At 41.4% G+C, this 71,233-nt stretch overlaps 4 protein-coding genes and 1 long non-coding RNA gene across 7 annotated transcripts in view; 1 reads left to right on the top strand and 4 right to left on the bottom strand.

Moving 5' to 3' along the window:
- Positions 1-14,198: 14,198 nt before the first annotated feature.
- Positions 14,199-33,606, bottom strand: lpcat1 (lysophosphatidylcholine acyltransferase 1). 2 transcript variants are annotated; one of them, XM_005450781.4, is made up of 14 exons: positions 33,325-33,606; positions 27,304-27,443; positions 25,546-25,760; positions 25,121-25,233; positions 24,928-24,988; positions 21,057-21,115; positions 19,892-19,926; positions 19,439-19,493; positions 19,224-19,306; positions 19,026-19,151; positions 18,505-18,658; positions 16,065-16,163; positions 15,343-15,481; positions 14,199-14,820 (listed from the first exon to the last, which is right to left on the bottom strand). In XM_005450781.4, the coding sequence occupies exons 1-14, from the start codon at positions 33,409-33,411 to the stop codon at positions 14,687-14,689; spliced, it is 1,500 nt and encodes a 499-aa protein (XP_005450838.1). In that variant the 5' UTR covers positions 33,412-33,606; the 3' UTR covers positions 14,199-14,686. The 2 variants fall into 2 exon arrangements, with proteins under 2 accessions (XP_005450838.1, XP_019206619.1); XM_019351074.2 differs by lacking the exon at positions 14,199-14,820 and having other exon boundaries at positions 15,388-15,481; positions 16,065-16,158.
- An 8,491-nt stretch (positions 33,607-42,097) lies between these two features.
- ndufs6 (NADH:ubiquinone oxidoreductase subunit S6) lies at positions 42,098-45,012 on the top strand. Its single transcript, XM_003443772.5, has 4 exons — positions 42,098-42,281; positions 42,602-42,655; positions 43,404-43,526; positions 44,828-45,012. Exons 1-4 carry the CDS (start codon positions 42,138-42,140, stop codon positions 44,894-44,896), a joined length of 390 nt encoding a protein of 129 aa, XP_003443820.1. The 5' UTR covers positions 42,098-42,137; the 3' UTR covers positions 44,897-45,012.
- Positions 45,013-46,250: 1,238 nt separating this feature from the next.
- LOC106098129 (uncharacterized) lies at positions 46,251-51,053 on the bottom strand. The gene is made up of 3 exons (XR_001224246.2): positions 50,961-51,053; positions 47,216-47,300; positions 46,251-47,098 (listed from the first exon to the last, which is right to left on the bottom strand). It is a non-coding gene; the product is annotated as an uncharacterized LOC106098129 (long non-coding RNA).
- Positions 51,054-51,560: 507 nt separating this feature from the next.
- On the bottom strand, positions 51,561-55,903 carry irx4b (iroquois homeobox 4b). Of its 2 annotated transcripts, none has more exons than XM_005450784.4 (6): positions 55,799-55,903; positions 54,726-54,911; positions 54,407-54,519; positions 53,938-54,094; positions 53,607-53,760; positions 51,561-53,494 (listed from the first exon to the last, which is right to left on the bottom strand). In XM_005450784.4, the coding sequence occupies exons 2-6, from the start codon at positions 54,903-54,905 to the stop codon at positions 52,908-52,910; spliced, it is 1,191 nt and encodes a 396-aa protein (XP_005450841.1). In that variant the 5' UTR covers positions 54,906-54,911; positions 55,799-55,903; the 3' UTR covers positions 51,561-52,907. The 2 variants fall into 2 exon arrangements, with proteins under 2 accessions (XP_005450841.1, XP_003443866.1); XM_003443818.5 differs by lacking the exon at positions 55,799-55,903 and adding an exon at positions 55,239-55,678.
- Positions 55,904-70,310: 14,407 nt separating this feature from the next.
- Positions 70,311-71,233, bottom strand: part of irx1b (iroquois homeobox 1b) — a 3,974-nt gene continuing 3,051 nt past the window's right edge. The window contains 2 exon segments of the mRNA XM_003443819.5: positions 70,311-70,479; positions 71,094-71,154. Of these exon segments, the coding sequence (XP_003443867.3) occupies positions 70,431-70,479; positions 71,094-71,154 (110 nt within the window). The 3' untranslated portion in view covers positions 70,311-70,430.

Here is a 71,233-nt window from a genome sequence, read left to right as displayed (position 1 = left end):
CAATTTTAAACCAATAAATCATTATGTTGACCTAGAAGACCTTGTTGGATGTAAGCAAAATTTTAACTGAGCGTTAACATGGCCCCACTCTACACCCCTACAAAGTTTTTTCAGAATTCATTCAAAACTTTTCGAGCTTGTTAACAGACAGAATGATGGCGCGCACGCAAGCTACCAAATACATAACCTCCATGGCTGAGGTAATAAAGGTCCTTTAGACTTTGACTGGCAATTTATATACTTGTTTCCTCTTGTGAAATCCCATAAAGGCAAAATCATTACATTGATTCATCAACTAAAGGCTAACACAGTGTAGCCAATTCCTCAGTTCCACAAAGTGTTTCTACTTACTACAAACATGGCTACTGTCATTTATTTTGAGTCAGGTACATATATTCAGTACAGCTGCTTTAAATACTGGCTAAAGCCAAAATGTGTATCTGGTCATTGCTAAAAATAGTCCCCAGTAAATTCATTGTTTATTTCTGTCTGAGTAACAGTTCCTAAAAACTACAGCGTCCAGCTGTTTCTGGAAGTTGTTGACTTAGCAAATTCTATATTTATGAGCTATGGTTAAAAATGTGCTTATTTGGAGCCAGCGAGGTTGGATGAAGCTACGTAAAGAAGTCAGAATCGAAGCACTGAAACACAGACTGAGCCTCTGTTGGTCTGAAACTAAATAGAATATCACCGCATACTCAAGCTGATATCGTTGCGTTGGTGTTGTTCTTGGATCACCAAGAATGCTGGTTCAGGTTCAACACTGCAAGTGACCAACCACAATATAGTGATGTCACAGCTTTGTGACATGGAAGAACCATCACACCCTAACCCTAATTATAGCCCCATAACCCTAACTCTAACCACGATCACATCCTTACCCCAACCCCAACTCTAACCGCCCCCCTTTGGGATTTTTTTCCTAAAAAAACAGGATTTTTCTACCAAGTCACAAAGCTATGACATAATAACTTGATTGGTCGGCTGCTTGATCCAGAAACAACAACAAAACAAGGATATCAGGTAGACCATGACCACATATAGCTTCATGCTTTCCATTTTAGAATTTGACTGGTTTAGGAACACTTTAGAATTAGAGAGTTCAGATGGGAAATAACTTGGGTTGTGACTATCATTTTTAAAGGCAATATACATGCTATATATTTCCTCTATGTTATATATTACTGCCAACAATCATCAACACACTGTTCAGATTTATCATTTGTCCAGCTTCTTTGGGATTAAAAAAAAACTCCATTAAAAACCTAAATCTTAACTAAAGGTCTATTTAATCCAGGATAGCATTAATGCAGGCAAGCTAGAAAGCCAAGCTCAGCAGCAATCCTGGCAGATCAGCTGATCTTAATATCAGATGACATCAGCTCATGCATATGGCTCAGCTGATGTCCTTTCACACATTCAATTGGTAAATATCATATAGGGTATGCCATTTAAGCTGCTTTAGCGTGCTTACAGTTGCCGCACATCTGCAAACTGCTTTGGAACCCGCCAAAGCCGCCGCTATGCCAACTCTTCATTTCATGCTGTATCTGACTTAAAGTCTGATCAGTTGTTGTTGATGCCTGCTCTGCTCTGCTCTGTGTTGGGTGTTTTCATGGTGGACTCCCTGCTTCTGACTTTCCTGCATACACATGGAAGGATCAGGCAGACCCACATGGAATCATGCTGCTAGATATAAACTACATCTTCTTTTGACCACAGTGGGCCCGACTGAAAGAGCTTTTTTTCTCAGATTTTCAGTTCTCACAACAACATTCTGCTGTAAAAATTTGGAGTCTTTCGGCAAAAACACCATAACTCACTTTGTAACATAAAACTATCAATCACTGGTCTTTTCACAAAGAAAGCTTTTCATGTTGCTGTTCTACAAATATAGATGCACATCCATCCAGTGGTATAAAATCCTGCAGGAAAAGTTTCTGTGTTGCGCTGTAACACTGCAGAGGAAACCAAAAAAAAAGATTTTTCTTTTTTTAAAAGTTGTTAAAATCTATCTAACAAACAGCCCAAAAAGGAGTTAAAAGAGCATGAATAGCTCTAACAGACATTACATACTGCAACGTCCTTTAGGTAAAGGAGTACACGTGTAGTATATGGGTGTATTGTACGTAGCCAGCATTCTTCTCCTGACCGCACAGACGTGATAGAGCAGATGTTGAATATTGCTGATGCTTAGATCTGTTAATGACTGCAGCTGTGGCCATTCAAAAATGCATATGCCCCTGGTCTTTGTGTGGGAGGGGCAGAGAAGGGGGGGTCTTTCCCTGATGCCATGGTTAAAAGTAAATTTGCCTTCCTATTATAACTGTTTATGCTGTGTAGATAAAATCACAGTTAAAGCAAAATGATTATTTACTGGATACATTTTTAATATTGAAATCAACAATTGGTGGTTAAATGTGATGGGTCATCAAAGCTTATAGGAAATAAACCTGAAAACACTTTTCATTGCACTCAGCAGTAATGGAAAGAACTCACGATTGATGGTAACATTATAGAGAAAAAGGCATGTCCCATCTTCCATTTGTAACATTTGTCATCGCTGTAAATGTCCTTGTCCTACTCTTTCTCCTCCAGAGAGCCCTGACTCCATTCTCCGATGTTGCTGACAGGCTGTTCTACCTGATAGGTGCTACATCCTGTTTACACATTGACAATCACGCTAGGCGAGCCCTGATTTATTCTCTTGGTACTTGCCTTGAACCTTTCAGCCACAGTCTCGCTCTCTTTGCATCTCTCCATCTCTTAATGCTTGTGTTCTGTCCCCGCTTGTCTAAATGCCTAATGGGCTCCATACAGACACGCGGTGTCTTTTATGGCGAGGGTCCCTCGATCAAGTGCACGTTTCCATGGCTCATATATGCAACACAGAGGGGGAAACATAAAGGATGTGGCAATATTCTATGGATGCAACCCATCGGCCATCAATATGTAGCACTCAGAGCAGCACACGCGCATTATCCATTTTCTACAGCTTTTTACTTCCATACTTCTTTAAATGGCAGATATATAAAAAGGCAGTTTTTTTCCCTCCAAATTGCAAAAGCTTGTCAATACTGCTAGCTTAGCGGTCCGGAATCGAAAATAGATCTAATCACGGTAGCTATAATGTAAACCGAAAATGAAAAAGCAACGCAAAGTTCTTTAAAAAGCAGCACTGCCTGTGGTGCTCGCTTCTTGGCATGATGTGAATGTAACAGAATCACTGTGACTCAAACAGCAGGGTGCCTCTTCCTTTTTTCTAAGAAATATATTTTATTCTTTTTTTTAGCAGTTTGCTTCTGACATTTGATGTGTTAAAAACACACACACGCACACTCACACACACCTTTGGATATAACATAGAGGATGGATGTTCAAAAGTGAGAAATTTGGACCATGAAAACATGGAAAGTGACTCAGAAGAATTTGCTGCATGCATCACTACTTCAACACCTACATCACTTTGTTTTTTCGGAGCAGCCACTGCACGAAGCCCTCACGAGGCAAAAGAGGAGAGTACGAACTGTGGATGCCAAACAGGCCAAACGAGGAGAAGAGTGTTAAACCTCCACAGGCAGCCCACAGATGTCGTGCCGCTCCTTACACCCAACCGGTGTGAGTGGATCAAACTGGCAGCCAATCAAATAAAGCTGTAATGCTGCCTACTTTTATTAAATCCACAGTGCACCATTGACAAAACAATAGGTAAAGAGAAACATGACACAAGGAGCGGAGGCATCCCAGCTCTGCAGCAGGCATAAGGTGTTTACACTGGAGATGCTGATTCACTATTTTCAATCAGCAGCAACTATCCAGTGATAGTTTTATTACATTCATAGTTCCCAGAAGACACTGTGCGCTCTATATTGTACAAGTAATTGTTTGATATCTTCTATGTATTTCAACAGCTGCTGTCTGTCTCAGAAGACACTCCTAATTAGCTTGCAGTGTATTCTTTACTTAAGGGAAACCTATGCGAAGAGGTTGCTCCATATTATTAAGCACACCCACTTCTCGTGCGATAGAGAGAAAGATCTTTCAGAAGATGAAAAGCGTGGAAAAGATCAGTGTCTCACAAGAGGCATGAAAGCTGAAGAGAAGATAACGGGACCCTGAAAACATTTGCGAGTAATTTGGCGCATAGATGAATTTGGTGAGATAAAGGCTAATTAAGGAAAATCAACAGATGATAGTCCTGTGCACAGATGTGAGTTCATTCATCATCCCGGGCGCCAAGATAAAGCAGGAATAATGCAGCTTCACGAGGTTCACTCATTACACAAATGTCGCACCATGAGACTGGTTCGCTCACAGACTTGTAACCATGTATGACTTTTAATAAATGAAAGCCATCTAGACACTCTTGGGATGTCCTTGGATTTCTGTTGAACGCCTCTGTCTCTGACCTATTAAAGAAAGTTTCCATCAAGCAAATTAATTGACAGCTTTAAAAAAAAGAAGAGAGAAAAAAGAAAAGCAGCAACTTATTATTTGAGACTGCTGGTCTCAGTCTCAACAACCTCTTCATGCACAATCCTCTAAAGCCTGGTAGCCACTGCTAACCAAAGCTTACAAAGATGTTTTCGGTATTGTGATGCCGCGCTCGGTGTTCCAGGTGAAGGGACTTTGACTTGGTAAGTGAGCATAGACTGTATACAAAAAGATGCATGCAACCTCATACATGCTATTTTGACTCCTCATTTTAAAGCCTCAATGCTACTGTCACAATGTTGGCTTTTTGAAGCTATAATTGGAAGGAGAGGGTGATGCGCTATCAGCTAATAATGCTAACAAGTTTGGTCATGCACTAGCATTCATTTACTGGCATAAACTTGCTCATTTGTGCTAATTAGCAGGTGTGATCACCAAAACTTGAGCACAGACTTCACGAACACGGGCTGCAAGTCACAATATTTGTCAGGTATATTCACAGAGATGCTCTAAAAGATATCAACACCTTATTCCTAGTGCTGAGAATCTTGAGCAGAGGGGAAGCTGAGCAGATGGTGAGGCTACCGTCACCTGTGTCATCAAATAAATAAACTTTAGTTTTTGGGACAAAGACTAAACATGGATGCAACCTCAGGGATGGAAACATGAAGCTAATCCAGAAGTACCTTGAATCTGCATTCTATGTGAAGGTCACCAGATGGCGATAGTTACAGTTAACTTCTATTAGTCCAGTAGAAGGAAAATGGCTTCCGTTTTGACCTCTTTAAACACCTTTCAGGTAAAGTACCATATCGCCCCAATACAGCATTCAGCTCTCAGACTGCGGCCTGACTTATGGCTCTAAGGGTATTTAAAAGCAGAATGGGAGGCAGAGTCTTCAGCTTTCAGGTCCCTCTTCTATAGAACCAGCTTCCAGTTTGGATTCGGGAAACAGACACTGCCTCTACTTTTAAGATTAGGCTTAAAACTTGATTTTGATTAAACTGGATCAGGTGAGCCTGAATCTTCCCTTAGTTACATTGCAGTAGGTGTGGGATCCTGGGGGAATCCAATGATGGATTGAGTATTTCCTCTTCTTCACTCTCTTTTTCACTCTCTCTGCATTTAATTATTAATTATTATTAATCTCTGGCTCTCTTCCACAGGATGTTTTTGTCCTGTCTTCCTCCCCACTCCCCCCAACTGGTCGTGGCAGATGGACTGAGCCTGGTTCTGCTGGAGGTTTCTTCCTGTTAAAAGGGAGTTTTCCTTCCAACTGTCACCAAATTGTTCGGTCATAGGGGCTTGCATTATTGTTGTTGGGGTCATTGTCCTGTTGAAAGATAAGTGGTGGTCCAACTCAGCACAACCTGAATGGGATGGCATGGATGCTGTGGTAGCCATGCTGCTTCAGTGTGCGTTCAATTTTGAATAAATTCCCAACAGTGTCAGCAGCAAAGCATCCCCACACCATCACACCTCCTCCTCCATGCTTCATGGTGGGAACCATGCATGTAGAGACCATCCGTTCACCTTTTCTGCATCGCACAAAGACACTGCAGGTGGAACCAAACATCTCAAAGTTGGATTCATCAGACCAAAACACAGATTTCCACTGGTCTAATGTGTTTCTTGACCCAAACAAATCTCTTCTGCTTCTTTTCCTAAGTTGTGGTTTCTTAGCAGCTATTTGACCATAAAGGCCTGATTCTCCTCTGAACAGTTGACGTACAGACCACATCTTGAAGACCAAGGGTTTGCAACACATATTTAGAGTTACTTATCAAGTTAAGAGTCAAGAGTTATTCATGTGTCACACATTTCAGAGATTCAGGGAGACTATTATTCCCAGAAGGAAATTTAGTTGTCGTAGCAGCATACATACAATAGACGTCAAGCACTCAGACAAAATGAAGTGTAGAAACAGAGATATTAATAGATAAATAAAGATAAATATATAGCTAAATATAAAGATATCAGTATAAATATAAACAGAAATATAAAAGGACAAAAGTATATGGCATGGCATATAAAAGTAACAGAGTGCAGTGAGGTGTGTTTAATCCTGCTCTGCATGTGTGGATCTGACCCAAGTGGATGAATTCCATCAGACAGTGAGGTTGAAGAAATCTGTTGCTGAATCTGCTCTTCACGTTGTCGAGTGTGTTACGGAGGGGGTGGGAGTCGTGAGTCATTGCCCATGAACTTGTCCATGAATATTTGATGTCTTCAGTAAAAATAGTAGTAAAAATAAAGAAAAACCATTAAATGAGAAGGTGCGTCCAAACGTTTGGTGTTGTAGGTCTTCAGAAACCAGTGGGCGAGGCCCATCTTTTATACTGCCCCAAATGGTCATCAGATGAACTGCAGTTATTGACTCTTCTGCACTGGCTTCAATTTTCAGCCCTTGAGGTTTCCACTTAGTGTACCTTGCACTACCAAGGTCAGGTGGGGGGGCAGAGTGGGGATGTGTGCAGAAATAATGGGGACCAAGATGGTCAGTCCCTTTAGGATCCTCAAGGGTCTCAAAATGACCTCTACAAGGTATGTGGAGTTCCTAACTGAGCATTTCTTGAGAAATGAGCTATGTGGAAGGAAATGATTTCCATTCTGGGCAAAGCACCATCCCATGTTACACAGAAAGCCACTGACTCATGGGTTGCTATGGGAATAAAAAGAAAAAAAATGTCATGGTGTGGCTGCCACTACGCTCTGACCTTAAACCTATGAGAACCTGTGGAGACTCCCTAAAACAGAAACTATGAGGGTGGGCAGCAGTACACCTCAAAACAGCAGGTCAGGGAGGCAATACTGACAACTATACATGAACCAAAACTTCCCGGGATTTTAGGAGGTCAGAGAGACATTCAGAAACAATTAAGAGGAACTAGTCTTGTTTTAAAAAAAATCCTTTCATCTCAGTTTTAAACAACTTAGATATTTTTAAAAATGAGTCAACACTATAATGCTTTTTTCCCTGACAGGCCATTGTGTTTCTTTCTGTCGCTGCCAGCTAAGGCTACGGACTGAACTCTGTGCGAACAATTGAAAATGGGCAAACAATTGTGTAATTAGTTGTGACATACTCTATGTTTACTTTGTATACTTACGACTTATTTCCTGAGCAGAGGAGCCAAACTGTAAGCTGGTGACGCCTCGGCAGAAAGAAAATTTCACTGGTGATGATTTCATTTATTATTTTTGTCAGTGAACTCCGTGGGCAGATAAGCATGATGAAACCAGCACACGAAGCTGAGTGGCAGAAGCAGCTGACATGTTTGCTCAGATGTGTCACTGCCCCAAAAAACACATTTCACTTTAGCAGTGAATAGTTAAGCAGAATGAGGTCACAACTAAACCCAGCTGAAATGCAGGGTATTTAAATAATGCCAATTGAAGAGGAGCTCAACAGTGAAATCAAAGCCAACACGTAGCTACAAATGCAGCTTCGATTATGAGAGTGGGAAAGACTGACTGACAGCAACAGAGATTATGCTACTTCTACTTGGACCTTAAGACAGAGATAACTATTTTTCAATGGCCTTCAGATGTGGCACATCAGTGGTTCCAAACAATTCTGTTTGATGCACCCCCACAGCTCATCAAGTATTTATCGAGTACATTTAACATGTACTCAATCCTTTTAGCTGCCATTTCAAGTAAGAGACTTTAGTTTAACTGTATTTATCCAATTGTTTTTGCTCAATAAGGAAAGTATTCAAGTGCCTCCTGATTTTTTTTCTCCAAACTACATTTTCAAGGGTCTACTGTCCAAAAATCGAGAGAAAGACAGAAAATCTAAAAAGTACTTTGAAGCTCAGCCAAACTTTCCCTTCATTTCAATTAATTCAGTTTCATTTATATAGCTCCAAATCACAACGACCGTTGCCTCGAGGTGCTTTATGGCCTGTATTTGTATAGCGCTTTACTTAGGTCCCTAAGGACCCCAAAGCACAACACAACATTCAGTCATCCACCCATTCACACACACAGGTGATGGCAAGCTACATTGTAGCCACAGCCACCCTGGGACGCACTGACAGAGGCGAGGCTGCCGGACGCTGGCGCCACCAGGCCCTCTGACCACCACCAGTAGGCAACAGGTAAAGTGTCTTGCCCAAGGATACAACGACCGAGACTGTCGGAACCTGGGCTCGAACCAGCAACCTTCCGATTACAAGACCAACTGCCAACTCTTGTGCCACGATCGCCTCCTACTTATATTCTAAGTAGTGCTGTCAGTGTTAATCTTGATAAAATGATGTTAACGCCACAACTGCATTAACGTGGCAAATCTCTGTTAGCGAGTTAGCACGGATCACCCTGTGTGTGGGGCTGCACGGCGCTAACGCGTTGACAATATCAGAGGAAACACTTGGTGACAGTGGGAAGGACAAACTCCCTTTTAACAGGACAAAAAACTCCAGCAGAACCAGGCTGATCGCACAGTACCTCGACTGTCCTTTATATCTGTGTAATGTTAGCAAAGCTGGTGATGCTGAAAACTCATTACTCCATGAAAACCTGCTCTTGAGTCTAAACACTGCACTGAGAGCACTAACAGGGAGTTTCTCCCATATTAGCTTCTCTTCACCGTCTCCCTTTGAAATCCAGAATTACATATAAAATCTTTCTATACCTTCCTCTCATGTACAAATGCTGAGTGATTAGACCCCATCTCATCTAACAGCCACTTTAAGCTGGACCAAAAAAGAACCCCTAGGTTAAGAGGGCCAACTCAATGCCACTACAAAGCAGGTTTTTAGCTTGATACCAAAAAAAAAAACGTTTCCGCCTTCATAAGCACTGTATAGTGGGTGATTTTTTTCCTCCCCCTAATTAACTCACTCATTTGAATGTTGTTAAAGCTTAGAAATTGGGTCATGATCGCTTTCAATGCCAGGTGTGCCATTTCCTAAGCTTGACATCTGCTAATCAGAGTTACTGAACTGAACCGGTGTTTGAGATGTTGATGGCTTTTAGTATCTAAGAAATATGATGTATATTATGTGTTATTGGCTGAAAGTGCAGTAATTCATTACTCTTATTTAGCAGGTATCCATGTCAGGTATCCAAGCCTCTAACCAAGCTTGCTAGCATTAGATCATAGCTTGGAACTACTGACAATCGTCACTTCTGGCTTTAAAAAAAGAAAAACAAACAAAGAAAACAAAAAATGCTAACACTGATGTTTAAAAATTAACATGCAATTTCACATCTTTTATGTACAGGCTATGTCCTGAAGCATTCCCCAGCTTTCACATTGGCCTGGGACCTCTGACCATGCAATGAGCAAATGTCTTTTTCCCCTCTTTCCCTAACCATGTATTTATACACTATTGCACGTCATTAACTTTGTGTTTCCTCTCTATAATCTGCCCTTTGCTTCATTTGTGCTCTTTGTATACTTTTTTCCTTCTTCTCTTTTCCCATTATCCCATCCAGTGGTGGCACTGGGCTGCCCTCGTTGCACTTGGTTTGCCAAAAGGGAGATTTTCCTCCCCACCCACACAGTTTATTCTCACAGATGATTGTTGGAACAGTGGGTTTCTGTCTCTATTTTGAGATAACCATTTCTATGACTCGTATAAAATAACTGGATTTAAGAATGAATGCAGGAAGTCACAAAAATCTAACCTCTTTTCAAATATTTGCAGTCACAACTCCACTGTGTGAAAGACACTGGAGGCTAACAAACCATTAAGGGCAAAAGTTACAGTTTTACTATTTTTATGTCCTGAGAGGCACAGAACACACATGTAAGGTAAAACATCTGTTAAATGCAAAGAAAAAAATCCAAATCATATATATCAGGCATTGGGGTCCTGTTATATTCCACAAAAAGCAGCAGCACAGTGTTGTTGGGATGCTTTCCCACTCCAGGGTTCAGGCAATAATTGAAGGAATCCCACTCTCTAACAGAGAGAGGTCTGGAGAGGAAAGCATCAGCCCATCAGTCTGTCGATTGAAGCTCAAGTGCCACTGCAGCATGACAATCATCCTCAAGCATATGAGTGAGTCCACCTGTGAATGGAATGAAAAATAAAAATGGAAACTGGCAGAGAATAAAAAAAAAATTCAAAGTCTGGACCAGAACCCTGTTAAGATGCTGGGGAAGTACCTGCGAGGAGTTCACCCTCTGATGAGGCTGCAGTAAAGAACTTCTGAAAGAAGAATTGGATAAAATTCCATCACAGCGACGTCTGAACCACAACAAGATATTGGACGTGGCACTGTTTGCAGATGTTTTCAGAGGTGCGGGTAGCACAGCTAGGTTTGATTGATGATTCTCGTATTGGATAACCGCGTAGCTTCTTTAAATGCAAATACGATTTAAAATTTGTATTTTGTATTCGCTCAGGTTGCCTTTATGTTAAATTGTGCTTGAAAATCTGACATCATTACTTTCAGATAAAATGTAAAGAGAAACTTAATTTATCTCACATTTATCCATCACTTTATGCAAGTGGATAAATCGTGGCCTGTGATTGGTTTGGTTTGAATACAGGAGCGGATAAATGCTTGTTTATTCAGATACAGATCCCAGAATGAAAAAATATCTGGGATATAGGAGTAAAACTGGGCATTTTGCATCACAAAATCAAGGAATAAAAAAAATTAAATTAAATAAAAGGTAAAGTTCAAAAACATTTCAGAAATGAATCCAAATCTACATATCTTCCTTTATCCAGGAGCCCAGTTCATCCATGGTGTGTGTGGGAGGACTTTTTAACCTCGGTGGATCTTTGCTCCATTAGCTGTACGTATCACCAGCATAAGGTACAGCATCCTTCCAAAATTACATTCATTTTTCACTTCAAAGTTCTAAACACAATATCCCACAATGACAAAGTGGAAAAACTTTGCTTGAAATTCATCAAATTTATTAAAAATAAAAAAACAAAAACATGTACAAAAGTATTCACAGCCTTTTCCATGACACTAAAATTTAACTCGGGTATATCCTTTTTTCCACTGATCATCTATCATCTGCTTCTACAACTTGACTGGAGCCCATCTGTGGTAAATCAGTCTATTGGGCATGATTTGGAAAGGCCACCTGTCTACATCAGGTCCTATAGTAGAATCACCAAAATGTCTACCTTCTTATTGAAGCAGGTGACCAAGCGGAGAATATTGAAGCGGAGAGAGGAGAACCTTCCAGAAGGACAAGCACTACTGCAGCTCTCCAACAATCAGGGTTGTATGGTAGAGTGGCCAGACTGAAGCCACTCCTCAGTAAAAAGGCACATGACAGCCCAGCTGGAGTTTGTCAAAAGGCACCTGAAGGACTCTCAGACCATGAGGAATAAAATTCACTAACCTGATTAAACAATGATTGAGCTCTTTGGCCTGAATGCAAAGTGTCACGTCTGGAGGAAACCACGCACCGCTCATCACCTGGCCAATACCATCCCTACAGTGAAGCATGGTGGTGGCACCATCGTGCTGGGGGATGTTTTTCGGTAGTGGGACACTAGTTGAGGTCAAGGGAAAGATGAATGCGTGAATGTACAGAGACATCCTTAAGGTTAACCTGCTCCATGATATATTTTTGTTTTTAATTTTTAAATAAATTTGCAACAATTTCAAGCAAATGTTTTTCACATTGTCAATACTTTCCAGATGAACTGTGGACTTTTATTTTATTTATAAACCTTTGATTCTAAACATTATAGCTGGCAGTAGAGCCATCCACAACGTGAGTCAGAGGATCACGATCATCCACTTAATCTCTACGACAAAAATAAATAAATGTTATGTGAGCTGCTTCTTTGGCCCTGCAAAGCAGAGGTACTACAAGGGATCTCCAGTGGATCCACTGTGATGTTTCCCTAGTCGCTGGGATTAAATCCAGGGTTGTGTTTACTGTAGGGGGGACTTTTGCTTGGCCAGGATGAGGGCTGGTGATGGATCCCCAAATACCATGAACAGATTGCAGCCCTGCTATGTGGTCGGCTGCTGCTGCTGTTGTCTTTCATGGCAGATTCCTTTGAGGCAGGAGTATCTGAAGGAGTCTGCAGTGAGGCGCTGCTCAATGAGCAATTTATATGTCCTCAACAAAGCTTCTTCTTCAGACCCCGAAGGCAGGTCTTAATTGTTAGACGTGATATCTCCACTCTCCCTCTCTGCTTTCTTTGACTGTTTTCTTCTCTCTCCTCCCACCCACCCTCCCTCCCTGCAGCTATTAGGAATTGGATTTGGAGCAGAACGATCCATTTAGTTTCTCTCCTCCATTTCTATCCCTCTCTCCCTGCTTCCACACCTCCTCTGTAGGTTTCTCTCATCAAAGCCCAGGCTTAATCTGTCTATTTTTACCTCAAGGAATGAAAGCAAGGGATGAGGTAATGCTTTTGCTGTCCATCAGGTGGGCAGTGGTGCATGAGCTCTCTGGTGTACATAGCATACGGAGCTAGTGCCACCACGTGGACCGAGATGAGAAGAGGTCTTACGAAAGCAATAGGCTGAGCATGTACAGAACTGCCTTTTCATTAACTCGCTAATAAAGATCAAAAGAGAAACACAGAGAACATGACAACAGATAAAGATGGACAAAATCCACTGATGATAGCTTTAAGATAAGCATGACCCACTGCATTGATTCATACAAACATTGTCAGGCAGTTTTAGAGAACTCAAAGCATCTTAAGATACAACTATAAAAGCAGAGCTCCCCCTAGTGGGTAAGCACAGTAAGTGACTATGACAAAACACAAGGTTTTATTTGTCAAATAAAAAGCAGAAAACTTTGATTTCTACTTTGATTTTTAAAAACATAACGGAAACTAGGCATAAGGCATGAAATCTGACCATCACAGATCAACTTTAAACCAGCAGAAAAACAACCCCAAAAAAAAGCATAGATGTGTGAAGGCGAAGACATGTTATTTATCAAGTTTTTAAAGATATGTTCATCCAAATACCAAGCCGTCATCCTTTCCAGTGTTTTACTAACTGTTTAACGCAGAGGTGGAGAAACGGTTTTGTTCATCATATAACTGTAGGTTCATGCACAAACGAAAGTATGAAGGTAGTTGCAGGCAGCAGTCTAACATCTGGGCCCACATTCATTAAGACTCTGGGAGCAGGAAATCAGACAGCTGTCACGCTGGCACCTCTTTAGTCGTGCTTTTGAAAATCAGGAGTGAAAGCACTGAGGGAGTGTTTTAACGTCAGTCTGGGTAAATGCAGACATTTCATCCAGATTTTCACTAATAACTAAAACTCCACATAAAAAATCATCTGAAATGTTGTAATTTAAAGCTGAGAATTGTCAGTATTTTCAATCATGCTCTAATTTGTATAAAGTTTTTCTCTTATGGGGAACCTTTATACAACTCTAAGAGGAGTTTTAGAACCAGAGAGTGGTCCGAAAACTTTTTTATTGTGGAGGAAAAAAAGAAAAAAGTAACATCTAATCCTGCTATTTACTAGTGGAACACGTCCAATCCTGCCGTCAGGAGAGCGGGCAAGAGCCGATGCATTGTGGAAGTTTTCATGTTATTTTTGCTGGGGAGAGAATCACTGAAGAGGCCCCTGCAATCTAAACACAGCACCAAAACCCAGGTGGTGAGGCCCAACGAGGAGGAGGAGAACGATGCCGGTGCTACAGCTCAGAAACCACAGCTGTTATCTCTGACTTTGCATAAAGCGGACAAACAAACAAGCTTGTTGTTGAATGTGTGGTGAGATGCAGTAACACCCTCAAAGGTACTTGTACAGTAAGCAACACACAGTCATTGTAATGCAAATGGTTATGCAAATGTGCTGCAATACGCTGGTGACGCGTAAAACTTTAATGGCAGTAATCTGGGAATATAAACACATAAATATGGGCCGAGATGCAAAGTGTCAACACTTTTTTTGCCTTTACCAACACTTAATGCTGGTTTGAAATGAAACCATACAGGTGCAACGACAGCAGGTATTGTGCTAGTGTCCATTAGCCTGAGATAACAACAGTACTAACCTTCCAGTACATAAGGATACATAAAATCCTCCTTTTTCAATCTGTTCTTTATAAATACATATATATAAATATTTGTGGAGCACACAAAATGTATCTTAATATTATAGTGGGCATTAAAAATAAAGGAAGGCAAAGAAAGAAAAAATTAAAAACATTATCTGGATCAGGACTTTATACCCTTCACAAAAGTTGTGCCCTTTCTCTACCTGCACATGAAGGCACCGTTGTGACAGCATTGATGGGTCTGATAGAGTAGGTAAAAAAGTGGCCTGAGTCTGTGAGTTAGTCGTCTTTGCTGCGGCTCTGGCCGTTGCAGCTCTGAGATCGGCCCGCGCAGAAATCCCGTGGATGGTCTTTAAAGTGGAGGCAGTCCAGAGCAAAGTGTGGATACTGCTGGATGTAATGAAGAAGATCATCTGGCAGGGATGGAGTGTGAGATTAAAACAAATGTTAACTTTACATTTTTACTAATCAACACACTAAACTTAAATATAACATGTAATATGTGGCATTTAAACAGCATATGTAATTAGCTCTTTTGTTTAGCAGCATTAGCATAATTACTCTGATCATTCTAGATCATTAGAGATCGGACTGAAAGTGGCTATTTTGTGCAGATGGGTTGTTTTATGGTAAAAATAAAAAGGTTCTTTTATTGGACAAGAAAAGATTGCTCACAGAGGCTTTGACAGTTTCTAGAAAAGGCAGATGGTGGATGTAAAATCTCGTCTAACAGATGGTATTTATTTTCTTCAGTAAAGCCGAGAAGAAATCAAATGTGACGGTGACAGCACAGACGAAGTGGGGGACACGCTGACAGATGCTGTCAATCATCTCTAACGTGGGCTCATTAGTACAATGGTCCTATAAATAATTTGACATCTCTGTCAATGTGTTAAAATGCTTAAAACATGTTACAAAAAGAAACAGGGTCTTACCATAAGTGATCTTTCCTGTGTCGGGTCCGAGCGTTAAGCTCACACTTAAAAGTTGCACTTCCTTCACTCCTAACATGATTTCCAAGATGCCGGCTAGCTCCTCCTCCAGGATTTCCCCGCTCTCCTCGCTCTCATACATCTGCGAACCCAGCACGAAGCATCAGCACAATGCTAGGAAACCTACACTCGCCTGCCACTTTATTAGGTACACCTGTTAAACTGGTTAATGAGCACAGGTTAATCATAGCGCAACAACTCCATGCATTTAGGCATGTAGACACGGTCAAGAGGACCGGCTGGAATTCAAACCGGCATGAGAATGAGGAAGAAAGGTGATTTAAGTGACTCTGAACGAGGCCAGTCAGGCTGATCTGAGACTTTCAGACCAGCTTCCAGCCAAACCATCTCAAACTGGTTTCTTGAACATGAAAATGAGTTCTCCGTACTCAAATGGCCTCCACAGTCAACAGATCTCAATCCAATAGTGGACATGTTGTGATGTGGTGGAACAGGAGAGTCACACTGTGGATGTTCAGCTCACAAATCTGCATCATCATGTCACTATGGACCAAAGTGTCTGGAATGTTTCCAGCACCCTGTTCAATCTATGCTATATAGAATTAAGGCAGCTCTCAGGGTAAAAGCTGATACTAGCGAGGTGTACTTGCTCAGCTGTTGGTCAGTGTATGTTAAACCAGAGTAAGCAGTATAAAAACTCTTACCTTAAAGGCCAGTTTGAGGGTTTCCATTGACTTTGTGGGTCGACGAACGGTAGACAGAGCGATAACGTAGCGTCTGACGTCTATCTGTCCATCTCTGTGCTGGGAACAAAAACACCTCAGTGAACAAAAGGAGCAGGTTAAGCCCCACGCTTACAGCACAAGTATTCATTGATCTGATCATGTTATCGATTGAAATGGAGGACTGTGTGTACATATGAAGTTTCTAGTATATTTACCTACTAAGCACTAACCCTGATTTTAACTTTGTGGTGGTGTCATAGCTCCCATATAGACAAGGTTTCAAACTAAATATAGACCACTTTTAGCCCAAGCACTTTCATTTAAATATAACATGTTCGTTTTGAGGCCATGGTCCTCGGCCAGAAAAGGGTGGAGTGCCCACTCCGGGTCAGGGACGAGCTCTTGCCCCAAGTGGAGGAGTTTAAGTATCTCGGGGTCTTGTTCACGAGTGACGGGAGAAGGGAGCGGGAGATCGACAGACGGATTGGTGCAGCGGCCGCAGTGATGCGGACGCTGTACTGGTCTGTTGTGGTGATGAGAGAGCTGAGTATATAAGCGAGGCTCTCAATTTACCGGTCGATCTACGCCCCTACCCTCACCTATGGTCACGAGCTGTCGGTAGAGACTGAAAGAACGAGATCGCGAATACAAGCGGCGGAAATGGGCTTCCTCCGAAGGGTGAGTGGCCTCTCCCTTTGAGATAAGGTGAGAAGTTCAGCCATCCGTGATGGGTTCAAAGTAGAGCCGCTGCTCCTCCACATCGAAAGGAGCCAGTCGAGGTGGTTCGGGCATCTGACAAGGATGCCTCCTGGGCCCTTCCTGGGCGACGTGTTCCGGGCATGTCCCACCAGGGGGAGGCCCCGGGGCAGACCCAGGACATGAGAGATTATATCTCGCAACTGGCCTGGGAACGCCTTGGTCCATCTCTGGACAAGCTGGAGGAGGTGGCTGGAGAGAGGGAGGTCTGGGCTTCTTTGTTTGGGCTGCTGCCCCCGTGACCCGGCCCCGGATAAGCGAAAGAAAATGGATGGATGGATGTTTGTTGAGAGGTCAGCATAGACAAAATCTACCCAGCCAACTATCAAGCCCAACCAATTGAAGTATTTTATCAGTATCAAATTATTTTTATTACTATTATTTTAAATAGGCTATGATGGTATTTGACTGCATTTAGGACTTTATAGCCACACAAATTTCAGTCTATGCACAAAGATGAATTTAAATTTAAAGTGGACTCATTACACTTTTCCAGCTGCACATTTTTATTCATGAAGAATTCTACTAGAGAAGCTTTGGATGACTCGTAGTTCAAAATAATCCTTATTTAGCTTATACTGAGCCTGTGAAATAATCCCCTTCCTTTAAGTTAGCTTCTTTATGGTTGGCTGCCTCTTACAAACAGATGAAGCTGCTGAGCTCACAACTAGCAAGAAAAAAATCTATTTGTTGATGCCTGTGGACCATCACAGTGCCTGATGTTCATGCCTCCATATTCATGTCAGACTGTAACTGTGTGATTGTTCACACAGTACAGAGAAAACCATCTAGTCTTAATTTAAGGATTCAGCTCATAAACTTGTTTTTTTTTTTGTTTGTTTTTTTAAGGAGTTTCTGGAAAATTATCGCTCCTTTGAGCACCTTGTAAAACCCTCTGTTTATTATTAGATTTATGTATCGGGATGCCACAAAGAAAAGCACGGTTAAAATTGTGGCTCACTATTAAAAATGTATCTTTTACCTTTTTAGGATACATACAGGCAGAGTTAAACCACACAAACCTTGTATTGTGTTACCGATAAAATGGAATGTTAAAGGCAGTGAATAAGACCTTTTGTGTGTCCTTGCAGAACTGGTTTTAAACTATGCTCAGTTTAAATGGTCACAACACTAAAAACAGATTCAATGACAAAAATCTAAAACTCTACAACTAGTTTCTGTCAAGAATGCAGGAGAAGAAAACTTTGCAATTTCTTCCAAAAGCCTCCAAACTTCCAAACATTCTCCTCATATCCTAAACATTCCTCTGTGGCCCGTCAGTCCTGCTCAAAATGCCTCGCCGCTTCCCTTCAAGGGCGGAATCAATCGAATTCACCCTGCAAAGCACATTAACTCTGAAGTAAAATTCATTAACTTTACCTTTTTTATTCTCTGCTATGAAAACTTTATTTTATTTTATTGTGACTTTCGTGAATTTCGAAACAAATTTTAAGAATTTTAATCGTTTTTATATTTTGCAGAAAGACAGAAAAGAACAGATTGTTATGTATTTTTCTGTGAAGCTCATTTTATAACTTTGTGTGATTATTTGAGTGTAGCTGGATCTTTAAAAAAAAAAAAAAAAATGTATCAACTTTTCTTAACATTAAATCCACGTTTATACATTTCCCTTTGCTATATCTTGTGCTTCCTTAATGTTTACCTCATCAAAGAAACTGTGAACTTCTTTAAGTGTGTCTGTAACAGGGAGGCTGAGGAACTGGGCAAAGTCCTCCAAACCCAGTTTGTCTCCCTGCAGCTTCCTGGCTCTCCTGGCCTGCTCTTCAAGCACCCTGTCTGTTGTTGCTGCTCTCAGTCTGTTAGGACGAAGCAAAACAGAGAAAAACCTTAAAGAAGCCAGATTAAATATGAGCAAGTCATACTGGAAACAACACTAAAAAAAAAAAAAAGACAGTACAAAGTGTGGAGTTTCCTTGGCCTTTTGTAAAACAAATCCAGGGGAAGAAAAGAAAAAAAAGAAAAAAGGGCGGTTCAACGTAGTTAAAATTATACTTGTAGTAAATTGAAGTTCATTGGGTTTTTTGTTTTTGGGGTGTGTGTGTGTGTGTGTGTTTCTGCTCAGCCACCAATAGGTGGCAGTGTGTACACACTTTTCCCAAAGTGTTGACTCAGCACCCATCAACCAGGCAGTTCAACCAGTCGTTCCAGTATCCCACCACTTACCCTAAACGACATATTAGCTGGTTGAACTCTAGGAGGCTGCTATAATCATATATGCCCAGCGGGCCGTGCGGTAGGCTGATCTCAATGTCATCAAATGACAGGTCTTTGAGCGGCAGGTCCAACGCCCTACGAGGACAGAGAGAAAGTTTTGAGTCAAGAACATCCAAAGCAAGCGTGCGTTGATCATCCGACACTTACTTGGCCATGAGCTTTCTGACGTTGCTGGCGAACAGCGCAGGGTTTTCTTTCTCCTCGTTCGATGGACTGTAAACAGGCAAATACTAAAGAGAGAGAAAGTTCAACTCAGTCTTGTTGTTGTGTCAAACCGATACTGATCATACTGCTCGGCAACATAATAAATGCTGTTTTGCAATAAGTCAGTTTGCTGACTTCTGTCATACGAAACCGCTCACCTCAATCTCAATGGAGTTATGAGGCTGGCACAGAGTGAGCCACAAAATGTGAAACCTGAAAGACAGAACAAACAGCTTCATCTACACCATGATGGAAATAAACTGCTTTTAACTTTAATAACAGAGACGAGAGACTGTGTGTTGTTGTTTTGTGTATATTCTATATAACACTGGGAATGCACTGGGAGTAACTGCATTGCATTCGTCGCTGGAGTCCATCGCACCCGACGACGATGTTTGCTTTTAACCAGCCCGTTACACATGCACCTCTCTGCTCTGGTCGGCTAAAAAAACGGCACCTGGTCCCTTTTTGGTGTGTTTTTTTTTTGCATGCTGTGCTTTTTTATTGCTCCCTGATGGAACAAAAGTGTCCTGAACACACAGCCTCGCAGACGTATCCCCAGCGTATTCCCACAGTGAGTGTAAAGGTGTGTGAGAGAAAGAAACACTCACGCTCCGGGACCTTTCCACGTCCATGTAATGGTATCCTGTGGAGAGAGAACCAAACACCTCACGAAGCAGTTTTATACAAATCCACAAACTCTTTATGTATCCAGAATCACTGTGAGGCACACTTATTACAGCATGTGAGCAGAGATTGTAGCCTGTATAGAAAAAAAAAAAAAATGGTGTAGCCACAGTGACACCACCTGTTGGTTTGCAGAATATTGCTTTTGAAGCCTCAACTTTGCTTTGTGAAAGCAAAACGCCTCACTTTATATTTTATAAGATGGAAATAGTCTAATATATTGTTCAAGGCAAGGGTCATGGCTATCACATTTAAAAGTGAGACACAAGGCAGGCTGCAATTCAAAATTGCATCAACCAATAGCGACGCTCCCCTGAAGGAAGGAAGACTGAAGTAAAGCTGTGGACTCTCCCCTCACCCCCAACCGAGAGAAGAAGAGGAAACTGTAAACAAAAAGACATTTAGTCCAAAAAAATAACCCCCCCCCAATTGCACAACACTTCCTGCGTGCTGCTATTCCACACTCAGTTTCATAACATGAGAGCTGCCCAACATGACCTGACTTGACCTCGCATCGAAGAAGGCGGCCATCACTAAATTAACAAATGCAAAGAGACTGAATGGAAGCAGATCTTGTGGTGCGCAGAGAAAAAGCAAAGCAAGAAGCAGTCACCCTGTCCTTTATTTTCACCTTCTCTGCCTCACTTAACTGTCTTGCAGCGCCACGGTGTCAAAGACGTCAGCGCAGTGAGTACACCGAGCACCACGGGAAACCGTGACAAAGGCTTTCGAGGGAATGAAAAGAAAAACGAGGTAACAGGAGATGCATGTTTAATGAAAGAGCGGGGAGACGTGCTGAGAGAGACATGACACCTCTGTGCGCATGTGTACATGCGCATGTATGTACGATGCGTGTGTGCGTGAGACAGAAACAAAGGATGAAATATCATCCCACTACAACATGAGCTCATTCAACACAAGAGGAACACACACTAATGCGAAGGAAAGAACCCATTGCATCACAGGCGTGTCAGCATGGGTGTGTATAGAGTGTACGTGGAGTCATTATAGACGTGACCTACGTCTAAAGCTGCAGGAGGAGCCACAGAATAGGATCAAAAGGAAGAGGACAGGATTTATGGTGTATACCAGTTTGTTTGGGTAGCGTAGTATCACTGGCTGCACTGGGAGTCCTGGGATGAAAGCACCTGAGGAAGACAAGAGGAGGAGGAAGGTGACGAGAGAACAATAATCTGGTATTTTTGCTAAACGTGATCGATTGTCCCCAAACCCAGCTCAAAGCTTTTCATTTGAATCCTACTTCTTTATCTTGAACCAGGCATGTCATAAGTCAGATTTATTTGTTTTTATAGAGTCAAAGAAACGGTGAAATTAGCAGTATTTGATGGAAAATGATGGGGAGGGGGTTTCCAAACAGATTTTATGAGAATAGAAAAAGAATAGAGTTGGACTGCATCAACTGGTTTAGTGAGTGATAAGATCATAACCTCAAAATAACATCGGGAACAGGGACAGAGCGTTTCCATTGAATTCTATTATATCTTGCTGATGATGGGCAAGCTGATAAAAGCTACATACAATATTTATCACTGGACAAAGACCTACTCAAGCTATTCAGTAGCTTATGAATGGATTGCAAAGGGTTACAAATATTACACATGAGCATCAGGCTCAGTTTACTAACTTTGTGCGTCTGCTGTTTAATGCTGGCCACAGATCATACAATAGGTTTTTAGAGTTTTGATGAATACATCTGCCTGATGCTGCTGTGAATGAAGCTGCTTATACCACACCAAAACAGTGAACATGTAGCTCAAGCTGAAACTCACCAAATCATCAAAACTGTACTATAATTATGAGCTGGTGTAGATTTAAAACCGGGTTTTCTTTTTCCAAGATTCAAGAAAATGTTGCTAGAAAAAAAAACTAGAAATGATATATCTAATATATAACAAGTTCCTTGTACCCTGTAAATGAAACGCATAAAGCTAACTACACAACAACCTGAAAAAATTACAGTAAGTAAAAGAAAACCAGACGCATGCATCATGAATCACCTGGCTCAGCGTGTATTTGAATAACAAGCCCTGGAGGCAGGGCGAGGAGGATTTTAATAGTTGTTTAATATCAGCGACGGAAAGGCTGATGAAACAGAGAGCTGACATATTAACTCGAGTGTAAATCAACAAAGAGTCTCCACCAACAAACACTGATGAGTGGCTGAGACCTGCATTTAAAATGAATAAAGTTATAATTAATCGAGTTTCTCATGAGACTGTGAGAACGTGAAGAGGAGTGAAAGATCTGCAGCATCTGAATGATAATGATAATGGGACTATAGTAAGAGGACAGGCAGACAGATGATGAAAGAAACGGCTCTATTAAGAGACTGAAACGAGAAAAGGACTGGACATAACTGCAGTGTGCATTCAAACACAGGTGGCTAAAGCACATTAACACACACACACACAGTTTATCTGTTGAGCTGGGAGCCAGTGATGAGATGTAACAAGAGGAGACACATCCAGAGAGGACCGGTAACACATCGCACAATGATCTAACCAGACACACACACACACACACACACACACAGTGAGTGAAAGCAGGACAGAGTGTGACCAACAGGGCTCACTGCGAATGGCAGAATTATGGACTGGAAGGAAGGGGATTAGACAGAGCAGGCAGGGAACAATGGCTGACAACGTCACGCATCATATCCACACACACACACACACACACACACACACACACACACACACACACACACGGGATGTGAGCAGAAAAGCAAGACCATAAAGAGATGAGTGCAATAGTTCTGTGTCCTGAAGCAAGTCACCGAACCTCCAGACCCGCTGGGTCAAAAGAGAAATTCATTTAACCAGACATCTACACCTCGAGCTGGCAGCTATGCAGTCACCTTCATTCATAAATAATCGTTTACAAGTCCACGCACACTACATGAAATGTATACTGAACAAAGCAAACAGACCAAGTGTCTCCATTAACACAGACACACCCACTACTAAGAACTATAACCAAACACAGTTCTCAGGCAACAAAGGCAACAATGAACCTAATTGTCACAAATGTTTTAAAGGGATACATGAAATTATTCATGTATTGGTTTCATCCTTTTACAAAACAGTCTGATCACTTAAATGTTTATCAGAGAAGACAAGCAAAAGGGGAAAAAAGGGGGTTTCAAACATAAGGTGCGGGGGCCAGAATCAGGCCGGCCAAGACTCCAATCTAGTCCACTAGACAGCTTTAGAAAATGTGAAGGTGCACATAGATTTTGAACTTAGCTGTATTTTTACCCCCACCACCCAGTGCCATCCATACTACACGTGAGTAATGAACTAATAAACAAACACAAAAACATCAGATTTTAGCAACTATTTGGGGTGTTTTGTTTTTGTTTTTATCTACTAAAGTTTACTTTAAAAAAAAAGAGAAATGTTTCTGTGATTTAATGACAACTTTCTATTTTGTGATTACACGATAGTCTGCACAGTGAAATACCTGAACTTTTTCTGAAATTTTACACATTAAATCATGCAGTTTCACCGGTCGGTCTCACTTACACTCAAAGTCAGCTGTAGGTAAATTGAGTTTACTGGACTACGCTGCTTGCAACTAGTCGGTTAGTCTGTTGTTTGGAAATTGTGCAAAAGGGCAAGATGGTGTATGTGGCAGGGCATGGTCTGCGGTGCCATGCCTGCCATGGTTCATTTAAAGTGGTGCCGAAACCCAGGAGGCCGCATGGCGGAACCGCGGCAGGGGAGCAGCTGGCCCAAATGGTGGCCGAGCTAACAGCTACACAGTGGGAGCAGGCGGTGGTGTCAAGCTGCCAGCAGGAAGAACTCCAGGACCGGATCGAGCGTGGGAGGCAGAGGATTGAAAATCTGGCAGCTCTGATTGGGTTCTGGCCAGCACCACTGCCACCTCCACCGGCATTCCCCGATAGCGAGGGAGTGGAGGAGGTCCAGACAGTTCTGGCACCCATCCTGACCCCCAGGATGAGGCCAGGCAGGACGCAGCCTGCCTCCGCGCCCATACCCACTCCTCAGGTGGGAGTGGCTGCTACCAGGCAGGGGCCTGCACCTGTTCCTGCTCCCCGGAGGAGGGCCACTGAGGAACCACTGGGCCCACCACCGACTCACACACCTGCCCAGCCGGAGGTGGAGGACGAGGCGTGTGAGAGACTGGCGCAGCCAGGGATGGAGGTTGAAGCGCCTGCCAAGCTTGAGATGGAGGTCGAGGCGCGCGAGGGTCCTGCCAAGCCAGAGGTCGGCGTGCTGTCCGGACCGGCCTCACTTCCACCGTCGAGCTGCCTATGAGGCCCGCCTCCTGGCTGCTGCTGGACATGCAGGCGATCCCCAGACCCACCTTGTCACCAGCACCACTGGATACGTGGGTGGCCACCTTAATGGACACCTCCCGGTAGCTGGGCCGGGGGCGCCAATGGTCAGGGCTGATTCCCTCTCCGCTTGCTTGGGGGGAGGGTAGGTTTAGCCAGATGGCTCCCCGGCCTCAGTCGGGCGATGCGGGTATGTGGCGGGGCGTGGTCTGCTGTGCCGCTGCAGGGAAGGTGGACGCACCTGAGCGGCATCCGCAATCAAACCTCACCGGCTTAAAAGTCTGTGACTGTTTAATGTGGTTGTTGTTGTTGGTGTGTGTTAGGCTGGTGGCTGGAAAGCTGCAGCCTAACACTGCAGTGTTACAGCACCAGCAACTGTGGAAATAAAAGTAGATGCTGAAAAGCAAGCAAACATGGACGGGTCTGCTGTGGTTCATTTACAGTGTAATAATCAACCTTTTACCATCGAGTGAAAATTTCTGACTTGATGGTGGGTCTAGATGGAAATGAATGAGATTTTATCAAAGTAGTTTGCATGCATGACGAGTGCAGGGCAGTTTTATTGAGAATCAGTAAGAATAAACAGACAACAAGTCAGGCTACAGTCAGGCTAAAGCAGGAAGTGGACTGAATACATACCAGCCTTGAATAAGATTAGACCCGACCTGTTGGTGCAGGTCCCCTCCGGGAATATCATGATCTGTAACAGACACAAATCGCTCTTCATTTCTTGTTTGAATTTGCTCTCGCTTTTAATTTATCACCTTTAAATTCTCGGGTGTCAGCTGAGATTAGATCTCTGTGCCCTTATGCGTATATGCATGTAGTTTACCTGAGGCCACTTCCCTCCAGAGCACGCTCTCCGCCTGATTTCCTCGACAGTTTTTCGTCTCGAGTCTTGGTCTGACCGAAACACGAACACTGGCCTGATGTAGCTGATCAAAGCTGGGAGAGGATGATGAAGAGGTGGATTTTGGAAGTAAGCCACAACAAGAGAAATAATAATAATAATAATGATGATAATAACAATATGTGGATTAATCTTCAAAACACTGAATAAAAGAAAACTGATGGAGAGTTGACTTAACAGAATGCACAGTCTTTGTCATTCTAAAAAATAAATTAATAAAAATAATAATAATATCTGGAGGCATCTAGAGCTCAGCTAAATCAATTTAGTTACCTGTCTGAATGCATTCTGTTACATTGTGCATATGATGTACATTAGTATAGGAGTTTCAGTAAATGTGCACTTACTGCCCCAGACTGGGATGCTCCTGCTTTCCAGTTTGGTGACTATGGAGCACATGGTCATAGTGACTGGGATGGCATCAAAGTAAGAAGAATGTGGTGCCACAGTGAGGATGGGCGCTTCAGAGGGTTCTACCCGTTGTCCCTTCACTTTGATCCAATGGAAACCTCCGCAAAACCACATGGCCCGCATGATCGCTCTTAGACACAGGTCTATAAACCTGACGAAGGACACACAGACAGCTGCAATTTTCTATAGATCAGGGGTCGGCAATCTTGGGCACTCGTGTCACAGCTGGCAAGTGAAGGGTTAACTGATGGCACGGCACGGAGTGAATTAATTTGAGAAGGTGCATTAAAAAAAGAAATATCTACGGCCGGGCCACTGGTGCACATCGCAAATTAGCTCGCAAAGACACATTAGTTGTGCAACTTCTTAATCTTAGCTAACAACCCCAACTACCGGATTCAACTTGTAATTGGCTAAAAATCACTTAGCCTACCGGTCAGAGGGACGTTGCTTGCTGGCAGTGTTTTCAAGCGATGTTGAAATGTACACTTCCCGACACTTCAAATACCTCAGGGAGCTGTCCGCTCAGTGCAGCATCAGCACCACGGAAATACATGGATACATTCGAAGACTCGAGACAGAATTCACAATGAGTTTTTGTGACTTTCAGGTGTATGGACCAATGTTTTCTGATCAAACCAGAAAGCTTTAACGAGCAGCTGGATTTGTCTCACATTAACTGGCTGAACACAAAGGACATTGAAATGCAGCTGATTGAACTGAAAAGCTTGACTCTGTGGGGGTCAAAGTTTGCAGAACTACGAACGCAGCTGGAATCCATGTGCGTGTTCATGGAGCTTGCATTTTCACCTGCTGGACATCACTACCTGACAAGTTTTACTGTCTTAAGAACATTGCAGAGGCCTTATTGACAGTATTTGGCTCCACATGTCTGTGTGAGCAGATTTTCTCTCACACGAAGAGTGTCGTCAGGTCTGACTGCTGGACACTCAGAGCAGACCAGAGATCACATTAACATGTGTATCCCTGTATTAACAAACATGCCATATTGGCCCAGTTTATTTTTTCTAATCATTGTTGTGAGGAGACCATAAATAGCATTTGCATTTTCTGCTGTATAGTTCCTTTGCTGTTGGTGTTCTTGTTATGGATAAAAAGTGTTTGGGTTTTTTTTTTCAAAACAGCTGATTTGCCAACATCTGCGAACAACTATAGATCGATAAAGTTGTTCTGTATAGTGTGTAACTGTTGATATAGAGCGTTTTTAAATTTTTTGCTAATGCAATGTTTGATATGGCACATTGACTTCTGAGGAAAGATGGCACTCATCATCAGAAAGGTTGCCAACCCCTGCTATAGAACATATTTATCTTCAGATGGTGAGTGAGTGGCTAAATCTGTTCATGTTTTTAGCAACCATTTTTATTCCACAGTCTTTTTCAGTAATGTTGTTTTCTGTGTTTTAAGTACAGCAATGGGCTCGATATTTTGTCAGTAACGAAGAACCTGTAAAAATGACACAGTGCTGCATTCTAATTATTCACACAACTAACATTTGTATAAAACCATACCAGCATGCTGATGTTATACTGAGCAGACAGTGGGCAACAGTCAGCATCTCAATTTATAATGCAATGCAATTTACAGGACGCTGAGATTTTCACACATTTCTGTCTAATCCCATAAGTCTTAGTAGCACATGCGTGCTTTCACACAAACATTCACAAACCCACCTCCTCCACCACGACTGCGGCTCAATCGCAAACTCCGAACGTCCCAGAGAAGCCGTGAAGGCGAAGGGCCACGCCAGCAGCATGAGGAAAGAGACCAGCAGGAGCCGCACAGGAAAAACTGTAACTGACATGAGTCCTATCTGCAGGGACAAAACACACAGAGACACAAACAGTTACACTGCTGCTGCTATTCCGCTGCACTTCAACAACATGGAGTTTACTGTAACATCCTGCTGTGTTTTAGCCAACTGTCAAAAAACAATAATTAGCATAGCATACATTCCTATACAGCTGAGAAACATGCTATTACATTTTAGAGCGTCAAAACTCCATCTGTGCCTTCAGGAGAACACAAAACCACATAATTAACACTAACTGTGCTTGTCTAATGGCGCTTTAAACGCCTAACACAAATCAGCGGTTTGCATTATCAATGCCGATTACCTAAAGTAAGAATAAAGGGAGGATATAGGCTTAATTGCGTTTGCATCTAAACAATTAAAAAACTTTTTTAAATGTTTGTTTCAATACATTAACAGCAAATCATCCTAAAATATACTCTTATTCACACACAGCCCTTTCTACAGCTGGTGTCGTTTGAAACCACAAACTGTATGTAAAAGATCCTATTATTTGTGTGTTTTTGGGTGTGGCAAGCCCGTGACTCGCAATTTGCTACTGAATGAGTATGCACGGCATCCTCAGGCTCTCAGTCAGATCATCTTTGTTCCTACAAAAACTCCAACAGCTACATTGCTAATATCAAAGCTTTAAAGAACAGCAGTCCACAAATCAACCGATTGAGCCATGCTGACTAAAGCCATCTTCTTCTACTTGCAGTGAAGACTGAAGAATCATTCGGTATACAGGAGAGTTCATGGCCGACTCAATGATGGCAAGGTGTCTAGATCATGTCTTAAAAAAAATCACCCCTCTGCGCTGTGCTTCACAGTTGGTGTGAGGTATTAGGTGTGCTGATATGCTGTTTTTGGTTTAAACCAAATGTGGCGTTGTGCTTTTTGGCTCCACTTTGGTCTCATCTGTACAAGGGACATGGTTCCAGAAGTCTTGTGGTTTGTCCCGTTGAATCTTTACAAACCTAAGATGTGCTGACATGTTTCTTTGTTTTGTTTTTTAAGGAGAAGAGGATTTCTCCTGGCAACTCTTCCAAACAAGATATATTTTTTCATTTGTTTTCTTCTACTTTTATATGCTTTATGAATCTGTGGCTCAGCGGTAGAGCAGGTCGTCTGCTAATCAGAAGCTTGGTGCTTTGACTCTAGCACCTCTAAACTGCATGTCAAACTATCCATGGGTATTGCCCCTTCGATGCATCCATTAGAGGGTGTGTGTGAATGAAGCTTGTCATAAAAAGTTCCTCAAACTTAGTTGAAAAGTATACAAGTACAGTCAATTTTTACCATTTCGTGAATTTTAAAACAAAACCCCTGAAAAGTTCTGTCTGTTCACCAGAGTTCACGATTACACAATCTCTGGGATTACTCATGAATTACCTTAAATAAGCCTCAGATCTGAGTTATCTGAGAGTTTTATTGCCTAATGTTATGACCATAACGGATTCTGTTAGTGTTTCTGTTTAGTAAAGGTGATCCATAGTGACTGGATGACTCTCATTGGGTTTAGCCAACAAAAGTTCACGTGTGTTGGGTTTAGTTCGCAATTATTTTACATTAATACGAAGGTATGAATTGTACAGGTTAAAACTACAGGAGGATAAGGATATAAATTGAGTTGACTGACCTGTCATGACTTTTCTCTCACTGTGTAATGACAGAGATTTGGCGTGTTTGCACCAACAGGGTCACAAAGTCACGGCCTCAAGGGTAAATTCAAACTGTGTAACATTTAAAAGCTCCTTCGTCTTGCTCGTCTGACCTCTATTTGATCCTTTCATTCTACACATTCATTGCGCTCCACCTGTCATTGAGCTCCGGGCCTTCCTACCGCGTATCCATCCATCAGGCCACCCATCAGTCTCTCACTCTCCATTCCAAGTCGCTCAGCTGCACCTTCATTTATCTTGCTGTTCTTCCTTGTATAGTTTTCCTCCTACTTTGCACTGGTGTGTTTTTTGTCACCCCTCAAGGGAGTCATATGTAACCTCCCCCTCCCCTCCTGCCCCATCTTTCTCTTCTTCCCTGTGTAGTTGTCTATCTGGAGGAACCCAGGTGCACTCTTCAGGGCTGCATTAATAAATAAACAGCAATAGGGGTGATTTATGATGCTCGAACGCATCTCTCCACCCATCCGAGCTTGTGCGTCACCATCAGAGCTTAACAAGTCCATCTGGGAGGATCTGCTGACATTTTCTCAAGAGGTGGCATAAGAATAAGCAGGGGCGGGGCAGAGAGGTGCAATTTCCAGTGTTTTATGAGAACGCCTGATCCTTGGCTGAAGATTCGAAATTTGCAGTAGAAATGCACTTCAAGAACGCTGAGCTCACTTACAGCACACAGAATAAAAGTGACTACAGATCAACAGATGTAGATTTTTTTTCTTATTGTACATTAACGCACAATTTGTCTATGGCTCAATTGTTCAATATTGAACATTTTAATCTTTCACCTACTAATAAATGTACAAACAACTCCAATTAAAGCAGTCACTGAATTTCACTAACACTTTGTCATTTCACAGTAACTGATGAGGTTGCTCTGTTGTACCTAATGCTAACGAGATTCTAGGAAACTACAATCTTGACACACATACGTGTACATCCCTACGTATGGTTGCATTAACACTTTCAGGAGGCATTTAAGGAATGCAGTGACTCAGTCCATCTTACTTCTGACTACTTTCACTTTCTAAACACACAAAGAAACAAAGCAAAACATCTGACACGTGCCTTAAATGTGACCAAAAACACACAGGGGTCAGGCCAGGCAGCAGAAGCTTAGCTAGATGTGATGGAACAATATTCATTTTAAAGTCTCCTATAGGTGTTCAATTAGGTTAAGAGCTGGTCAATGCAAAGGCCATAGTATATAATTCATGTCATTTCCATATTCATTAAACCAGTCTGTGACCTCTTATCAGAATCAGAATCAGAAGACTTTATTTATCCCCAAGGGGCAATTAACAAACAATTGCCCCTTGGGGATAAATGCCCTATAGATCGGGGAAATGTCATCCTGGTAGAGACCACTGCCATCAAGACTGAAATATTTTATCATTTCTGACCTAAAGTCCCTGGCTCCATAGATGCACAATATTTATTTCTGGTTGACATATGTGACCTAAGTTGCACTTTTAAAAGTTTCACTGCCAGTGGTTGTTAGCAAGTATCTGCAGACCGGTCAGTGTCTTCGATGCAGACTAGTTGCATCCGCAGCAATCTGATAGTACCTAAATCAATCACAAGCAAGTTTTTGGTATAGCACCCTCTTTGTGACCAATTTCACGCAATACCCAGAAACCTCAAGACACCACTTGAGGGGAATACGCAATCTCAGGGCTCGGCCTCTGGGCCTCTATGATTGAGGCCATAGGAGTGACTGATATTGGGATATCATGATGTGTATTTCAATTTTCAGAGGTTCAACAAACCACCTATTTCAGAAAAAATAATCCTCATATAAATGGTAAACTTGATGACGATTACAACAGATCAAAATTTACTAAAATATTTTAATACTTCAGCTTACACACCATTTTCCCAAGATACATTACTCCCCTGCGTATTGTGGCTCGCTACAGTTTTAACCCGTTAGGAAAGTAATTGCTCTTGGCTAATTGTTTTCATTGAGGCAGTGAATGCGTACCCAGGAAGCACTTAACCTGTCCTACCATTTGTCATATTTTGGCTGCCCGTGCAGCAGGAACTGAAGCCAGGCGGTAGCAGATCAAAGTCAAAAGAAACAACTTTATACACACACACACTGTTAAAGCCGTGTCTGGTATTAATCCCCATCCATTCGCCGGACATCGCAGCTCTGTTTAATGTCACAGGCATTTTGTTTGTGAGCTTGAGAGCTGGCAGCTGTTGGCCATTCAGTAATGTGTGACTCAGCTGGAATGAGCTTCATTTGCTGACCTGGTTGGTTTACAGTGCTGTGATCATGTTTGCTGGGAAGTTAGAAGAGACATTCCAGGAAGAGCAGCACCAATCTATTGTCTATAAAAAACAGATTCATAAGCATTAAGCAACCCTGCAGCCATATCTCTAGAATCAAAAGCACTGAGGAAGTTGTGTTTTGTCGCTTTCGTTTCTTTTCCTTCAGGCAAAACGTGTGTTTGTTTACACGAGCGTACAAACCGTCCACAGGTTCTGCAAGTGGAAAAACGTCCCTCTGGAAGCAGGCAGCAGGAGGTGTGAACCAGACAGACACACACATGGTCAAGTTTACCTTCGATGACCTGCTGCGGTCATATTGCACATGCCGACCAAAAAACTGACACAGTCAGGCACTAATAAGAGCGATGCTGGTGGGACGGTGGAGTTAAAAGCTTTCAGCAAGCCAATGTCAAGTGGTTGATAATAAACACACGCAGGACTGTTTTTTTTCAGTCATCTTATCTCGGTGGATTTGTTAATGGTTAGGCAGTGAACCAATTTTCAGAGCCTTGTATGTTTTGTTAAGCATGAAAGCAGACACCTCTGGAGCCTGGAGCTATGGGAGAGGAAAACCTGAGGGGGTTGATCAGGGCTCTCTTCATGTTTTCACATATACCTTTAACTAGATAACATGATTTTCAGTTGATCAGTAACTTGTGTTTAGGACACTGCCATGCTGTCAGCAGACCCTAAATCACTTAAGACAGAAAATCTGCTGAACCGCTTGATTAATGAGGAATCATTTCATCCATACTGCTCTCCTCCAGCAGCGAGCCAACTGATGCAGGAATGAAGCCACAGCTGTCCTGCTGAAGAGTCTTTTCTACATTTCCATGCTTTAGAGCACACGCCTTGCTTAAACTATACTTTTCCCATCTTTGCTTTTCCTACTGCTGTGCAGGCTTTCACCACTCCGGCAGCCTAATGAGGACTATCTGAGTACATATTAAACTTGTTTAGCCGTCGGCTAAAACTCAAGCGTAAACACAGCCCAACTGTGTGTGCACTCACTGAAAGGAAGCAGCTGGAAATGCAGAACTGTGGCCTAACAGAAGTGAAGTGTATGTTGGGCTGATTAGCGTGTGTCACTGTGCCAGCTAATCAGGTCAATATGACAGTGCACAGGGTTTCGGTCTTGCAAGGTCTTCCCATCCACAGCAGGAGTGCCATTAAACAAAACATTAAAAAAATAAACAATGCAAATGTCCTATATGCAAAAGACAGTCAATTAAGATTCAAGACTGGCTTTACACACCCATCAGGGAAAATGTGAGGAAAGTGGCCGACTCCACAATGACACCACAAAGCTTCAGATAACACCAACAATGCAGGAAATGGGTTGCATGGCAGTTACTGCTGTGTGGGTAAGACTGCACAGGTGCTGCTGTTTATCTCTGAGAAAACAGAGTTCATTCAAAAGTTTAAAAGACAAAAAAGGACTACGTTTTCTATTGGAAGCTCTTACTCTTGCGTGATTTTCCTCAACACTGAATGAATTCACAGCATGTTTTTAAATCCGCTATGACACAACTTTAAAGAAGATGGAACTGCTTTTTAAAAGGGCACCGAAACTAGATTTGTCACCACACGGTTTTTGTCCTTTTAATCTATTTGTCGTCATTTAAGCTGAGTGTCGGTCCTTAACCAGGAAACAACTTTTTTCCTGGACAGTCACACAGCATTATCACACTCATGTCGGTTATTAAAACCCTATCCGTGTTCTGTGTTTTCCTCGTCTGTTTTTATTCCAGTCAACATTACCGAATACTTAAACACAGAATAAAGAGTCATGAAAAAACAGCGTCATTAAAGTGTCGGTAAAGTTTAGGTGTAGGAAAGTCACTAAATAACCAGCACACTGTGGTACGAGGACGGAGGAAGATATCTATCTAAAATCATCTTAGACAAACACAGTTTATAACTTGTTATTATCTTTACTGTCTTACCTTTATTTTTTCTGTCATGGTCAATTTGAGCTCGTGCACGAAAGGGTTTTTACCCCCTCCTGAAGGGCGACTGTTAGAAGGCTTCATGCTGAACGACCTGATCCGCAAATAATAAACGAAAAATTGTGCCTCAGTGTGTCCGGTGACTGTTTCGCTGATTTTATTCTGCTGGAGAAGTCTTCCTCCTCAGTCTGTCACTCTGTCACGGACACCGATGATGCTGACTGAGTGGAGAGGTGTGCCGCTCACCTCATGCTTCAGATCAAGCCAGTTACATGAAACCGGAAGAAGCGACTGTGTTTGTGTTCCCGTTGTAGGTTTCAAAATAAAACGAACGCAATTCCTCCTCATTGTAATGACGTAAAAGTGAACAGAAAAAATCCCATAAAACTGAACTGAGGTGAACACCATGTTATTTACCGCACATGAAAAAAAATCATTGCTTTTTTTAGCCTTTTAAGCTGGAAGCTCACACGTATAATCGAGCCTGTTATGCAGTGTTGGGACTAACGCGTTATTAAGTAACGCGTTACAGTAACTACGTTATTATTGTGGTAACGAGCACGGTAACTAGTTATTATGCCAAAACCAGGAACGCGTTACTCGTTACTGGGATTTAGATAGGCTCGTTATTCGTTACTTCGTGTGGTGGATATCACGGAGCTTCCACAGAGTCAATAACATTAGCAAGTGGTGGAGGCCAGCAGGTGGATGAAGGAAAAGGGAGGCAAGAGGAGAGACCCGAAGCGGCCGCCGGTCCGAGTGTCAGGTGAACTGAACTTCAGGTAAGAAGTTATGACCTGCAGTCTATCGGAGTCAGATATAAACCAAGTTTAGGTGGAGTTTATTTTCGGTATGCTGACATTTTCGTACTGCGTGCTAGCTAGCATGACGGAGTTTATATACAGCTGTGTGGGTGCTATGTTACTGATGTTGAACTTTATTTTGTTCATAAGGTTAATTATTAGAGTTGCCAACCGTCCCGTAAAAAACAGAATCGTCTGGTATTCAGAGAAAATATTACGCGTTTCGTACTGAGGTGAAAAGGAACACAGTTTGTCCCGATGTTGTGCCAAAAAGTGATTGCCTGCCAAAAAGTGATTTCCAATGTTTCTGTGTATTTTTTTTATGGGTAATATCTTTACGTATCTTCGTAAATAGACTTCGGTGAACAGGGTTTAACAAGGGGTTATATATAGAATTAAAAAATGATCTGTTTTTCAAGTATCTTTACAACTCTGTGTTATTGTACTTACATTATAACCAATCCGCTCCTTTATCCCCACTTAAAATATTTTTACTGAACTATTGTAATATTTGCTGCCATTTCTGCTGTCCTCTTGGCCAGCTTACTCTTACAAAAGACATTTTTAATGTTAATGAGATTTTTTTAACTGCATAAATAAAGGTTATATAAAAGTAACTGCCAAAAACTGATTGCGGCTTCTACCTTGTTACACGAATGTTGTTTGTGGCTCAAGATGACTTTATGTCATCCATAAGGGATGCATTTGACATATATTTCACATATTATAGCCCAACAAGTTACTTATAGCAGTTTAAATACGAGCAATCAGTTTTTGGCAAATACCGGAAATCAGTTTTTGGCAGACAATCAGTTTTTGGCACAACACCGGACTTCAGCTACAATGAAAAAGACACAAAGCTGAAGCTGCACAGCTGCCTCTTCTTCTCTCATTCTCTCCCGTTTCTACTTCAATCACGAAACTGATCAATGATCAGCTGATCGGCTTTTCTCTCTTGTTTATTTATCGCCCACTTTGCGCCAGAAAGAGGAAACCAGCGGATGTCGCGTTAAACAACAGCAGCACGTTTAAGCTTGATCAGCTGGTGTTAGAATTTATTTAATATTAATTTCTAGTATCAGCTGATGTTTGCTGGAGCCACAGCTGTAAAGCTGCTGGTCATGATATCGGTTTGGTTATCTGGTGAGAGGGAAACATGCAGATGAAACCAGGAAATGTCCTTACTGAATCATCAGAGCTAAACAGGTGATGGAGAAACAGGTTTACCTTTTAGGTGACATGAATGAGTTGAAGGGAAGTTATGAACTATTTCTGAGAGACAAATAACACCAGGATGCTTTTCTATGTAGCTGACAGCTGGTAACTGTGCAGGGGCGGATCTAGCAAAGTGTTGCCAATTATTCTCATTTAAAATGTCTCGCTTTTAAAAAAATAATTATCTGAGTCTTACAACAAACAATTGATAGATTGATACATATATACCATCAGAACAGTGTACATCACTGTCACAACAGTGTTTATTTTCATTCAAAGGCTTTATGATTTTTCCTATAATGGTGGGCCGGTCTCTAGTCAAAATGCCAAAATGACAATTTTTTTGTCCCAGTCCAGCTCTGTATGCAGCTCATCTGCAGTCTGGTGTTACCTACATCTTCCTATTCAGAAGGCAGAATTTCCGAGTTCTGAGTACAATCAAAAGCACCACGACTGCAGTTTTTGTGTTGGATGTAAAAAGCAGGCTAGAATCATGGCGGCGGTCAACGACGGTCCAGGCGTGGGATTTCTCTCGTGGAAATGTGCACATTATTTTTTCCTTTCTATTGGTAGGTGGCACAGTGCACATGTGGCAAGTAAGCAAGATAGAAGACTGGCAGTCTGGCTGGGTATCCAGTTACGGAAGCAACACATTAACAAGAGAATTCTGAGTAAAACCAAAGTTACTTTCCCTAGTAACTAGTTACTTTGAAAGTAACGAGTAACTTGAAGTAACTGAGTTACTTTTTTAGAGAAGTAACTAGTAATGTAACTAAGTTACTAATTTAAAGTAACTTATCCAACACTGCTGTTATGTATACCGTCGTGTTGAAGCTTTTACTTTGAAAGCAACGACAGTGCCGGGCAATCAAATTTGACAAATCTGCCTTCTTATTATCGGTAATCTGTGACAGAAGACTCTGAGTTACGCCAAAAAATGTCCGGTGATTGCCAAAAATAATATATAAATATTTAAACTGTTGTAAACGAGGCCTATAATTTGCCAAGCATATCTCGCATGAATGAAAACGGTATTTTCCTTTAAATCAGTCTCACATTTAAAAAAAAAAAAACGTCCTTTTTCAAGTGAGATCTCGTTAAGAGGACAGCAATTGCAACAAATATGACGTAATAGTTCTATAAAGATATTTTAAGTTGCCAAAAAGGACTGGATTGATTAGAACGTAGATACAAACACAAAGAGTCATAAATATACTTGCAAAACAGGTAGTTTCTTTATTTTCATATATAACACGTTCATAAATTATGTTGACTACAGGCTCTTTACCAGTATAAAACAGATATTGCACATTATCTCTACTAAAACTAATACACCAACATGATTTTGATTAGAAGAGTATTGAGAATCAAAGGCACTGCTTCTTTGAGGACCACCAACATGTTAGCCAGATTATCGAGCGGCGGTTGCTTCAGTAAAGAACTAAGAAGTTAGTGGTATGATCTAGATGAAGTGATGTGCAAGTGATTGTAGCATATTCATTTATTTGGTCAGTTATCAAAAGCAAATTGATAATCATAATCACGGCGGCGAAAGAAATCTGAGCTCATTCTTTTCTAAGAAGCTGAACCTGCTGTAGGGACGTTTGAAATAGTCACTTGCAGATGCTCGCACACAGCACGGTCTCACTAGCTGTGGAATGTGCCTCTGAGATGCTTCGGGTGATTTGCCTTCAATGAAGTCCAGTAGGCGTTTGAAGTCCTGTTTCCTCCGTCTCTATTTGATCCACCCATCCATTTCTGCTGTCTTTTATTTTCTACATGCCAGCAAATGCCCGTGTAATCAGACTCTGTTGATCCTCAAAGCCACAGATGGCTGATTTACATTGTATCCTGTGGCTGACTGTTTTTTTTCCTCCAGCTTTGCATTAAGACTCGTTTACTGGCCCACAGCAATGACTAGCTGAGTGTGCCAGGTGAACTCAGACTTACCTATTTGATAACCTTCCACAGCTCACACAGAAACAAAGGAATCATTTAATCTGTGTTTCTTTGACCAAATGCTTTAGTGGAAAGCCATTGGATGGTCCCAAACACTGGATCAAACCTTCCTGCTGTGCTTTCGCGAAATTAGAAGTGTTCAAATAATATATGTGCATGTACACACGTTTTCTGAATCCCTGATCCTCCATCAGCAAATATTAACCTTTAGGAAACTATTCGAGCAAAGCCAGCGTACACTCAGTGTTTGTTGCCAAACATCTTTCAACCAGTTTGGTTTCTTCGGCACTTTGGGACTGAGTGTTGCAGTCAGTCAGAGCGTTTCTCTGCATGGCCCCTTTTCTGGCCTTTAGTAAACATACAGTGGCAGAGAATTTGCCCAAAGTTTTGAATGTGACTGGGAGTTTGAAAAGCGACCGTCCATGATGCACACTTTGGCTCCCTCTTGTGGAAGAATGATGGAACTCAGTCTGATGTTGTTAGAAACTTCAGTTCCACCACATCCCAAAGGTGCTCTGTTGGTTGAGATCTGGTGACTGTGGAAGCTGTTTGAGTACATTGAAACTCACTGTTCAAGAAACCAGTTTGACATGATTTGAGCTTTGTGACACGGTGTGTTATCCTGCTGGAAGCAACCATAAAGGTCATAAAAGGAGCGACATTGCAGTAGATTGGTCATAATATAAACCAGGATTGTTCAAAATGCAAGAAAAAAAGGCATGAACATTTGCATACTGACAGATTAAAAAAAAATACTTTTTCATATAAAAACAACACAAACAGTTTTGATCAAAAATCAAAGTCCCCATCTTCTTCCTGTTATTGGCCGCCATAAAAATAAAAAAGTGCCTTAAATATTGCAAATTTGTCCAAACAAATACATGAAATATCTATATGTTGCTCACACACTGCACACTGACCTCTGGAGAGCCCTCGCAGCTGAATAACCAGCATTGTTTGGCAGAGATTTTTAACACTTGCAGTTTGTACGGTTTGCACTGTTTTTTATTTTATGTGCAAAGGCTGGGATGTGTGTAATGGATTTTAGTCCTCTCAGACATTTGTATTTGTCTTTTGGGGGGGTGCTAAATGTCAGTAAGTGTAACCATAAATGGGTTTTCAATGCCAGTGTAGGTGTTAACTGGTTAATTCTATTGCATTTAAAAAATAAATGATCGTTTTAAATTGTCTTCATAAAAAAATACCTTGTTATCAGTCAGTGCATGCTGTGCAGTGTTCATTTGTTCGAAAGATTTGTCTTTTTTGTTTTGGAGATTTTTAAAAACAAGACGGTGGTGGAAGTTTTGGTCAGAATATTTGGGTCCTGATTTTAAAGAACATAGAAAAACCTAGTGCACAAATCTTCCTGTTTTTTTTTAAATTTTGTTTGTATTTTTAATGATTTTTACATAATGTACTGCACTGGGTGGGTTGTGGTATTTATACTTAAGAGTCCAAGAAAACATCTCTCACACCGTCACTGCCAGCCAGAACCAGGATGGGGCCATGGTTTTATTTTGTTTATGCTGAATTCTGACCCCACTATCCAAATGTTGCAGCAGAAATGAAGACTAATCAGACCTGGCAACATTTTCCAATCTTCTGTTGTCTCATTTTCATGATTCTATGTGAATTGTAGTCTCAGTTTCCTGCTCTTAGATGAGGAGTTGCACTTGATGTGGGCTTCTGCTGCTGTAGCCCATCTAGTTCAAGGTCAGACTTTACTGTGTATTTAAAAATGCTCTCCTGTATACCTGGGTGTTACCGTTTTATCCTCCTATTAGAGGTCTGAGCCTCTCTGTTGACCTCTGGCATCAGCAAGCCATTTTCACCCTGCTGCTTACTGGATATTCGGTCTTTTTTCATTCTCTGTAAACCCTAGTAAGGGAAATTGTTAGTGGGCCGCAGTTTCTGTAATACTCTGACCAACCCGTCTGGGACCAACAACCACATTGCTGCTATGTGATTTTCTGACCATCTACAGCTGAATCACTCTACCTAATAAAGTGGCCATTGAGTATCTATGTATCTATCTATAGTACTGTGCAAATGTCTTGAGCAAACTCTCATTGATTTATATTTTGTTTGGAAAAAACATGGGAAATAGGTTCAAAAATAAATGTAAATACAGTATATAAGGGAATAACATTGTTTGTTCAATCCTCGCAAGCTTTAAAATCGATACTTGGCATGACCATGTTTATTCTTCAACACAACCTGAACTCTTTTAGGTCAGCTTTCTTGTCATGCCTTTATTTAGTCATTAGGAATAGTTCTCCAGGCTTCTTGAAGGACATTTAAAGCTCTTCTTTGGATGTTGGCTACGTTTCGTTCTGTTCTCCATCAGGATGATCCCACGCTGCTTCAGACCTTGTTGATGCAAAAATACTATTCTACTCCTGTAAAACTTTGTTATCGTTGGCATTTTTTAATAGACTCAAGATGAATTGAGTCAAGTTGAGACAAAATTACTTCTCATTTCTTTAGTTGAGTCACTTACCCTAAAAAAAGTGAGAAGTAATTATGTCTTTTGAAACAGGCTGCCAGTAACAAAGTGCCTAAAGACACAGTTTACAGGTTGAATGATAGGTACCAGAAAATGGTCAGGTACAAGAACTGGACTGAAAATAAATGAAAAAGAGGCCACTGTCTAAAGAAAAACTTTTGAAAGACCTTCACAAAGCCTGGTAACTATCGCTCAAGACCACATTTTCTTTTTAAATGACAAAAAAAGCCAAAAAAACCCCACCTAGCTTTGGAATCAAAATATGCAAAAACACAGGGCGGCTCAAGAGTTTTGCTCAGTATGCGTAAAAAATGTGTCTTTTTTGTTGTTAAGAGAGGAACTGAAGAGAGGTGAGAAGATTTCAAAGTATTTTTCAGCCAAGCAATTTATTACTTCAGCAGTTTTCGTAAATATCCACGCCTTGGGTGCAGTCACCCCCACGCTCGTACATCACTTCAGCCCTGCCTCTGCTTGTGTCTTGGATTTGTCTTGCAGAACACAAACAAACGTCCCCTCCTTATAACAAAGAAGCAGTCCTTGCAGCGCCTCTTCAGGGCAGTTTTGGTTTTCATTCCCGCAGAGGGCTGTACGCAGGGAACGTGCCGGCACTGTCCCAACAGAGAGGTTTCACGCCGAGCCGGGAAGCCAGAAGAAGGGAGCTGGATGGAGCTGACGCTGGCCGATGATGGGAGAAATGCACGAGAACCGCCGCTGAGCGTAAAGAGAGATCTGTGAACAAAGGCTGCCGGTGAGGAGAAGGTCAGACGCCACTGGCTCATCTGGGCCACTTGCCTAGCTAGGGAGGTAGCCAGATGCTTCAGCAGGAGGGGGGCCATGGCGGAAAAGCTGCAAAGAGAATTCCAAAATAGATATTTTTTAGTTCTTCATGTTGTGATGCAGAGCTGAAAAGATTAGTTAAGTTTTTCACTAGGCAAGTATTAGCCATTCATCAAGCAAAAACTATTGAAAATGTAAGTTATTGAAGCTCCAGGTTCTTAATTGGGTGGATTCACCATCTGTTTAAAATAAGTGCATTGAAATCTTTTGGTCAGGTGAAACAGGGCATCCAAAGAGGTCATCTTAGTCTGGGAAGGTGTGACTGGTACCTGTTCATCGTTTTTGTGACATTTCATTGGGAATCAAACTGTCACACAAAATCACAAAACATTAATTCATGCGGACCTATCCTGTGGGTCCTTAGTTTCTCATCCGTATGAAACATCCCGTTTTGGCTCCCTTGCCCCTCCCTTTGAGCCCGCACTCTTCTAATTGGCTGCCCCTCACAAACCTAAAGTTTTGACAGGAGGCGGAGCTGCGTGCCTAAGATGACCACATTTGGAATACCTGTCCTAACTGACCTCATACAACGTTTAGAGTAGAAAAAAAAGTATGAAATTTGAGTTTTTTGGCTCACAGTAAATTCTTGCACATATGCCGACTTCTTTATTTGAAACTTCGGCCTTTTTAACACAAGCATCACCCATTGCAACCCTACATAAATGAGAGGAAATAACAAAAAGCACAATACACCGCCTTGAAAAACGTTCTAATACTATTGGAGATGAACAAACTGGGGCAAACAAAAGTAATTATATTAACATGTTTTTTTTAATACAGTCAGCAACATATTGCAGAATAAGCACTACTCATGAGACCTAGTACGTGAAACATTAACCAGCTACACACCAATTTAATAAATTCTTCCATGGGCCTTTAAAAAATGATATATTTAAAGGCTACTACCTTCCTTGTACAAGAAAACTCTGTACATGTAAAGATTACCACCCGGTGTCCACACAACATAGCTATGTAACGGCCAAGGAGACGAGCATGTCAGAGCTGACCTGCTAGCACTAGACTAAATAAGCATTCACACAGTCTTGCGCAGAAAACATTACAAAGTCAAACAACACAAACAAACCTTTCAGAAATCACTAGAAGGTTGAATTCATGGGGTTATGCCCCTGTAAGTACGTGTTAATCGCCACAACAAGAACCACACTGCTTTCTTGCTTCAAGTACATACAACAGCTTCCGGTGTATGAGAGGATAGTGAAGCCCTTATTTTTGCCTTTCAGGCAGTTTCCTCTCGCTAGTTTTGTGGGAGAACACACCCCCTCCTCCATACTAACAGTCTCCGATTCCGTCTTTTTAAATTTGAACTACTTAAAATTTTATAATATATGTCAAAATTAATAAATGCACCTTGCCGAAGGCTTGCCACCGGTAAAGGTTCTTTGAGCCTGAAAAGCAAGACTCGGGGCGAAATTAAATTACGGTATAAGCGTCCTTTGCGAGGCAGTCTGGGAAAGCAGGTTGTTGTAAACATGGCGGCCACAGTGGGCAGAGTTCTGTCCTTCAGTAAAAATGTTAAGCTGCTTGTTTCGCCTTTGAAGCTTTCTGCTGTACCTGCTCACCGTTATAGTGTAGATGTTTCCAATACCGGCGAGCCCATCACTCACACCGGACAGGTGAACTGAAAACTGCCTCTCTGTTACTGTTATTTTACCCGATGAATCATTGTTAGCTAACCTTAGCATAGTGTTACTGACGCCAGCAGCTCCATAGCTGTAGCTCCAAATTACTCTGCTTATAAGATGTTTGACATTTGAATGTTGGTCACTGATTATATTGCATACACAATATGCAATATAATACAATAAATATAAATGTTTCATTTAGTTCCGCTCTTAAAACAGTTCTCATAATAGGACCACAATGTTAAATCACAGATAAACAAAATAAAAGGGTGCCTGTAAACTGCTGTGTGTAATTTTTGTTTTTCTCCTAGGTGTTTGATGAGCATGATTACAGGAGAGCCAGATTTGTTGGCAAACAGAAAGAGGTAAGAAATACGCTCTCTACAATTTGTTAATGTGTGTATTTATTGGCTAAGCTTAGTGTAACCCCTGCTAACTGGGTTTAGGGCCTAGGTCTTTCAGATCCAAGACCAAAACTGTGTGAATGACTTAGCAAAATCAAGAACTGAGAATTGTAGTCTCAAAGAAGACGAGCACTAGAATCCTGAATGGACTGCGAGGTTGCAGACCAAGAAAAAACTTCAGTTTTTCAGAAGATACAACTTTAAATTAGACTGAAGTATGCTAAAGACAACTTGGAGAAAGATTAATGCATACTGGAAGCACGTCCTTAGGTCAGATGTGGGTCGTCGCTTTGTCTTCCAACATGACAACGAGTCAGAACATATGTTGCTCCTGGTGAAGAACTGCCTCCAAAAGACCAAAGTGAACGTTATTGACTGGCCTGCACAAAGCCCTGATTTGAATCCCACTGAAGACAAAGGTCAATGCCAGAAGATCATGGAGGGTTAAAAATTGTGACTCTGGCAGTTTTTGTTTTTTGCGAAATAATTGTGTTTCTGTGTGCAAAGTAAATTAATGTAGGCATCCAAAATAAAACTAGGAGGTTTGGAAAAGCTGTTTTAAGTAGCACCTGGAAAATACTTTAAAAAAACAAAACAACAACAACAAAAAAACATGCACATCAGTGCAGAGTCCCCATACCACACCTAGCAACTTCTTCGTCAAATTTTGGAAAGTACTTACACAATTGCTTTGTATTGTTGTTTAAAGGTGAATAAGAACTTTGCCATCAACCTGGTGGCAGAGGAGCCAGTGTCTGACATCGAAGCCAGAGTGGTATCTTGCGATGGGGGCGGAGGAGCGCTGGGACACCCCAAAGTCTACATCAACTTGGTAAGACCCTGCAGACACCATTAAGATAAAATTATTTCAAGGTCTTGGTATTCATATCACTGGGATAGGCATCGGATAGCATGAATCTCCTAAACCTAGCAGCTTTGTGCAGTGAGGGTTCTCAGAAAACACAAAGGTGCTGTTGCACTGATAAAGTTGGCAGCATGATGGTTGGCACCATCGCCTCACAGCAAGAAGCTCCTAGTTCTGAATCCTCCTTTCTGTGTAGAGTTTGCCTGATGCCTCTGTGCCGCCTCTCACCCTCGGACAGCTAGGACAGCCTCCAGCCCAACCACAACCCTGAAGTGGATAAGAAAAAGAAAATAGACAGATGGAACGATGAAGTTTATTTAGCACTGAGGTTGAGTGATGACTCCAAAAGACTGTCAAACTCCGTTTCCCAAAATGTTGGGACGCTGTATAAAATGTAAATGAAATTCAGTTTCATATTTGGTGTAATATTTGATTGATGATGGTATCCAAACTCGGGGAAAAATATTATTTTATCTGAAAATAAATTGAAATTGATCAATTTCATTTTTTATGGGTTTTTTTTCCCCCTTTCTTTTGTTTTTTTTTGGAACAAAGTTGGAACAGACCAAACAAAAGACTAAAAAGTTGCGTAATTCTAAAAAAACCAAAAACCATTATCTCACAATGGCTTTTATCTGATTGGCCATTTCTGTAGGCACAGGACGAGGCCATAAACTAATAGTGAAGATGGCTCCGTCTCTGGAAACAAAAATAAGCTACCGATGCTATCCAGACTTTTAAACAGGACAAAGTGTACATGTATTCTAACAGCATGGCTTTCTGAGTCTTTCTTCCACTTACCCATTTCCTGGTTGGGGGGGCTGAATCCTATCCCAGCTGCTACAGGTAGAGCGGTGGGTACGCCCTGAACAGGTTGCCAGTCCGTTGCAGGGGTCACACAAAGAGGCAAGGATTTCAAAACTAGAACAGCTGCGCTCTTCACTTCCTGAATGTGTACAGTGTGTTAAATAGGATTTGAATAATATGAAGATCATTTCTTTTGTTTTTTTTGCTTTATAAATCATTTTTATGTTCCTCAATGTCCCGACTTTTTACCAACAGTGTGGCATCATTGTTAAAATGGATAAACTCAGCAAATTCTGTATGATTTCATTAGGCACAATGTAGGTTGGAGTAGAACAGTTGGAGAGATTATAGCCCGACTCTGCACATATAATCTGTAATATTTTATTTAGAGTGTTGTTTTAATCTAAGATCATTTAATGTAATGTTCCCAAACTGTAAACGCTCTTGTTTTTTGTCTTCAGGATAAAGACACAAAAGTGGGAACTTGCGGCTACTGTGGACTACAGTTCAAGCAGAAGCATCATCACTGAAACATTTCCTCTTTGCTTCTCTGTGTAAATCACCATATTGGTCAATAAATTATATCTTGTCTGAGAGTTCATTCTTTGTAATTAAGCATCCTGGAATAAAGACAAAGACTGCACTACACAAAGTTTTGTAGACAGTCAAATGTGTAAAGGCAGTTTCTAATTATTTCTCTTGTAGATTTGAAGGCGAAGCTCTGAATAAGTTGCTGCTCTTACTGTAGATTCACCGATGCTGCTGTACGTTTGGTTAATAGGATGCAGTTCCACCCTGTGACAGCCAGAGGTCAGCAGAGTCCTGCATGGGTGTTTATTCTGAGGCTGGAGACAAAGACTGAAGGGCTTTCTTTCAGGAAATAAGACAAGTTTTACATTTTCTTCTTTGGACACAGCAAAGTTAATTTTTTTTTCTAATATAATGCATTGAAAGGTGATGCAAACTTGTAATTAAAATCAATGAAAATACAAGTAGTGTAAGTTGCACCAAAGTGTTACCTGCTTCAAAGTTAGGATTGTTTCTTTAGTACATGAAAGAGATGATAAATAGAGGACTTTTGTCAGTTGTTTACAATGAAGAGCACTAAAAGGACCTTAACATTCCTCCATCGGCTCCCGACGATCCGCGCTGTAAGGTCTTGCTCTGCCAGGATACTGTTGGGGTGGGGGTGGAGGGGCAGCCTGATAGGACACAGCAGCGCGGAACAATACATGTTTGAAGAAGATCATATATATATTTCATCAGGCTTATTCTCCATAGACCTCTGCATGCCAAATTGGCCTGCGCTTGGCTCGGGCTCCAGACAGCACTAGCCTGTTCTGTCCCCAGTGATGCAGGCAGTGGAACTGCATTTTCCACACCATGGAGCTCAGGTTGGGAAGAGTTGTCAGGCTGATATAATTGGCCCTGGTGACTCCTGGAAGTGAGGCTTACGCTGTAGTTAACCTCATCTATAGTCAAGACCACAGTGGATGATTGAAGGGGAGAGAGGTGCACTGTTAAAATGAGGCAGGCGAGCCGGGTCAGTGTCAGAGAGCTGACTGGTTGGTCTTGCGGTTGGTAAGTCTGAGTGGTTCAGAGGCGGTGGTTGGATGGGTTGGAGGCATTGCCGGGGGCAAAATCTTCAGATGAAACTGAGCGTGTGAATCGCACAGTGTTTTAGTCCTGGGTTTGACTGCACTGCTTCATTATTCAGCGCCTTTAAATGCGCTGCTCCAGCATAATGTAATATTCTTCAGCATCATATATATATATATATATATATATATATATCAAGGAACTCCAGATTGCAAAGGTGGATTTAACCAATTTGCAGACTGGCTCATTCATGGGTGCAGTTTCCAACTGTCAAATCAGCACGGGATTGAACTCTACATCCACTTACCTATTTTCCTTCTCCATAATATTAGATCGTAATTGGAAATATAACCCTTAAGCATATTATGACCTACAGTGTCGGGTCAGACCATGCAGACAAAGATAAGCTCAAATGAGACTGTAATCACACTGAAAATGTCCCCACCACCGAGCCTCACAGTAGATAATGGAGTTAAATGCCACAGAATTCCTTAGCACGGCGTCCTTCCACAACAATCACTCACTCCACACAAAACATCCTCCTCATCGCTGTAATTGCCCTATTAAAATATTTCTCCTTGAAGATGTGTCACATTACAGACCCCGCGGCTCATTAAGGAGCTCCCTGCAGCCAATTATCTGAGCCTCCATGTCTGGAAGCCAGTGTGACCAAAAGGGGCTCAGAGGCAGATCTGGGAGCAGCCTGTCCTCCTCAAATCTACACCTACTGTATGAGAGTCAAAACAGAAAACTGACCTTTGGTCATTGTCTCGGGGCGACTCCACTCAGCTCCACTTTAGAGTCAGGTGACAGAGCGTCTGACCTTTACCATGGAAATAATGACTTGTTCTTGTGCCAGGAGCTCAGAGGGTTACCGCAGGGAGCGAGACACCTCTGGCGACATGTGACAGTTTTTGGAGGAGAGAGTTTGCACTCAGCACTTTGATAGCCCCGGAAAACCAAAGTGTGTGTGACAAGACACAAGCGACTTAGAAGTGTGTGTATATCTATGCCTGCGTGTGTGTGTTTGAGTGTGCAACAGAGACATAGTGTTGAAAGGAAATAGGTGTCAGACAAGAGGTGCAGAGAGGAGTAATTTAAAGTTGTCAATACTTCCTGTGCAGACATTCCACCTGAAATTTTAAAAATAAAAGTGATTGTGAAAAAAGGGTCCGATTGTGAAGGGAAGAAGAAAAGAAATAGAATATGAACAAACAATACATGTTAATGCAAAAACATTTGCAGCTTACTTTCCAAGGTCACTAATAAAGCCCTTCGCACATGTCTCTGTGTCAACTATCCCTCGAGACACAAAGAGCCCAGAAGCTCCCGGTGCTGTGAGACAGACAGGTAAACAGTGAGTCTAACATTCCCCGACCTGTGCAGCAACACACTGAGTCTTAATCACATTATATGGCCCAGGGAGCAGGCCTGCGTGTCAGACTGGCTGTTGAGTCGTTCGACTGTGTCGACAGCAGACAGAGGAGAGGTGAGACAAGTGGAGGGACAGAGGGAGGGAGAAGACGGAGGAGGGAATATGGAGGACGGGGGAATAAGTTGGGGAAGGAGGTAAGAGGAGACACGACATAGCTGGAGCAGTTAAAAGGGAAACGTGAAAAAAACAGACTGTTAAAAAAGGGATACAAGAGAAATGTCATGACGAAAAGATTCATGCTCAAAACTTTAGCTGCATTTCTAGTTTTAACATTTTTGACTGTGATTTCACTCAGTGTTAGGTTTACACACGATATCCTCCCCAAAAGCATTTATTTGAAAGAACTTTTGGTCTGATTTGACACTTTAACCGTTAAAAGAAGTCTTCATCTTCAGTCATTCTTCTGACTAAAATGTCATTTCATTTTTGTAATAATTTAGATGTCTAAATTCTTTTTGTTACCATAAAATTGTAGCAGATTAAATCTAGAGTTAATTTGTTTGACTAAAATATAAAGTGTAAAAGATTTATCTGGTTTTACTGGTGAGAGTTGCTCCACACGGTTTACAAAACAGGGAGCTGGTTGTACCGTTTCGCAAAAAAGTTATACCGTTTAGTTGGGGCAGATCAGATGTGTGTGTCTAAACCTGTTTCTGACTGGATCACTTACAAACTAGTCCCACCTTTCTACACAACTTCATTGGTTCTCATTGGATCGCATCTCTCCAGATTATCTTCATTTAATTTTTAATCGCTTTTGCAAGTTTCAACACACTTCATCATAGTTTTTGTCCTTGTGCCTTAATTTTTATTTAGTTATAATCAAACTAACCTTTTCTTTTATCAGAAGAATAGGTTGTTGATGACAACTGTAACTTAAAATTATTGTTCAACAAAATGAACACTGGTTAAAAGCAAGCTGAGATTTTTTTAAATGTCAACTTTGCATTTATTTATAACCTTTAGTTAGCTTTAGCTCAGCCTATGAGTGAATTGTTTTTCTTTTTTATTTAAATGAAGCTAACATAGAAGTGTAAAAAATAACTGCAGTTCCTTGAAAAGCCATTTAAGACTGGGTTAAAAATTTAAATTAGTCCAATAGACAGTGTAAAAGATTGATGTAGCTACCTTGCTGATGTAGCTCCCTTGCTGATGTAGCTACCTTGCTGATGTAGCTACCTTGCTTTCCTTTTGGAACCTCAAATTGAGTGTTTTCTCTTTTTTCTCTTTTTTTGACCGTGAAGCCACTCCCTCATTGACAAGTTGTTAGCCAATGAAATTTCAGTTTCATATCGCAGATAATCCTCCTTTTTTTTTTTTTTTTAACATAGTACGAGTAAGATGTTGTCTGATTGTTATTCAGGTGACTCAGGAGTGACATCATTCCTGAGTCAGTGTGCTCCAATGGTAAAGTCAGAGCGGGCACAAAAACCTTTTTTACTTCTTAGCAAGGTAGAACAATTCAAGCATCACTACCAAAAGACAATAATACTTGTTTTGGGAGGGATTAAAACGACTGCTGCAGCACATCCATGGATAGAGCCAAGTCAATGCTCTGCCTGTGCCACAAGTCACAGATCCGCAACAGAATAAAGGTTCAACAGTTTTACTACTGTTTGCATTCACTGCCTCCATCTAGGAATGTAAACTTTAGGTTGGTGAGGCTGCTCCGACTTTCCAAACTGGAAATCCCATATCATTGAACGTTCCAGATGAAGATTTTTACTTGGAACTAGTAAATTATAATTTCCAACTTAATCTGGAACACATCAACAGAGCTGTTTGTCTGCTAATCAGAAGGTTGTTGGCTGAATCCCTGAACAGTCTAGTTTGGATCCCGATGCATTTTTCGGGAGTAAATGTTAGAAAGTGCTTTGGAATAGATAAAAGCACCTTATGAATATGTTTGTCACTGGGTGAATGAGAAAGCCTGAGTGTTCAACTGAGTAGAAAGGTGCTATAAGTGGTGAGTGCTATATGGTGGTAAGTACCAGTCCATTTACCTTTTGCAGAATGGTAAATTTTTTTTTTTTAAATTAAATCTGACCAAAAAGGAGTGAGCCCATAAACTCAGCAGGAAAGTGTTTACTTTCTGGCTGAAGGTTTTGTCCCATAGATTCTGTAGGACCATTGCTATCAGAGAGAATGCAGATTTAAGACACTTCTGCATTGGCTTCGTTTTCCTAACTTGGAAGATACATCAGTGTTTTATGGTGTCTGTAGTCAGTCCTCATAGACTCCTTTTTTTAAAATGTTCAGATATACCACATTAAAACTTTGCTTACATGTACAAAAAACACTTTGTTCTCTATAGCTAATTCTTTTTCTAATAGCTAATTTGTTCTTTCTAGCCATTGTATGGGGGATGAATTTACACAGTTCAGTCCTCTAACCCACAGGTGTCGAGGGCCACTGTACTGCTTGTTTTCCAACTAACCTGCCCTTGTAGCTTCTTATTGGCAAAGCACACCTGATGCAGGTAATCAGCAGCAGGTAAGGCAGGGATATCTCAAAAACAAACACGATGTTGGCCCTTGAGGACTGGAGTATGACACCCCTGCTCTAACCTGTTTTATGCTTAAAGTTATATCTTATCAGTTGTAACTGCATCTGAGTGACAGTTGTTTTTTCTTCAGTATTTAGTCATCGTAAGACACACTATGTTTGTCGTTCAGTCTCTCCAGTTCCTCATTCAGTTTGAAAGCTGTTTCCTGCTAGCCAAAATCAGACTGCCATCCAATATGCTAGCACTGAATTACTGCAGTACCTTGCTAACCAAGCTAATGTTAGCTAATAGCACTCCAGTGCTACTCTGTCATCCAAATGTGGTTTTAAATGTATTTAAATTAAAAGAAAAAAACGAAACAATTAGAAAATGAAAGAAACTGGATTGTAACACCAAAACTACCAAAGGCTTTAAAAAGGCAGTCCAGAAACCAAAGTATGATGGCTTCACTTCTTTTTTTTTTTTTTTGTACTCAGGCTATGCTAATGTAATCAACAGAGAATTATAACCAACAGATTGTTCACTTTCCAAGAGCTCGACTATTTGAAATGTTTTCCAGCTCTTTGATTTTGGTTTTTAAGATTATAGCTCTAGCCTACTATTTTGGTTCTACTTTGAGTAACAAAAAAGGAAAAAAAAATGAGCAAATTGTAGTGAGGCAAACTTGCAACCAGCTAGTGAGTACAGTGGAGTGTTTATCAGCAAAATAGATGAATCATTTTCTTAGCAGTTATTTTAGACCACAATAGAAAATGAGTAATGTGCTCAGTTTTTGGTGGCTGTAAACTTCCAGTGAATGCTAATGTTGCACAGTGGTTGAATGTGTAAGTAACCAACCTTTAGCCTTGTTTTAAATGTACTGTGGTCACAGCTTCTTTCTGCTGACCCTTAGTTGATAATAAATGTGTTATTGCTTGTTTGAATTTCACAATAAGTATGCAATTATTAATGAAATTATATATTTAAAACACAGGCACAAATACTGTATTAAAAATAACAAGCTGGACCTTTTCCTAACCAAAGCTAAGTCACGTTAACACCATATAGCACTCACCACTTATAGCAACTTGATAAAATGCATACTCCTCTCCCCATACTCCCCGTTCTCTCTACCAGAGGAAAAAGGTTTGTCTCAAACAGCTAAGGGTGAGTGCAAGTATACCCTTGTATCTCTTTCCCCACTTAGCACAAAGCCAACCTCTTATCTGGCTGCCATTCCGCGTCCTTCACAACACTAGCACTTCTTCTTTTGAAGTCAAATCTGCCTCAAGATTTTTTTAAGCCAGAAACAAAATTGTACCTGTTCTAGTTCATTAAATTTGGATTGAAAAATGTAAAAATTTGAGCGAAAATATGAAAGATATATCTGCAGCCTACCAAAATAAGATCCCAACCGCTGGCAAGTGGGAGAAAGAAAACTTTCCAGAAATAAAAAGTCAGATGTCATTATTTATCATCTTAGATCTTACTTATTTATGAAGCAGAAACAGAATGAAATTCTCGGTTGAATTCATCCTGAATTATTTAATCTGAAATGGTTAATTCCATACAAAGCCCAGGCAGATCCCTCCTCTGTTCTGATAAATACTTTATCACTGCTCCTAAATCGAAAACAGGATGAGCAGAAAGATTGTTGGGGGGGGTGAAGGAAAAAGACAACAGCTCTTCACTGTTTCTTGTGCTTTATTTGTGAAATTTGTGGAGGTTCCTTTAATAATTAAAGTTGATGAAAACGCATTTTTTCTTAAAAAAAGAAAAAGTTATTTAGGCTAATGATAACTGCCTGATTTCTGTTTATTATAGCAATCTTTTCTATTTATTGCCTGCATGAAAAAGAAATCACCAGAGGGGATAAAGACGTGACACTTAGTTAAAATTACTTAAGAGCTTTTATGAAGCATTTTGCTTGTGGTGGATTTTCTTGCAGTCCCAGGTTGACAAAGTCAAAAGCCGCCTAATGAAAAGGGACGCATCGCTGATTGCAGCTATATCTGGAGCCGAGGTGGAAGTGGCATCGATTTAACAATTTAGCAGCACCCTCCTCTGTGTGTTTCCATTAGTCACGGCTGAATACCACTCACATTCCCCCTTTCTTTCCTTCAAAACACACACAAATACCCTGTCTGTGGCACACACACACACACACACACACGCACACGCATCCAAAACTGCCGAGGTATATTCCTTTTCCCCTGAACTGGATTTATATCAGCTAACATGATGCTACTATTGGTTCCAGACAGCGGGCAGCTAATGTAAGGGCACAGTCGGAGAACTTTGCCATGCTAAGGAACACGCCTTTTATTTCTGTGACTCAGTGCATGTGCAGGCTATAGTGCAAGTGTACAACACTGTATTTTTTCATGTGTGTGCATCATACAGCCTTGGAGCAGGGAAGTGTGCAGTGACAGTTGATCATTGATGGAGTTTGCAACAGTCTGTAACTTGTAAGAGAGCATTGGGGATATCAAATTGCCACATTAGGATCATACACCGATAACTGACCGTTCACTAAAGTCCTTCAATAAAAAAAACAATTTTCCAATCATAGCTTAGCAACTGTGACTATGCAGAGCGCGTCTGCCGGGCTGCCGGGTTTCCTGAAGCAGTGTGCATGGGTCTTTAGTAAAAGGAATTCTCTGCATATAAAGAGTGTGGTGTCTTTTTTAAACCATTTCCTATACGAGGAAAAACAGTGCAACGGGGGATGACACTGCTTTCACTTAAGTTTGTTAGCATGGCTCAGTCTGGATTGTGAGCTGGTAAAGATGCTGACATTTTACTCTAAGCATGAAATCTTTACCCACTGTCTTCAAGCCCGCAAAAACAATTGTTGAACTAGAACTGGCGGTCCTGCCTTAAAACAAAACGGAAACCTCAACAGGCAAACGGGCGTGGCTTTTAGTGAACGGTCAGCTGATCAAGTCACACAGTCAAAATATCGACTTTCACTTTAAGTCGAGTTTAAGTCAGTCTCTCCCAACGATGGCTTGTCGATGGACTACAAAGCTGAAGCAGACCGCCCAATTTCAAAGGACTGTCCGGGTGTTCTGCTCTCTATCGTAGCTTCATTTAGGCCTTTCCATACCTCAGCCGGCTTGGGCTGTTGGAAAGGAGGGCCGTGGAAAACGCCATCCACCCATTCTCTGAGTGTGGCGACCGGAGATTCCTGTTGCCTTTCTGTCTTGGTGAGTGCCATGTTGGTCGGATACCCGGGTGACGAGGAAGTACCGGTTGATGACAGCATACACGGCGGGTACTCGGACTGCAAGCTGGCATCCAAAGACACAGCAGTGTGAGCGATGGACCAGATTTTGGGTTTGGCGTCTGTGCTTCGAAGGTCTGCATTAAGATAGAAGGAGCTGCTTTGGTGTTGGACCGGTGTGAGTTTGGGGCAGTCAGGGGACAGTCTCTCTTTTCTGTGCAGTGTATCTGGGTTGTGTGCGAGATGCACGTGGGGCAGCTCTGTGTTTGGGTTCGCTTCATTGTCCTCAGGTAGAAACTGTGGCTTTGGATCACAGTCAGAAGCATCGGACTCCAGCAGGTCGAAGTCCTCAAGATCACTCTGTAGGTCTGCGCACTGTTGCTCTGAGAAAAACAAATGACACCGACTGTAAAGAGTCTGTGCATAACAGTCAAAGCTCGGGAAACCATGAAACAAAGCAAACTTTGCTGGCAGACTGATTTAGGACTTGCGTACCAGGAAGCTCCTTGTCACTTTTAAGTGGCTTCTCAACTTCATCACTGTCGTCTTCACAGCCTCGGTCATCTGAGCTTTTACAAGCCCGCGGTGACCACGTCACCTTGTTCTCCTTTTTCAATCTCCTCCGTGCATTTGCAAACCACGTAGACACCTGAGGGAAGGAAGGAGAAATCAGAAGCGAACTTAAAGTAATAAAAGGAGCAGAAGGAAGGTCAAAATATGGGAAAATGTACTATTTGTATGGAATGAGGAAAAGGTGAGAATCAGACACATCATGCGACACAACCAAAGTTTCCCGATAAACATCAAATATTTTACAAGAACCCACTTGCGTAAGCGTCATTCTGGTGATGATGGCAAGCATTATTTTCTCCCCCTTAGTGGGGTAGGGGTTCTTCTGGTGCTCCTGCAGCCAAGCCTTCAGGGTGCTGGTGGTCTCTCGGGTGGCATTTTTACGACGCGAAGCGCCGTCTGAGCAGGAATAACTGAGCCAGATGATGATAATCAAATAAACAGTTAGCTCATACCAAAAGTAAGTGAAGAACAGAGGGAAAGAAAATGTGATATTTGTAAAACATGGTATTATAAATTCCAATTAAATTTGAGTAAATTACAATAAAATACTATAAATATAATAAATATTATTATAGTCTAACACTGACTCCATAAACATGCTACAGACAGGTTTTTCCCCATCATTCTGAAGTAAATGATAACGCTGACACTGATATTTTACAGTTATCATGTTAAAAATATGTTTTAATTTAAGAGCAGTGAAAGCATTCTTGTTTACTTACCCATATCTGTCATAAGGATATTGTCCAAATGTGTATTCATAAGGATAATAGGCAGGAGTCTGAGATGTCCCCACATGCACAGATGCAGCTCCTTCTTTGTGATCTAGTGGCCCCTGAAAATATTGAAGAAATGAATGCCTAATCAAGGTTAAACACACTTTTATTTATTTATGTGTTTTCAGGAATGTTCCTGCACAGGAGACCATCTTTACACCTTTTTACCTTAAGGGCAAGACTAATAAGAAAAAAAAATCCGGAAGTGAACACTTTGAAAGGAATGCCGAGAAATAAAGAGTTAGAAGTGAAGTGCGACACTCACTCTGGAATAGAGAGTGGCGTCCGTAGCGCAGGTGTTGTAATAGCTCTGGCTCTTTGGATAAGGGCCGCTGTAGACTCCGATGCCTGCTCCTGGGGTGAGCTGGTGGCCCGGTGAGCGCAGCACCGGGTGGGACGGGGGGGTTCCCGGCTCCAAGCAACCGGCCAGGGAGCCTGAAGTCATCAGAAACTAAGGAAAAATGTATGAAACGAACTCATTAATATCCATAAAGGAAAGGGAATCTGGTGTGTATAGAAACTATGTTACGTACACTGGCGCTTAAATGTCTCCTTACTTTCACAAAGGAGCAAATGTTTAATCTCAGTTTTTTTCTCAAAAGCAAAACAAAAGCTGGAATAAAACAAAGCACCGACACGCCGATTTTGTCACATTTACTCCAGTCATGTGTGAACGTGTTGGTGGACTTTTTTTGACAAGTTAAAATCGATTTATCCTCCTAATTTAGCGCAGGTCCTCATCAATAACATCAAAGACAAAACAATATACTACCCGTACCTGTGGCGTGGTGGAGTAGGAGTATCCCAGCTGAGAGTAAGCCATGGTTCAAATGTGACCAAAGAGGAAATAAGTGGAGTGCAGACGTGGAGCGACTTCCAGCAGCATCCGTGCCAAACGCAGATTTAAAAAAAAAAAAATATTTTAAATTATTTTGCCCTGACACTAGTTCAGAGATACTTTCCGGTCAACTTTCCAGTTTTTTTCTTTTTTTAAAATTGGAATTTCATCTACCATCTCGTCCAAAAGTGGACAGGGGGACATTTACGCAGCGCTTTCATTTTACGCACAAGCGCTGACGGACTTTCAAAGTAACTTCTCGGCTTCACCCGCAGTTCCACCTCATCCACCAGTCTGCTCCTGCTCTTTAAAGTGTCCCTGCTCTCTTACAATCCAACGCCAGTTTGTGTGTGTGATCAAACCACGCATCTCTCCGTGATGCGCTCTTTGGTTTTTAAGGCGCGTCTGTCTGACGTCAGCCCGGACTCCACGCGAGTGTGTGTGTGTGTGTGTGTGTGTGTGTTGTAGCTCGGTGTTCATATCAAGATGAAGAAACTCACTCCTAATTAATTCCCTCCCAGTTTCCTTTCGCCTCTTATCCAACAGAACAGCTCTGCGCAGCGATGCTCCCGAGAGTCCCCAGGCGTAAAGAGAGTTGTGATCAATTCTCCTCTCTCAATAAACACAGGCGCACAGCTGCACACGTCCACGCACGCATTTACACTGGCACACAGCACAGCATGGCCAGAGGGGGTGGGATCGGGAACGTGATGCGTTGACACCACATTGACACGGGATGATTGATGACTACAACCTGATATTAGCATAATCGTTTTGCCCTGTTGTTTAGATAACTTGTCACCACGGAGAAATCTCGCTGTCACCCACATATTCATGAGTGGGGGAATTTCAGGTCTCCTCCAAGCAAATTAATCAAAGAATAAACATTCCATGCATTCCCTTGAGTAAGCACCTTTAGTGGCTGAATGGCTTGTCATGTTTTTAATAACAAACTCTTAAGCTGCCCCAACGAAGTGGAAACGGTTTTTTCCCCTTCCTCTCTCTTTCTCTCAACCCACTTTTCATTCATAGGGGAGGAGGAAAAGGGCAGGTGTGAAAGGGCTGTGAGGATAACAGAGAGGCTTATTGTACCAAAATATTTGGGTACACATTTGTGGCAGAATGGCAGAATAGAACTTTTGTGATGTATAAGAAAGAAAAGAAGAAGGACAGATATTAGGGACTGTATGCAAATTTTTAAGATAGGAGAAGGGGCAGAAAGAGTGGTGATTTTGTTTTTTGTTTTCTTCTTTTGTTTCTGTAAAATAAAATATTGCAAATGATCATGCAGTGGTATGGGACAGACATTTGATGTTGAATCTACCTTTAATAAATGCAACCAGTATAACCATCTCTGCAACTTTAGGACTTTACAGAAATCTCACATATAACATCTTCTTATGTAACTGATAAATACAGTTTTATTTTAAAAATTGTACAGCCTGACTAATTTATAGGCAAGCAGATATTATTGGACATTTGCCAATCGACTGGTATCTGCATTTGTATCAGCCGATAAATTAAAATTAAAAACATAAAGAAGAGATGGAAGAAACACCCTTCAGCCGTGTTAGGAGTGATGATGTTGAATATTCTGGCCACCAGATGACCCCTTCAACTTCCCTGTTAGCAACACGTATTTGGAACGCCTTAATCACAACAACCAGTTGACCTGAACTGAGTCGGGGTAAGTGAGTAAATGGATAACTGCACATAACAAATATTAGGGTTCATTAAGTTTGTTTCGTGTGTCTGAAAGAAAAGAAAAATATAATGGTGATTATATAGGATCATCACTGTCATCATCATCGGCGATTTATTGAAAAATGTGCAAACATACATGGAAATACAGTATGTAAAGCAAAAACGGAGTTTGTACAGCTTCAGTATATACAAGTCAATATTTGGTATGACCACTTTAATTCTTCAACTTAAGCTGAGGCAACAAAATATAAATATATTTGCTGACATATCGGAACACTCAATTTTAAAGTTCACAAACTGGCTACATAGCAAGATAGCTAGGTGTCAGTTTTACATAGATTAATTTTGTGGTGACAGGTGTCGCCCCCTTCTGGCCATAAGAAAGAATACAGCACAAAAGCGCCTCTGTACTGGTTTTCAGACCCAGAACTTCTGTCCACTTTTTAAATACAGACTTTTAATTCTAACCACATTTAATGCTTTTAGCCAGACTGAAAATTTATAGTGACATTTTCAAGCTAGGAGATTGACATTCTCTAAAAAAATTACTCAGTATATCACCTTACTTAAACTGGGTCTAGAGGTCATAGCAACAATAACAGGAGCAGCCTTTCATACAAACTTATGTCTCAGTTTTACTTCCTTGTGGATGTACACATGCAGCTTTATGGTTTGCTTGGAGTTACTTTGAAGATCTGTTCTAACCATTCTGAAAATTAAGTCTTAACAAATCACCATGAGAAATGTCGCATCAAGAGGGTCACAGATTCAGATACAGATTGCAAGAAATGTCAGCCTAAATCTAAGAAGAAGATAAATTGGATTCCGTTCAAAACATATTTGTTGTGCGTGTTGGTTGTATATGAACATATTTTCTGGGAGTCAAGATCCTTAGTGCAGATCTCGAGTTTTTCACCTGTTTTGTTTCTTTTCCCACAGTCTCTTACACTGGGAGACAGGAGAGGTTTTAAAAAAACAAAAACTTTCCGTGCAAAAATCCAACATGAAGAAATGGATGTGAAGAAGAGGAAAAACCCGAGGAGGCAAACTTGGAGAGCTAAAGAAATGGTTAATAGTCAGGGGATCTGAAATGGAGCGAGGGGATGTGGAGGGGTAAAAGGACAAAATATTCCCAGTGCACCCAGAGTAAGGCTGGAACAACAGAGCTGCATCACCAGAAAGCATCTCGGTCCCCACAAGGGAGAAAGCATCTGTGTACCGGCTCTTGATTGACATTCCATTTGTCCCATGAAAGGTGCTCATATACTGAACACGGACTAACTGTCTCGCCCTCATCTGTGCTCAAAGCTCGGAAATGAAGTTATCTCCCTGCTCTGGCGTTGCACGTCTTCACACAAAACATACGTCACTCAAGGAAAATGGCAATTTGTTTATCCGCTGACAATGAACACGGGTGTGTTTAATGTTTGTTTGGGATGGTACACGGGGAAATAACTTGTACGTTTATTTGAATGAAGAGACTGTGCAGAGCCTGAATTAAACTTTCAAAGCTTTGTACCAGAGTATTCCACAAATAATGATTATAAACTGCACATAGATAGACACAACAGATTCTGTTATTTCAACCAGCTACTTATATATTAATATACGGTCTGTTTATAAATTCATAGCATTCCTGCGGTATATATTTCTTAAGGCTCTGCGTTCGTTAGACCGTGATTATGTCTTTCTGATCTCGTTCCCCTCACATCAATCATTCATTCAAGATGCTCCGCAGGAAAAAAAAAGAAAAGAAACATTCTTATTTCCTCCCTCCTGCATCCAGCTCTAGCTATTATGCAGTAGGTGGGGCGTGGGGGTTAATGATAGAAGCATGTTAATGTGAGAGGAGGAGGGCTAAGTACCACACAAAGTGTTTGCAGTGGAGGGCCAAACAACTACAATCACAACTTCTTTCAATCACAGCGCGTCCCATTTGAACATTTTCCACCTTAAAGTATGAAATCTATGCAATTTTAATCACTGTTTAACATGTAGATGCTTTTTGAGCCTTCGACTTGGTTTTAGCTCTTAGTGGTTGGTGCTGGAGGTCCCAGAATGAAATCAGAATCCCTCTAATCCATTTTTTTACACCACAGTGAAAACTAAAATAATTTGTCTCCAGGGTCATGAAAATGCATGTAAATGCCGCACCAATTTTCATCATTAATTTTCTGTGTTTATCTCAAAATATTATTTTAATATATATATATTTTTCTCTTTGTTCATGTGAATTTCTGCATCACAAACAAATTACTGATCCCAACCAGTTTCGTGTTTCTTTTACTTCGATGAAATGACAATAACAAAGTTACATGGTGTAGACATTACATGCAAAAATGTGCCAGTTGCCACCTGCCACACACACTTTTTATAATTGAAAATTTTTACCAAAAATCAAAGATGTGACAGAAATGCAGACTTTAATCATTTTAAGTATAAATCTACTGATTTCCCATATTTTTAATATATGGTCCTTTGCAGCCAATGAATGCCTAAACGCTAGAACTCATGGTCGTCACAACATGCTGTGTTTCCTCCCATGAGATGCTCTGGTGGACTATTTGTTGTTTGTGGATCTCTCTGCCTTCTGTTTTGTATTTAATAACTGAAAAGCTGCTCTGTAAGTTTGGTATCAGGTGGCTGACTTGCCTTCAGAAACACTCGGGTTGCTTTCGCGATATCTGTTTGGACTGTGAAGTGCTGTTTGATCAGTTTTGCCATATTTGGCAGAATCTGAAGAGAGAATATTGCCCTGTACGCTTCACAGGTAATCCTGCTACCTCTGTCAGCACTCACAGTTTAAATGGTAATTACCTTTTTGTGTTATCAACAGTTAATGCACAATAATTTTAGCAACCAATCGAATTGTTTTAATCAGCTCCAAGTTACATGAAAATGGTATATATGAGTCTTTATAGTGTACATCTACATGTCAGTCATGCTTGCGTGAGCAAATAATAAAAGTGACCACATAAACATCCTAAGTAGCTAGTTTGAGACTTACTTGTAGGCACATTTTTACCACTGGTCTCTGGACAGAGCAAGGTTAGTTGTTTCCCCATTTTATAGTTTCTAGTGTTTTTGTTAGGCTAAGCTCACCAGTTTAATTGTTTTTAGTTAATAGGCTAACATTATAGGGAAAAAAAACAAGTCATTGAATGTTAGGCTGTTTCTTTAACACCTTTTTCACAAGTTTGACAGAAAAATTTAATGTTTCTTTACACCAGTGCCGTACAGTGACTTTTACAGAAAGGCAAGCAGAGATAATGACTTAAACATACCTTTTTAATGATTTTGCACTGCCTGTCTTTTTTTTTTTTCTTCACCTTGCTGCACTCCTTCTTGGCTTATTTACAATTAGCTAACAATGGCAAGTGCTAAAGGAAAAAAAAATCATTGAGTAAAAGTAACTACAAATATGGAATGTTTTATCTGAACCACTTTTAAAAAATGAAGACTTGAGAAACTGTAAAGTCAAGTAAAACATAATAAAAATAAAATAAATTTTTATGTTAGACTTCTTTGTCTCACAGTGTTAAACCAGCAAGGCGAATGACAATGAGGGTAACATGAGGTAACGTTTCCACCTCACGTCCATGCTACTGCTCTTTGAGAAAAAAGCAGGGATGTTCAGGGAGGAAGAAGAGGACAGAAGAGGATAAGCAATAAATGGATCATGAGGAAAGAAAATAGCCCTTTCTTTTCCACCACAAGACACGGTCTACAGAGGCTGCCTCTTGTTAAGCACGATGGCACCAACCAAGTACAAGTGCAAGCCAGGCTCGACCTGATCCACAAACAAGGCTGCCAACACCAAGTAACCTGTCTGACCACTGAGTAGCAGCCATGCTATCTCTGCGTGCTGCTTCTCTGCTCCTGTCTAATAAGAGCCTCATGGAAGATCTGGAGCTGCTGAACTCTGAGTGGGATACTATAAATGCCCTGGCCTTCCTCATCAATGATGTAAGACAGAGGAACAGAGACAAGCTAACCCTCTTAGCCAATGTGCAGTGTGTGTGTGTGTGTGTGTGTGTGTGTGTGTGTGTGTGTGAGCGAGAGAGTCTAAGAGGTAGACACGGACAGACACAGGCAGAGAGCGAGACAGGTTTAGGCTACAGGAAGCTCTTAAGAGTGTGTACAGTTTGCGTTGAGCCCTGGGAGGCCAGCCGTATTCCTCCCTATCACTTCCACTTCATTACGTCGGGAGCGGACATACATTATTCAACTCCACAAGCCTCAGTCCACAGGGACCGATAGAGCCTTTAACAAACACTTTAACCTGCCTTAACTCGCCCATTGATCCTGTATTTATTTGTCCATTATCTCTCATGGACTGCCTTGGTTTGTCTTCATTTATATCCCCCTACTGGTCTCAAAACAATTACTCAACCTATGTGACCCGCATTATTATCTGAATTAAAGCTTTGTATTTTCTAAAGACAGGCTTTACTCTCTCATTATTTGGTATTACCACAGATCTCAGAGTCTGTATCAAAATTGTGCGAAAATCAAATATTTCAGTTTAAATATTTCGGTTTTCTTTCTTTCTTTTGAAGGAAAGATATTTCATGTGTGGGTTTTTTTTTTTTTATGTAGCTGTGTTTTAGGTTGGTTCAAACCAAAGTGGGATAAACTTGAATAATTAAAATATTAGAAGTATTTTTGAGCTGCTACACAGAACCTGGGATATTGGTTATTATTTCAATGGTAAACAAGATAACCAAGGCTAAATTTCAGAATGAATCAGAACATCACAAAGTAATCAGTCTGCACCGATGTGCCCGCCTTAGAATCACAGATGAGGGGGAATACCATGATAACAGATTCACTATTTCACATTTTCCCTGGTGTGTCGGCTGCTGCAGTTCCACAGCTTAGACCTCAGCTGCCATCCTCTGGCAGTCTAGAGAATTACACCCTTATGACAACGCTGGTGGTGCCTGTGTGTGTGTATTTGCTTGTGTGTGGTGGTGTAAGCCTGAGGGTGCAGCAGGCTCGGTTTGCAGTTGTTATTGACCAGGGTGAGGAGGTCAGCCACAACTGTGTGAGTGACTAAAGATGACACAGTAGATCTGCTTGTCTGCATGCCGTCCACTTGGGTGTGGTTGCAGATTTCATGTTACATCCATGGATGGACCTCCCAAGAAATTTGACCACCAGCAGCGTCTACCCCAGCTGAGCTTACACCAGTTTGTTTGGGGTTTTTCTGCCCAATAAGCATATCATGCTATCAAAAGTGCAGGAGGCCAAACAATTAATACAGCAAAGATTAATTTTAAAAAAAAAAGTCTTCTTCAGAAATGACAATATCTTAAGTTTTAATCCACATATCAAACAGAAATATGGGTTTAGGTAGACAAAAGATATTAACTATGGCATCAATCTTCATTTCCACTGATCATCTATTTCCCAGGAAATGCTGCTAACTGTCTGATCTCTGCATTCCACATCTAGAGAGCTCAGCAGCTCCCGTGAGAGCCTTACTGTGTGCCATGACTGATCACGTGTCATCAAACGCATTTCACTAGTATAAATCCACACCAAATGCCTCAAAAACCTATGCAATGCAGCCAACAGAGAAGTCGCATGTGATAGCAGTCGATTAAGTGCTTCTTTCTGGAGCGCTGACACTCCCCGGAGAGGAGCTGGGCAATAATTTCCTCAGATTGCCCCTATGGGAACAAGGCTGCTGGTTTTCTATGTCCACTCCAATCACATCTCTAATGGAGAGGCGGGTAAGCATCTGTGACAGTGGGAAACCAGATCTGTACTCCCCCAGTGTGTGTGTGTGTGTGTCTCTTGCAGATAAACAGTTGGCAGGTTTCCCCTTTCCCTGTGCATGTGCGTGAACACACACACACATCTGAGGAGGGGAAATGCAAGCTGGACAGGGTTAATGCACTCCATTAAGCTCTATTACCCTAAACGACTTGGGCAAATGAATGAGGACTCACATTACTCTGCAACTGTTTGTGTGTGTGTGTGGTAGAACGATACAGTGTATGTACATGCACGTGCATGCATCTCAAGTGTAATTAATCTGCGAAGATATGTGACCCATGAGCCATCTATCATTATTCACAAAGTAAAGACAGCAGGGGGGGAGGGGGGCTTCACCCTTTCTTACTGTATCTTACCAGATACCATGATATCGTTTTATTATGAATTTAAATGTATTTTTTAAGCTATTTTTTTAAAAATATGTTGTTTAAAAATAGATACCTCCAATTTAGAGGTAATGGAAAGCTTTTCTATGTGTTTGCTTGGCAGTGCCGCAGTTTGAGGCAAAACATGCTAACATGTTCACAGTGACAATGCTAACAATGCTAATGTCACGAGCTGTATTGAAAATTTTGGGGGGAAATATCTTCAGTCATTTTATTTTACTGTATAACAGGTAACTTGTCTAAAAGCAGTATGACCTAATATGACTGATATATATTGCATTCAGTTTGTACACAAAATATCACGAAGCTAAAATCGAGCACCAACTGCACCTGCTATGTTTCTTGTGTTATGTATAAGGTCAGTTAGGGTTGTGGCAAGGGAGCAACCAGAAAGTAGCTTTTCTTGGAGGGTTAGCTGTTTCACAAAAAGTGAAATGCTGCTAGCATTAGTCAGCTAACCTTAATTAGCCATAAAGTGTGTTGATAAGCTGAGGCTGCAGTGTAGTGTTGTAGTTATTGAAAGGGATGTAAGTCACAGTCGATTATATTAAATCACTGGTTTTTCATGTGTAATTACCAGGGTAATAACACCTCTAATGCTAATGTTTGCCAGGTGAATATTTTACAAATTAGTCTGTTAGTAGCTTTCATGAGTTTTTGTTTTTCTTTGAAGCCAAGAGCTCCATTAGGAAAAATGAATAAGAATGACTGTATAAAAATTGTATAAAAATGCTAACCATATTAGCATTGTCTGCAAATGTGCCACAGTAGACTAGTATGGCAAAAGCTCAAGGTTGGTTGACATGGAAAGCAAAAATCAATGTCCACCATACTGAGGGGTTCCAGGTTTCAATTATTTCACACACAGGTGAGTGCACCACTGCTCTTATCAGTTACATTTAGCAAAATGCAAAAGCAAAAGAGGAAATTATGGTTCAGCTGTGGTAGCAGCTTGTCAGTTCATTGGTAGCTACAGAGTGCCCATTTACCTGCAGAGAGCATATTGTCAGCTAGAGGCAGGGTTAAAAGTATGCGGTACAACTGGTCTGTGGGGTACTCAATGCTCAACTCAACTCAAATAATAAAAAAATACCCAAACCTCACAAAACATAACAAAAGTGATTTCAGAGATACAACAACGTGATAGAGAGCATGTCTCAGTACAAACCTTTGATTCTTTTGGCCTCTGTCACTTCAGCTGTTCCGTCACATTGATGTATTTCCAAAAACACTTCTGTTTTATTCAACTTCAGTTGTGTTTTGTGTATTTTTCCAGCATTTTTCTATTTTTGCTCGTATGTTCTTAAGTCGGAGTGCATTTGATCTGTCTGGGCCACCATACTAATAGTTCCCTTAGCATAGCAATTATCTGGGTAATTACAGCTCATAAAGATGCCTTTTTTCTGTAGTTTAGTATTAGACCCATTTAAATTGATGCTGTGTCTAGAATATGATAGACATAAGTTGTTTGTATTGGAATTTTTACTTTCTTACTGTCTCTTATCAAGTACACAAGGCTTTCATGGCTTAATAAACAAAAACTGATTAGTATAGCTTTCTAGCTGTTTCCATGCTACAAAAGTAATTTTTCACTATAAAAAGTCAAATCATGGGTTAATGGTGTTCGCGATATCCACATAGACCCTCAACAAGCATTCGCGGAGTCCCCACAACATTTTCCCAGATATTCTGAAAACGGTGGCACAAATTACAGAAATCCCCAAGATCTGATATTTCGGGCAGGTTCTCCGCCCCTCTCTAACACACCAGCGTGCCTCAATGGATGCTGAACAAAGACGCAGTGAGTCCTCAGCCCGCCTTTAGGACTCTCCCAGCAGTAAACTAAGCTAAGTTTCGACGCTATAACAAACCCGTGGATAAACATTGTTTCAAAATGGCTGAAAAGAGCCATCGATGCGAACACCCTACCGCAAACCTCCCCTTCGCTCCTAATCTGCTTCCTCTCTCAGATTATTGCTGTGAATGGGCAGACAACAAGAGAAAAGACTTATCACTCCCACTCTTTCATAGCATTTGTTGTGTGTATTTTCCCCCTGTATATTAAATTTGTCTGCTTTTTAAAGGCAGTGGCGACGTTTGCTGTTTGTCTGTACGGTACTCGCAGCTGCAACGCGACAATAAAACAGGCTAAGCAGCAGCACTCTGTAAACTCAGTATTGTGGAGCTTGTTGAATTACCCATGAGTTTTGATACTTTGCTTTTGTGCGAATGCTTAATTCCACTAATCCCTGCGGAGGAACAGTGAATGGTCTAAATTCCCTATGATATCTTGTCTAGGCTAAACATTTGCTCACTTACGTATACACTGGGTACAGAAAATTATTCTTTTGACAACATTACAACAGATTTAACCCAGTGCCCCGCTTATCCTGCGATGACATGCATTAGCTTCATTGCATTGGGAGGTACATTTCCATTTCAAATTACAGCTCAGCAGTTAGCATCCAGACACACACACACACACCGTTTTGTTTTGTTTTTTCTGTAGCTTGGTCTTGAGCTCCAGTGTTAAAGAGTTTTACATGCAGAAAGTCCATTAAAAATTCCACAAATATTAACTACCATGTTAATTATTACTTCTCCAGGGACTTTAACCGCGTGTCAGCCCTTTTCTTCTCCAAGCCCCTTGAGGTCAAGCTCTGTAAAGCCTATTTGGTTATCAAACACTGACCCTCCCTAACTCTCATTTCTCCCCCACACACCTCTCTTGCCCTCTTTTTCTTCCCATGGCCTTTTTCTCTGCCTCATCATCCCCCCTTTCTTTCTCCTCCCCTGCTCATGTCCCTTTCTGTCCGGCTGGCCCTCTCAGCGGGGCTATAGAGTCCTAACTTGTCTACATTTACCCCCTGCGTTGGATGACCAATGGGGCCGTTGAGCAGAGAGTCCCTCCTTCGGCGCTTCGCCATTCTCCGCAAGTCAGCTCATGCTCTCTGTTTTCACGACCTCTGACCCTAGGCCATGGCAACTGTGGCAGGAATGTCAGGAGTGATTGGCAGGATAAAGAGTGCAGGCCCTCTCTCCCGCACAAGCGGATTTGAGACACTTTGAGGGGTGAACAATGGCGGATTTGGGCTCGATTGGATCACTGATGAGCTGATGACTGTCAAAAGAGCACGTCGTCTTTACATAAGCCCGATTATCTCTGCGTGGCGGAGGAGCAGAGGGGTAACCGCTGTAGGAGGAAGGGGCAACCGGTGGGGATTTCACCCCCATGCCGAGTGCTTCGAAAAGGGGATAGACCTGCACACGAGGGCCAGGCTTCGAGGCTTGGACCTCTCTCATCCACTGGGGGCCTTTAACAAATCTATTCAGGCGACCGGGAGCCCTCATACATGTGGGCATAATCGCAGGAGGATGGCAAAAGAGTGATGACGGGGGGGCTACGAGGGGGGATGACACATGGAGGCGATCATTGTTCAATCCCTGAACATCCCATCAAGACGACAGAGGAGCAGAGAGAAAGGAAACGCGAGGATATATATAGAGAGAGTGAGATGCTGACAGAAAAGAGCAGTGGGACACGCAAATCAAAGCCAAATCCCTTCCATAATCTGCCTTATTAATGGGGATTAGAACTCACCAAAGAGCCTATATCAGAATACCAAAGCACCAATAAAGACTCTGCTCACACTGAGAGTTTGAGGAGTTGATATGACTCTAAAAACTCCGCACACAGAGTCTTGTGTTGTGTTGTGTTTCTTTTTATAAACTGTTGGATTCTACCAGTCGAAAAGTTTCAGGACAATTTGGACCCTAAACTCTGATGGAGTTTGCTTTGGCACAACAAAAAAAAAGAAAAAAACAAAAGAAAAACCTAATCATATTTTGGATCTGCACTGCTTTTTCCACTCCTTTCATAATGCAACATGTTTTGGACACGCCGTGTAACAGATATAAAAAGGCCATTTGATGTCATTTTCAGCCCCATCATGCTAAGCTCACTGATTTCCAACTCTGAAAGAATAACATATTGTTCGAAAGAGTGAAGGGGTGTGCGAGCGAGAAGAGCGGCTGATATTCTCCTCAGCGGTGCTGATGGCAGTCTGTCAGAGCTGGCAGAGGAAATGAAAATGGCCTCAAGTGTCTGGCTCCCGTCCACGCCGCTCTCACATCAATGACAACCCTCGCTGCATCATCTCTCCCTCCCTCATTTGCCTTCTTTAGACTTAAATTTGCTCTTTCCGTCCCTCGTTTGCTGACACTCTGGGTACGTGGGTGGGAAAGCAGAGGGACAGACGAGCGCCGTGCAGACTTTTGAGAAAGCGTCACCAGTCACGACGCTCCTCTTTTTTTCCCCACACCTCGTACGCACGTCAGATTTACGGCAAGGTTCCAACATCGTTATGAAACCACACTCGGCGGCCTGGTGGCTTACCTTAAAAAACAGGTTTCAAAAAAATGGCCTGGCTTTCTCCAGGAGTGGCAAAATTTGCCTGCCAGCATCTCTTTGAGATAATAAGCACTTTATATTTTGTCCACAGGAAAGCAAAATCAGAAAAGATGTTTTTTAAGGGAGATTTTGAGTCAGCTAACGGCTAACATACTCCTTTAAGACCGTTTATGGGCCATAAATTTGCTACAGTTTAAAAATGAAAGGTTTAGTTTTTTGTGTGTTTTTTATATACATATAAATTTGAGTGATTCTTACTGGATGATTATGTGTGCTGTTTCATGTTGTTCTTTGTGGGGATGATTTCTCGGGAGCCAGCCAGAGAAGGCTTCTCAGCGGAGACAACAGAATAACTGAACTGAACTCGACCATTAATATAATGATAATTGTAAAAAACTTATTATAAAAAAAAGGGCTAATGTAAAATTTCTGATTTTGATCACTTGTGCCTATATTGTTTTTTAAACGTGGATCAAATTTTTAGGATAATCTAATAAAAGTTAGACAAGACAAACTGTGATGTTTGAGCACAATAGATCAAATATAAGATTTTAAATTTATAATGTGATCATAAAGTATTTTACTTGTTTTTTTTAGACAGTCTGACTTAGAAAAACATATATATACCTTGGTGATGGGCATTTTTGGTCTTTATTCAGATTGTGGTCCTAAAGATGAAAAAACTATAGTACTTGTGGTCTTTAAACTAGAGTTCATAATAAGTAGTATGTGATGCCTGGATTAGGGTTACTCCTCACTGCTTTGTGTCTAAGTCCAGTGAAGAGTCAATTAAAAAAAGAAAAAAGTGTATCTTCATGTATTTTATGTCTCAGATGAAACCTTTCCAGTTTATCAAAATAAAATAAAAAATGACCAGATTTGCAAATTTGTGCTTTTCGCCTCCGATTGGATGGATGTCAGGATGTCAGCTCTTTGCAAACAACAGCTCCAGCAGCTGCTCGGCTTTCAAAACCCGATCCTGCAGCAAAGGTTTGCGTATCGTACCTGAGAGGTGGTGCAGACACCACCGTGGGGGCAGCCGTGCTCTACTTTCTCCGAGAGTCAGGTGGCAGCATTGAGCCAATCTCCAGATTCACAAACCTGGTGGCTCTGATTTTATTTTCCTCTCCTTCCAGAGCACGATTTACATTCAGATCACCATCTAACTGTATTTTTGCTCGATGCCCAATCTGGACCCCATTTAGATTCATTTCCATTCCACAAAACAGTTTAACAAAGAAATCAAAGTTAATGCACAAGCTGCTGTCCTGTTATCAACTGTTGATGTTCAGCTGGATGGCAGAAAGCAGCTATCTAACATATTGCCACATATAGATTTTTCCACCTTTCCATATATGTAATTTTTTTAAACCCAAATTTACTCCCAAATTTGTACTTCTATAGACTTCAGCAGTACTTCACTGCTTAAACTTCATCATACACTTTACAGGCCACATTTTAACAGCCCCTCGCTAAGGCCACGTCCCTTCTTCCATCTAACTAGTAAGTGTTAATAATTTTAAATATCAGACTTTCAAAGACTTGTAGCAAAGACTTCAACAAACACGTCAATCTAAATTTTATCTGCACATAAACCTGGAGCTGTCTGGGCCCCTTGAGAGGCCCCAAACTGTGCCGCTAAACCAAGCATCGGACCACAGCTTTGAAAACAGTCGCCGTTAGCAGCTCTCAGACCCCCCACCATCTTCTCTCTCTCTCTCTTTTTCTCTCTATGCACCCCCTGTCTTTGGGCCTGTGAACGTCAAGGATGCCACAAAGTGACACACAAGCCCACCACCACCGCCCCAACCCCTTCTCTCGCCTCCCCCGTGAGCTGCTGCCCCCATACTGGCTTGCTGGCCTTTCCTCTCCGTCTGATCCATATTTCAGAGGCGGCAGTGGTGGCACCGAGGGGTATAATCCAACATTAAAGCGAGGAGGCCTGGGCTGAAAGCACAGGTGCAGGTTCACAAGGTCCTGGAAATCTTCAATTTTCAATTTCCGCAGCGTTTGCAGTGGCTTCCAAGGCGCGGGCATAAGTCTTCGAGCTTTGTTGGCGAGAGTGCAGGTTTCAATAAAACTGACTTTCCTGGTAGTTTAAAAAATAAAGGAGCTGACACTGCACGGTTCGTGTGAAACAAACTAGACACAGGGACGACGAGGTCAGCTGGAGATTAACTGCAATATTTGTATTATATGTATATTAATATAGATATATAATTACCCTTAACATACCAAATACTCTGTAATTCACTTGAGCTCTTGAAGGAAAACCTACTAAAGGAGAATTTCTCTGCATACATTAATTGCACTCTCTGTACTGTACTGGCTACTTATTGTAAATTTATGTTATAAAAATCCTAAATTCAGGCACTAAAAAAATAATAATAATACTAATAATAATGGGTGCTTAGTTGAGGAAGTTTACAGTGCTTCTTAATCTGCATTTTGCCCTTTTTTCTTCGATTTCTTTGGCAGGAAATCAGTCCTCTCTTATTAAATACAGGTGGTGGGATTTTCTTCAGTAATAAAGCGCTATAATGACATTTATTTAGTTCCCAAAAAATATATTCTTTAAAGACAAATTCATATCCTGTATTTACAATTTTTTTCCAAGGTTTCCATTCACAACAGAGGAACAGAGGGGGGACATAAGAGGACATAAAAGAGAAATACAAGTGATTCAGAGACTAAAAAAACAAACAAACAAACAAAAAAACGCGAACATCTCTTTTTCATGTGGAAGCTAAACAGTAATACTACAACAGGCCACCCAGTCCAAAAAAATATCCTTCGTTAAACTGTTCTCCATTAAATAAAATTATTCCTCTCTTTTTCTTTCTCTTCTCATATTGTTGTTGTCAGAACTCGCTGTGCTGCTGTCCCGTGGTGAGGTCTGAGGAAAGAGAAGAAGAGGAAACTATTGCTCAGAGGTGAATAAAGTCTAGACATTATAATTATATTATCTGAAACAAATTTGGCAATTTTACTCTTAAAAAGAATCCTTAGTTTAAACTAACGAAGCAACTTTTTTAACACTTCGAGTTTGTTTCCTTCAAACGGTGTTAAGCTGTATTTATGCAAATTAAAAACCCCACTATAGGTAAATTGTTTTATGTCTTTTCACGCTCTGCTTCATTCATGATGTTGCCATCAGGGCTTTCTTTGACATACATTAGCTTCATTCACAGGGGGGTGAAGGGGGGGCGTGAATAAATAGCGGCAGATTATTTAAATGACATAGGTGGCGATAGCTCATTGTTGGAGGATGAAGGGGGGGCAGGCTGGGAGGGCTGGGAGGGAGGGAGAGGCGCAGAATATATCAGACTCCTGCCTGACGAGGCGTTAAAGTGGGGACTCAATCGTATGATTTATGTGCCGAGTTCTGCCTCCCGAACCAGTCAGGTGTAACAGTGTTTACCTCTTGCTGTAAGGTTCATTTAACGTGGGGCACGTGGAAAAGAAATCGAGGCTGATGGTGTTATAATGCCAAAATTGATTTGAAATCACCTGTCAGTGATCATCTGAAAGGGGGACTTCAGGGAATCGGGCCTGTGGTCGCTCTCTTCATCTGCGGAAGGAAAGAAAACAGTGAGTGACAAGGTGTTCGTGAAATTACCTTTGAAAGTAAAGTGAAACTGCCCTGCAGG

The sequence above is a fragment of the Oreochromis niloticus genome, linkage group LG22, assembly GCF_001858045.2.
Source record: "Oreochromis niloticus isolate F11D_XX linkage group LG22, O_niloticus_UMD_NMBU, whole genome shotgun sequence".
Taxonomy (NCBI): domain Eukaryota; kingdom Metazoa; phylum Chordata; class Actinopteri; order Cichliformes; family Cichlidae; genus Oreochromis; species Oreochromis niloticus.
Note: the sequence above shows the minus strand (reverse complement) of the source record. Positions and strands in the feature narration are given on the sequence as shown.

Bases quoted from the DNA above. Each gene is read 5' to 3' on its own strand.
- lpcat1 (XM_005450781.4), bottom strand. From the start codon at position 33,411: ATGAAGCCTTCTAACAGTCGCCCTTCAGGAGGGGGTAAAAACCCTTTC. The intron at 24,989-25,120 runs GTAAACTACATG...TGTCTGTTACAG, and splicing joins CTGGAGGGAAGTGGCCTCAG to ATCATGATATTCCCGGAGGG. The intron at 19,152-19,223 runs GTAAGTGTCGGA...CTGTCCTCGTAG, and splicing joins GTCAGAAAGCTCATGGCCAA to GGCGTTGGACCTGCCGCTCA.
- ndufs6 (XM_003443772.5), top strand. From the start codon at position 42,138: ATGGCGGCCACAGTGGGCAGAGTTCTGTCCTTCAGTAAAAATGTTAAG. The intron at 42,656-43,403 runs GTAAGAAATACG...TGTTGTTTAAAG, and splicing joins TTGTTGGCAAACAGAAAGAG to GTGAATAAGAACTTTGCCAT. The intron at 43,527-44,827 runs GTAAGACCCTGC...TTTTGTCTTCAG, and splicing joins CCAAAGTCTACATCAACTTG to GATAAAGACACAAAAGTGGG.
- irx4b (XM_003443818.5), bottom strand. From the start codon at position 55,283: ATGGCTTACTCTCAGCTGGGATACTCCTACTCCACCACGCCACAG. The intron at 54,095-54,406 runs GTAAGTAAACAA...CATCTGGCTCAG, and splicing joins TATCCTTATGACAGATATGG to TTATTCCTGCTCAGACGGCG. The intron at 53,761-53,937 runs GTGGGTTCTTGT...TCCTTCCCTCAG, and splicing joins CCAGAATGACGCTTACGCAA to GTGTCTACGTGGTTTGCAAA.